This window comes from Lepidochelys kempii, chromosome 27, assembly GCF_965140285.1.
Source record: "Lepidochelys kempii isolate rLepKem1 chromosome 27, rLepKem1.hap1, whole genome shotgun sequence".
NCBI lineage: Eukaryota > Metazoa > Chordata > Testudines > Cheloniidae > Lepidochelys > Lepidochelys kempii.
This window is the reverse complement of record NC_136406.1, coordinates 4597041-4663964: the sequence shown is the minus strand read 5'-3', so window position 1 is coordinate 4663964 and position 66924 is coordinate 4597041. Positions and strand designations below refer to the sequence as shown.

Genomic DNA, 66924 nt, shown 5'->3' with positions numbered 1-66924 from the left:
AGACGTTGCTGAGAGCGAACAGGCTTTGCAACGTAGGCCAGGCCCAGCATCCTGGGGACTGAGCAGAGTGGGGGTGCAGGTCCCAGCAGGTAAGTGGTTTGGCTACAGCCAGCCCCAGCATTTCCTGCCACAGACGCCCACTGACGTCCAAGGGGCATTGCTGGGCTGACTCTGCAGAGGGACTCCAACCGAAACAAAAGAGCAAAGTCCTGCGTCTGGTAATCTTGTGGCCCTTGCCTTCCCACCAAAGACCTCAAAGCATCATACACACACCCCTGAATTAATAGCTTAGCTTTATTGTACAGAGGGGGAAACTGAGGCACGGGGGCAGTGACTAACTCGGGGTCAGACAGTGAGTCAGTGACAGGAATAGAACATGGGAGCCTGATGCCTCAGTGCCCTGGGCTGTGAGTGAGGAGTCTGTGAGGGGTCTGTGGTGCCAGGCAGAGACTCCAACTGGCAGCTAGATGGCAGCAAATGACTGTGAAAGTGGCACAGGAAACTTGCTGCCCTCTTCGCTGGGCCCAGCGCTGTGCCCTGAGGGTCAGAGGAGAGACATGCCAGCATCCCCCATATGGGGCAGAGTCCCCCCACTCTCAGGAAAGAGCTCCGCGAAAAGTGGCGAGGAAGCACTGGGCGGGGGATGGCACCGTGCTCCGGAGCAAGGGATGGGCAGCCCCGACGAGTGGGCACAGACGCCCCATCCCGGGGCACTGAGCCCCTGACAGATGTCTGTTGGCATCCTCTCCTTACACCTGGGCAGCACTTGTCTGGCGCACCCCGCCCATCACACCTCCATGAACCAGACTGAACTGACGTTGTGACTATGACTGTTGGGCCCCAGTGTGCTAGGCACTGCTAAGCAATCGGACCTCCCAGCTGACGCTGGACTCAGGCACTATTTGTCTGGATTTGCCAGTCAAGGCCAAGCCCTGTGGAGCAGGAGGCAGCCTGCCAGACCAGGATAGCAGCCAGGTGACTACAGACCAGGCTGGAGATGTGTCTGTGTGACGATGTGACGCAGCAGGGAGGGGGGAGTGTTGACCTGGGAATGTGCCCTGGGGGTGGGAGACCTGAGAGCCTGTCACCTGAGCCAGGAGGGGGAGGGGGATGTGACACCTCTGCCCAGGAATGTGAAGACAGGCTGCAGGAGAGACCCTGCGGGGGGGGGGGGGGGGGGGGGGGGGGGGGTGGTGGTGTTAGTTTTCAGTTTGGGGCTGGGTGGAGGAACGCAGGGAACCCCAGGGCTGGGGTCTAAGCTCCCTGCTCCCCCAGAAGGACTTGACTGAGGGGTCCTGGTTGTACCCACAAGCTCTGTTTTGGACTGTGTTCCTGTTGTCCAATAAACCTTCTGTTTTACTGGCTGGCTGAGAGTCTCAGTGAATCCCAGGAAGAGGGGTGCAGGGCCTGGACTCCCCCACACTCCGTGACAACTGGTGGCAGAGGTGGGATGTACTGCACCCCGTGGACGGTGCTTCCTGCAGTAAGTGACTGGGGAACAGTAAAACGAAGGGGGATTGACAGGGACCGGGCGTGCTGAAGAGTCAGAGAGAGACGGTTCCAGGGGGCGGTTAACCCCTGGGAGTGTGTGACCAGAGAGAAGGACTTTTGCAGTAACAGGGTCCCCCGGGGGATTGCAGCGAGCGATCCCAGGGGCAGAGGAGTCTGCAGCTCGACCCTGGCAAAGAGGTGGTGACCTCAAGAAGGACTGGCACACTAGGGGCTTTTCCTGGAAACCGTAGAAAGCTGCCCGGCCTGCGAGTGGCCAGCAGGGAGATGTACGCTAAACGCCTTAAGAGTGACCCGGTGGAGCTGTGCAGGCAGAGGGGGCTGTGCACTGGGAGGTCCACCAAGGAACAGCTGATTGCCCAGTTGGAGGAGCGGGATCGCTTGGATGACCCGATCTCTGTCCCTGAGGGAAGTCGCCCGGGCGGATGCAGCGTGGGCCCTGGGGCCTGACCGGGCTGGGAGGGGTCAGACTGCTGCTGAGGACATCCCGAGACCCTTCCTACCTAGGCCTGGGGGAGGGGTTGGGGGAAGCCCAGCGAATACCGAGGGCACCCTGACCCCGGCAGCCAGCAGGGGATCCTCCCGGCGGAGCTCCCCATCCCTGGAGCGGATGCAGCTGGGATGGGAGAGGGAGATGAAAATGAGGGAGCTGGAGGTTCATGAAAAACAGCGTCAACATGAGCAGGAGGAGAAGGAGCGGGAATGTCAGGAGAAGGAGAGGCAACGTAGGCATGAGCAGGAGGAGAAGGAGAAACAAAGACAGCATGAACTGGAGCTGGCCAGGCTGAGGAGCAGTGGGACCCCGGCTGCGGTGAGTGAGGGGGGACCCAAGACTGCAAGGAGCTTTGATAAGTGCTTCCTGGCCCAGCGGAAGGAGGGGGAGGACATAGATAGCTTCCTGACGGCCTTTGAGAATGCCTGCGAGATGCACAGGGTTGACCCTGCAGACAGACTCCAGTTCCTCACCCCCTTACTGGAGCCCAAAGCCGTGGAGGTGTACAGCCGAATGACAGGGGTGGAGGCAGGGGACTATGAACTGTTCAAACAGGCCCTGCTCCGTGAGTTTGGGCTGACCCCCGAGATGTACCGGAGAAGGTTCTGGAGTCAGCGTAAAACACCTGAGGTCACCTACCTACAACTGGTCAACCGGATGCAGGGGTATGCCCGCAAGTGGACAGCTGGGGCCCGAGCTAAAGAGGACCTGCTTGACCTAATCATACTGGAGCAACTGTATGAACAGTGCCCTTCCGACCTGAGGCTGTGGTTAGTGGACAAAAAGCTAGGGAACCCCCAGCACGCAGGGCAGCTGGCCGACGAGTTTGTGAACAGTCGGTCAGGGGGTAGCAGGGAGGAGCCCCAAAAGAACAGGCCCCCCCCGATGCAGAGAGAGAGTCACCAGGGGACCTCCCAGCGGGGAAATAGGGAGAACCCCCTCCCACGGGGAACGCCTGGCGTCGGGCCCCTCCGACCCGCTCGAGGGGACCAACGTGACCTGAGCTGCTATCACTGTGGCCAGAGAGGCCACGTACGGACCCAGTGCCCCAGGCTCAGGGACAGACTGAGCAGACCCAACCTACCCAGGGTTAACTGGGTAGGGACCCAGCTGGACAAGGGGCAGACGACCCAGGCAAGGGGGGCTGCCAGTTTACCACCTGCGCAGGAGGGAAGAGTACCCCAGGCCAGCTCCGCCAGAGGGCTGGAGGCTCTGGACTCAGGGTGCTCGGTTTACAGGGTGGGCGTGGGGTTGTCCCTCCGGAGAGAGTGCCTTGTTCCCCTGGAGGTGGATGGGAGGAAGGTCAATGGACACTGGGATACGGGCGCGGAGGTGACGCTGGCCTGGCCCGAGGTGGTGGCCCCAGATCGGGTGGTGCCCAACACCTACCTGACCCTGACGGGGGTGGGCGGGACCCCATTCAAGGTGCCTGTGGCAAGGGACACCTGAAATGGGGGGCCAAGGAGGGCCCCAAGGATGTGGGGGTGCACCACCATTTGCCCACTGAGGTTTTGATGGGGAGAGACCTAGAGGACTGGCCAAGCAAGGCCCAGACCGCCCTGATTGTGACGCGTAGCCAGAACCGGCGAGGGGCATTGCACCTTGACCTCGGGGAGGGTACCACACCAGAGGTGCAGGATGCTACCCTGGTGGGGAGGGAGCGCCGAGGGGCACAGCTCAGAGAGGCTGTGGCCTCAGACCCGGCCAATGAGAGGGAACTGGTCCCCATCCCTTCCCCAGGTGCTGAGTTCCAGGCCGAGTTGAGGAAAGATCCCTCCTTGTGGAAGCTCAGGGACCTGGCCGACCTCAGTGTGGTACGGACCATGAGGAGAGGTTGCCAGGAGAGGTTCCTGTGAGAGAAGGGGTTCCTGTACCGAGAATGGGCTCCCACAAGGGAAGTAGAGTCCTGTGGGATCAGGAGGCAGCTGGTGGTCCCCCAGAAGTATCGCCGCAAGCTACTGTACCTGGCCCATGACATCCCCCTCTCAGGGCACCAGGGAATCCGGCGCACCCGGCAGAGGTTGCTACAGAACTTTTACTGGCCCGGGGTCTTTACCACGGTCCGGCAGTATTGCCGATCCTGTGACCCCTGTCAGAGGGTGGGGAAGGCCCGGGATAAGGGGAAAGCGGCTTTGAGACCTTTGCCCATCATAGAGGAGCCTTTCCAGAAGGTGGCCATGGACATCATGGATGTATAAGTAGGGGCATAGTGAGCAGATCGAGGGACGTGATCGTCCCCCTCTATTCGACATTGGTGAGGCCTCATCTGGAGTACTGTGTCCAGTTTTGGGCCCCACACTACAAGAAGGATGTGGATAAATTGGAGAGAGTCCAGCGAAGGGCAACAAAAATGATTAGGGGTCTGGAACACATGAGTTATGAGGAAAGGCTGAGGGAACTGGGATTGTTTAGTCTGCGGAAGAGAAGAATGAGGGGGGATTTGATAGCTGCTTTCAACAACCTGAGAGGTAGTTCCAGAGAGGATGGTTCTAGACTATTCTCAGTGGTGGAAGAGGACAGGACAAGGAGTAATGGTCTCAAGTTGCAGTGGGGGAGGTTTAGACTGGATATTAGGAAAAACTTTTTCACTAGGAGGGTGGTGAAACACTGGAATGCGTTACCTAGGGAGGTGGTGGAATCTCCTTCCTTAGAAGTTTTTAAGGTCAGGCTTGACAAAGCCCTGGCTGGGATGATTTAATTGGGGATGGGTCCTGCTTTTGAGCAGGGGGTTGGACTAGATGACCTCCTGAGGTCCCTTCCAACCCTGATATTCTATGATTCTTTGATTCTATGATCATGGGGCCTCTCAGCAAGACGACCCGGTCGGGGAAGAAATACATTCTGGTGGTGGTAGATTTTGCCACCCGCTACCCCCAGGCAGTGCCCTTAGCTTCCATTGAAGCAGACACCGTGGCCGATGCGCTCCTGACCATTTTCAGCCGAGTGGGGTTCCCCAAGGAAGTCTTGACAGACCGAGGCTCCAACTTCATGTCGGCCCTGCTTCGGTGCTTGTGGGAGAAATGTGGGGTCCGGCACGACTGGGCCTCAGCTTATCACCCCCAGTCCAATGGGCTGGTGGAGATGTTTAACGGGACGCTAAAGATGATGCTGAAAACCTTTACGAACCAGCACCCACAGGATTGGGACAAGTACTTACCTCACCTGCTGTTCGCGTACAGGGAGGTGCCCCAGGAGTCTACCGGATTTTCGCCTTTCGAACTGTTATATGGCAGGAGGGTGAGGGGCCCCCTGGACCTGATGAGAGATGAGTGGGAGGGGAAGGCCACTCCCGATGGAGAGTCGGGGTGGAGTATGTCCTGATCTTCCGAGAGAGACTGGCTGAACTCATGGGCCTGGCCAGGGAGAATCTGGCCAGAGCCCAGAGGAAACAGAAGGTCTGGTATGACCGCACGGCGCGGGCCCGTGCCTACGCCACCGGGGATCAGGTGATGGTTCTCATCCCCGTGAGAAAGAACAAACTACAGGCCGCCTGGGAGGGCTCTTTCAAGGTTGTCAAGCAGCTCCATGAGGTAAACTATGTGGTGGAGCTGTCTAACCGGGCACACCACTGCCGGGTGTACCATGTGAATATGATGAAGCCATATTATGCCAGGGGGAATGTGGTGTTGGCCATGTGTGGACAGTGAGAGGAGCAGGGAGATGACCCTTTAGTAGATCTATTCCCTGGGACCAGAGCTGGTTCCCCCCTGGAAACAATTCCCCTCTCGGACCAGCTAACCCCTGCCCAGCAAGCTGAGGTCAGGGGGGTGCTGCATCCGTACCGACAGCTGTTTTCCAACCAGCCTGGACGCACTAATCTGACTGTCCACTGGGTGCAGACAGAGTCGCACCCGCCGATAAGATGCTCCCCCTTCCGAGTCACAGAGCAAACTGCTCAGGACCTGGAAAGAGAGGTCCGGGGCATGCTGGCTTTGGGGATGATCCAGCCATCTGCCAGCCCTTGGGCCTCACCGGTGGTGCTGGTCCCCAAAAAGGACGGGTCAGTCCAGTTCTGTGTGGACTATCGGAAGCTCAGTGCCATCACTGTATCTGATGCCTACCCCATGCCCAGGCCTGACGAGCTCCTAGACAAGCTGGAAGGAGGCTCTGGTCAGTGGCCCAGAGGTAAACCCAGACTTTGACAAGCCCTTTGTGGTGTTCACCGACGCCTCAGACACGGGACTGGGGGCAGTGTTAATGCAGGAGGATGAAAAGGGGGACAGACACCCCATCGTGTACCTGAGCAAGAAGTTGCTACCCCGGGAGCAACACTACGCAGCCATCGAGAAGGAGTGCCTGGCCATGGTGTGGGCCCTCAGGAAACTAGAGCCCTATCTCTTCGGGCGACACTTCACCGAGTACACCGACCACTCTCCCCTAAGCTGGCTGCACCAGATGAAAGGAGCCAACGCCAAACTCCTGAGATGGAGCCTGCTCCTGCAGGATTATGACATGGACGTGGTCCACGTGAAGGGAAGTGCCAACCTGATAGCGGATGTGCTGTCCCGGAGAGGGGGCCCCGAACTTCCCCAGGTCACTGGTCACAGTGACCCCGCTGAGTTCAGTCTCGAAGGGGGGAGAGATGTGACGATGTGATGCAGCAGGGATGGGGGAGTGTTGACCTGGTAATGTGCCCTGGGGGTGGGAGACCTGAGAGCCTGTAACCTGAGCCAGGAGCGGGAGGGGGAGATAACACCTCTGCCCAGGAATGTGAAGACAGGCTGCAGAAGAGAGCCTGCTGGGGGGGGTTAAGTTTTCAGTTTGGGGCTGGGTGGAGGAACGCAGGGAACCCCAGGGCTGGGGTCTAAGCTCCCTGCTCCCCCAGAAGGACTGGACTGAGGGGTCCTGGTTGTACACACAAGCTCTGTTTTGGACTGTGTTCCTGTTGTCCAATAAACCTTCTGTTTTACTGGCTGGCTGAGAGTCTCAGTGAATCCCAGGAAGAGGGGTGCAGGGCCTGAACTCCCCCACGCTCCGTGACAGTCTGTAACTAGATTAAATCTCCTGATGAGCCCGCGAATAGGTCACTTTTATCTGCATTCTATAGATAGAGAAACTGAGTCACAGAGTGGTAAAGGGACTTGCCCAGGGTCACACAATGAGTCACAGCTGGGCACAGAACCCAGGAGTTCTCACTCCAGATCTACAACCACCTCAGCCCCCTCCCACTAAGAGAAGTAAATGGAGCAGAAATTGGAAGTCTGTGCAGACCTGCTGGGAATGTGGCCATGGGGCTGGGCCATGCCAGAGTGGTGACGCCTGCCCCCGCTGTTACATTTGCAGGCGAGGTCGCGGAGAGAGGCACAGCGTGGAATAACTTACAGGGTAATTGCTGCCTTGAACAGGAGCCAGCATGGACTTCACCACTGACTCAGATTTCACCTGCTTCACTTGCTCACTAATTCCGGGTAAAAGAAAAGACTCCATTGATTTGTTCACCGAGCCTTGACATCGTTAGACCCCTTAATTGCCTCTATCACTGTGCTGTGCATTGCTTAGGAATTAATTCCACTCCAGTGAGGTGCCCGGTGGTCAGAAAACATTCCAGATGATTAACCCTGGAATGGTCTTCTTGGAATCCTTGCCTACACACTGGACTACAGGGGGACTGTGCCAGGATGCTGGTTATTTCAGGGGCTACTTGAAATGGACCCAACCCAAACCTGACTGTTTAGCTAGAGTCTACTTCTCACTAGACTCACAAGCCCACAGGTCCACGGGCAAGGCGGAAGGAGGTGCGGACTGATTCTTTCGATCTGGAGCAGGCAGCCAGGGACAGGCTGGTGAGAGTTGGAGGCAGAAGCTAAAGAGAGAACAGAGCAGCAAAGGTGTAATACTGCTTCCCTTATTCCCACGAAGTTCATAGAATCATAGAATATCAGGGTTGGAAGGGACCTCAGGAGGTCATCTAGTCCAACCCCCTGCTCAAAGCAGGACTAATCCCCAATTTTTGCCCCAGATCCGTCCGAAGTGCAGGACTCTGCACTTGTCCTTGTTGAACCTCATCAGATTTCTTGTTGAACCTCATCAGATTTCCTGCACTTCGGACGGAAGAATCCCATGCACCGCTACAGACTAGGGACCGAGTGGCTCGGCAGCAGTTCTGCAGAAAAGGACCTGGGCATTACAGTGGACAAGAAGCTGGATACGAGTCAACAGTGTGCCCTTGTTGCCAAGAAGGCTAACAGCATTTGGGGCTGTATAAGTAGGGGCATTGCCAGCAGATCGAGGGACGTGATCATTCCCCTCTATTTGACATTGGTGTGGCCTCATCTGGAGTACTGTGTCCAGTTTTGGGCCCCACACTACAAGAAGGATGTGGAAAAATTGGAAAACATCCAGCGGAGGGCAACAAAAATTATTAGGGAACTGGAGCACATGACTTATGAGGAGAGGCTGAGGGAACTGGGATTGTTTAGTCTGTGAAAGAGAAGAGTGAGGGGGGATTTGATAGCTGCTTTCAACTACCTGAAAGGGGGTTGCAAAGAGGATGGCTCTAGACTGTTCTCAGTGGTAGCAGATGACACAACAAGGAGTAATGGTCTCAAGTTGCAGTGGGGGAGGTTTAGGTTGGATATCAGGAAAAACTTTTTCACTAGGAGGGTGGTGAAACACTGGAATGGGTTACCTAGGGAGGTGATGGAATCTCCTTCCTTAGAGGTTTTTAAGGTCAGGTTTGACAAAGCCCTGTCTGGGATGATTTAGTTGGGGATCAGTCCTGCTTTGAGCAGGGGGTTGGACTAGATGACCTCCTGAGGTCCCTTCCAACCCTGATATTCTATGATTCTATGATTCCATTATTAGCTCTCCTGCCCTGCTAAGTAGAGGACCTTCACTTTCCTTCACCTTTCTCTTGCTCCTAATGTATTTACAGAACATCTTCGTATTGCCTTTTATGTCCCTTGCTAGGGTAACTCATTCTGTGCATAAGGACTGGGACGGGGAATAACACAGAGAATGCATCCGATGAAGTGAGCTGTAGCTCACGAAAGCTTATGCTCAAATAAATTGGTTAGTCTCTAATGTACAAGTCCTCCTTTTCTTTTTGCGAATACAGACTAACACGGCTGTTACTCTGAAACAGAGAATGCTGTAACTCCACTATATAAACCAAAAGGGTGGCCTCATTTGGATACGTGTGCGGCCTTGGGGGTTCAGAGAAGGGTGACGAGAATGGGTCAAAGGGCCTGGACTTCAGAAACGCTCACTGTAACAGACTCAGAGAGCTGATGGTATGGTCCCATTGGAGGAGACAAGTGGGAAAGGAGTTCAGGGGAGGTATCAGTTTCTCAAGGAGACAGGATTAAACACACCTCTGCAAACTATTCGGATGCGAAAGAAAGATGGGAAGAATAGTGAGAGGCCAACACAGCTCCGTCCGGAGCTCTTTAATGACCTGAAAATCAAAAAGGAATCCTACAAAAAGTGGACGCCAGGATGAATTACAAAGGGTGAACACAAAAGAATGGCACAAGCATGTAGGGGCAGAATATGTGTAGTGGTAGCACCCAGGAGCCCTTGTCACGGACCAGGACCCCATTGTGCTAGGTTCTGCACAAACATAGAACAGAGAACGAAAGAGAGTCTCTGCCCCAAAGAGATCACAGTCTAGGTGGGGGGAGGGATAGCTCAGTGGTTTGAGCATTGGCCTGCTAAACCCAGGGTTGTGAGTTCAATCCTTGAGGGGGCCATTTAGGGATCTGGGGCAAAAATTGGGAATTGGTGCTGCTTTGAGCAGGGGGTTGGACTAGATACCTCCTGAGGTCCCTTCCAACCCTGAGATTCTATCATTTTATGATAGGTGTCTGAAAAGAGACGACAGATGGATACAGACAGCACTAGTCAGAGTGATGGGCTGTGCTCTGAGCATGCCAGTGGCTTTGTGGGTGATTACAGGGAACTCCTCCAAGGCAGGAGGGCAGCAGGGAGAAAGCACAAAGGGGCTTGTTTGAAAATGTAAACGGTGGGCACCAGAGGCTGGGATCACGGGCTGAGCAGAGGTGAGAGGTGATCTTTGGATACTGAATGAGACCCACTTGCTGGGGGTGATGGGCCAGGAAGGGCCTTGAGAGCGAAGACAGCAGCTAATGTTTGGTGCACTCAAGAAGCGGGGAGCCACAGGCGGGGATGCAGACACGAGGAGACGTGGCCAAAGCAATGGGCTAGGGGAACGATTGTTACATTGCAGCAGCATTGGGAATGGATCTGAGTGAGGCTCGATGGCGTGTGCCAAGGCCAGAGAGAAGGACGGTGTGGTGATCAAGACGCAGGTTGCTAGGAGCTGGGCGAGAGCTCTCGCTCTGGGGGTGGATAGGAAAGGCCGGATCTCAGAGATGTTCTGCAGACAGAGCTGGCTGGGTTGAGACACATCCTTGGGGTGAGCACCTAGAGGGAGGGTTGAGTCAAAGCTGGAGCCCAGGTTATGGGCCCGAATGACAGGCAGGTGGGTGGTGAGAAAGGAGGTAGCAGGAAGGGTGCTGGGGGGAAGATTAAAGAGTTCTGCTTTAGCCATGTTGAGCTTGGTGGTGGTGTCTAGACATCCACAAGGAGATGTTAGAGAAACAGGGCAAGATTTGGGTTTGGACAGGAGCCAGGTCTGGAACAGAGAGGTAGATCTGTGCGTTGTCAGCACAGAGATGGTGGCTGGATTTCTGTTTGTGGATGGGATTACGTAGGGATAAGGTGCAGTGGGAGAAGAGAAGGACCAAGGACACAGCCTGTGGAACCCATGCGGAAAGCTGGAGGGGCATGAGGAGGATCCTGCGAAGGCCGCGCTGAAGGAGCGATTGGAGAGGCAGGAGGAGAACCAGGAGAGGACAGAGTTGTGGTAGCCAAGAGAGGATGCGATTTCGCGATGAGGAGCGTGGCTGATGGTGTCAAAGGCAGCTGACAGCTCAAGGAGGATGAGGCTGGAGCACGAGGCCTGAGCTTTGGCTCGGAAGAGGTCAGCAGGGGTTCAAGGGGGGAAGCTGGATTGGAGAGGGTCTAGGATGAGAGAGAGGAGAGGAATGTCAGGCAGCGACTGCAGACAGCTGGCTCAGCAGGCTTAGAGGTGGTAGGGACATGGGGCAGTGGTTTGAGAGCAAGTGGGGTCCTGAGTGTTTTTTTAAGATAAGAGAGACGAGTGCATGCTTGTGTGTGAGGAGAGTAAAGGAGCGGCCAGGACTGGATTCAGACTCAGACAGCAGAGCCTGAGGCTGAGCTGGAGTCAAGGAACAGCACCAGGGGCCGAGCCGGAGTCGGGACCCGGGGACCGGGGCTGGGGGCCAAGCCGGAGTCGGGACCCGGGGACTGGGGCTGGGGGCCGAGCTGGAGTCGGGACCCGGGGACTGGGGCTGGGGGCTCAGCTGGAGTCAGGACCTGGGGACCGGAGCTGGAGTCGGGACCCAGGGACCGGGGCTGGGGGCTGACTCATGACCACTCAGTCACAGATTATGGATATGTTACAGGAGTGGGTGGGTGAGGTTCTGTGGCCTGCGATGTGCACAAGGGCAGATCAGTGGTGCCCAATCTTATTACACAGGAGGGCCACATAAACATAAACTCAACCTAGTGTGGGTCAAACAGGTTCTAAAGATCTGAATCAGATTTAAAGCCACCTGCAGCATAGGGTTGCCAACTTTCTAATCACACGAAACCGAATACCCCTGCTCCAAGGCCCCACCCCCCGCTCGCTCCATCCCCCTCCCTCCGTCACTCGCCCTCACTCGCCCTCACTGGGTTGGGGAAGGGGTTTGGGGTGTGGGAGGGGGTACGGGCTCTGGGCTGGGGGTGTGGGCTCAGGGACGGGGCTGGGGTTGAGGGGGTTGGGGTGCAGGAGTGGGGGCAGGGTCCTGGTGGCGCTTACCGTGGCTCCGAGGAAGTGGCCGCCAGGTCCCTGCAGCCTCTGGGCGCATGCGTGGCCAGGCGGCTCTGCGCGGTGTGTGCTGCCTTTGTGCCACCCCCACAGCTCCCATTGGTCAAGGCTCCTGGCCAATGGCAGCTGCGGAAACGGCACTGCAGCCTCCCAGTCCCTGGCCAGCCCAGCACCTCGGGGCCTCAGGGACCCGGCGTCTGCTTCCAGGAGCCGCACGGAGCCACGGCAGGGACTGCCACAGCCCCCGCTGCACTGACGACCCGACTTGTGACGGCCTGGCAGTGCCGACCGGAGCAGCCAGGGTCCCTAGTGACCAGGCGTTCGGTCAAAAGCCAGACGCCTGGCAACCCTACTGCAGCGACTTGTAGTGGAAGGTCAGCTTGTCCCGGGTGTACTTAGACAGGGTGTTTCCATGTACCGTATGGCCTATTTACGCACTTGTGTAACCTAAAATGATGTAAACGCGGCGACCAAGCACTAACGAATCGGCCGTCGGTGTATGATGTGGAGGCAGGCCACAGGCCTGATGAAATGCTCTGGGGCTCAGCGCAGGGGGGGCACCCCGGGCTAGGTGATCATAATGGTCCCGTCTAGCCTCACAGGCCACGAGTCCTGCACAGCAGCAGCTCAGGGGTCCGCTCAGCTGCGTCCGTGCGCCTGGGCCAATCGGTAGGGCTGGACATCTGTCCCATTGGGCGCTTTGTGGGCGGAGCCTCCGGGGGCCCGAGTCCCGCTAGTCCCGCACTGCGGGGCCCACAGAGCTGCTGAGTGGCAGCTGTGGTCTGGGCGCCGCTGAGGGTCCCGCGGTCCCGGGTTCGAGAGCCACCATCCCGCACATCAGCCTGCTCCTGAGATTTCCAGCAGAGACGCTCCGCAGAGCCGTAGCACTGGGAGTGGTGGCCGGGCGTGAGCCCGGGCCAGGCGCGGGCAGGGCAGGGACCGTGTGGGGGGCAAATCTGTCAGGGTGGACGAGAGCGAAGCCTGGAGAGCCAACAGCTATCTCGCCGGAAGAAAGGGCAGGTAGGAGAGAGCGGAGGAGACGTCATCACGGCTGGAAGGGCCAGAAAGGCCGAGTGACGGGGCTGGTGGGTGATGCTGGAGGAGACCAGGTGATGGATGGAGGGGGAGACTTGGCAAGAGAGGCCGGGCGTGCAGCGGGGCGGAGGCTGGGGACACTGCCACACCCCCTGGTTGAAGCAGTAACAACAACGAAACACGTGGGTTCCACCCTCTGCACCCCCACTATAACAAGTATTTCAGCCCCACGGAGTGCGTGGTGAGACTGAGCTGAGTGACCAGCCCTGGCTGAGTCAAGCAAAGCAGGACCGATCCCCAATTAAATCATCCCAGCCAGGGCTTTGTCAAGCCTGACCTTAAAAACTTCTAAGGAAGGAGATTCCACCACCTCCCTAGGTAACCCATTCCAGTGCTTCACCACCCTCATAGTGAAAAAGTTTTTCCTAATATCCAACCTAAACCTCCCCCACTGCAACTTGAGACCATTACTCCTTGTTCTGTCCTCTTCTACCACTGAGAACAGTCTAGAACCATCCTCTCTGGAACCACCTCTCAGGTAGTTGAAAGCAGCTATCAAATCCCCCCTCATTCTTCTCTTCCGCAGACTAAACAATCCCAGTTCCCTCAGCCTCTCCTCATAACTCATGTGTTCCAGTCCCCTAATCATTTTTGTTGCCCTTCCCTGGACTCTCTCCAATTTATCCACATCCTTCTTGTAGTGTGGGGTCCCAAAACTGGACACAGTACTCCAGATGAGGCCTCACCAATGTCGAATAGAGGGGAACGATCACGTCCCTCGATCTGCTCGCTATGCCCCTGCTTATACATTCCAAAATGCCATTGGCCTTCTTGGCAACAAGGGCACACTGTTGACTCATATCCAGCTTCTCATCCACTGTCACCCCTAGGTCCTTTTCCGCAGAACTGCTGCCTAGCCATTCGGTCCCTAGTCTGTAGCTGTGCATTGGGTTCTTCCGTCCTAAGTGCAGGACCCTGCATTTATCCTTGTTGAACCTCATCAGATTTCTTTTGGCCCAATCCTCTAATTTGTCTAGGTCCCTCTGTATCCTATCCCTGCCCTCCAGCGTATCTACCACTCCTCCCAGTTTAGTATCATCCGCAAATTTGCTAAGAGTGCAATCCACACCATCCTCCAGATCATTTATGAAGATATTGAACAAAACTGGCCCCAGGACCGACCCCTGGGGCACTCCACTTGACACCAGCTGCCAACTAGACATGGAGCCATTGATCACTACCCGTTGAGCCCGACAATCTAGCCAACTTTCTACCCACCTTATAGTGCATTCATCCAGCCCATACTTCCTTAACTTGCTGACAAGAATACTGTGGGAGACCGTGTCAAAAGCTTTGCTAAAGTCAAGAAACAATACATCCACTGCTTTCCCTTCATCCACAGAACCAGTAATCTCATCATAGAAGGTGATTAGATTAGTCAGGCATGACCTTCCCTTGGTGAATCCATGCTGACTGTTCCTGATCACTTTCCTCTCATGTAAGTGCTTCAGGATTGATTGCTTGAGGACCTGCTCCATGATTTTTCCGGGGACTGAGGTGAGGCTGACTGGTCTGTAGTTCCCAGGATCATCCTCCTTCCCTTTTTTAAAGATTGGCACTACATTAGCCTTTTTCCAGTCATCCGGGACTTCCCCCGTTCGCCACGAGTTTTCAAAGATAATGGCCAATGGCTCTGCAATCACACCCGCCAACTCCTTTAGCACTCTCGGATGCAACTCGTCCGGCCCCATGGACTTGTGCACGTCCAGCTTTTCTAAATAGTCCCTAACCACCTCTTTCTCCACTGAGGGCTGGCCACTTACTCCTCATGCTGTGATGCCCAGCGCAGCAGTCTGGGAGCTGACCTTGTTTATGAAGACAGAGGCAAAAAAAGCATTGAGTAAATTAGCTTTTTCCACATCCTCTGTCACTAGGATGCCTCCCTCATTCAGTAAGGGGCCCACACTTTTCTTGACTTTCTTCTTGTTGCCAACATACCTGAAGAAACCCTTCTTGTTACTCTTAACATCTCTTGCTAGCTGCAACTCCAGGTGTGATTTGGCCGTCCTGATTTCATTCCTACATGCCCGAGCAATATTTTTATACTCTTCCCTGGTCATTTGTCCAATCTTCCACTTCTTGTAAGCTTCTTTTTTATGTTTAAGATCCGCTAGGATTTCACCGTTAAGCCAAGCTGGTCGCCTGCCATATTTACTATTCTTTCGACACATTGGGATGGTTTGTCCCTGTAACCTCAATAGGGATTCCTTGAAATACAGCCAGCTCTCCTGGACTCCTTTCCCCTTCATTTATTCCCCCAGGGGATCCTGCCCATCAGTTCCCTGAGGGAGTCGAAGTCTGATTTCCTGAAGTCCAGGGTCCGTATTCTGCTGCTTACCTTACTTCCCTGTGTCAGGATCCTGAACTAGACCAACTCATGGTCACTGCCTCCCAGATTCCCATCCTCTTTTGCTTCCCCTACTAATTCTTCCCGGTTTGTGAGCAGCAGGTCAAGAAAAGCTCCCCCCCAGATGGCTCCTCCAGCACTTGCACCAGGAAATTGCTGTGTTCTATGCTATGAATTGCTATGAAATGTTCTCCTGGGCTGCGCACAGCAGGGCCCAGGAAAGCTGCCTCCGCCCCTGCCCCACCCCTTCCCCTGAGCCCCTGCCCCCACTCCACCCCTTCCCCCCCAGACCCCGTCCCCTGAGCTATGTGTCCCGGGAGACTGCAGCAGGGGTCGGGGTCAGGCCTGCCCTGCACTCACCGGGCGGTGGGAAGTGGAGCGACCCGTCCCCAGCCCGCTCTGCTGCACCGCCGGTCACGGAGTGTGCGGGAGTCGGGGCCCTGCACCCCTCTTCCTGCGATTCCCCGTGACTCTCAGCCAGCCAGTAAAACAGAAGGTTTATTAGACGACAGGAACACAGTCCCAAACAGAGCTTGTAGGTACAATCAGGACCCCTCAGTCAGGTCCCCAGACCGCTCCAAACTGAAACCCCCTCCAGCCCTCTCGGCCAGCCTCCCCCCGGCTCCTCCTCTGGCCTTTGTCCAGCTTCCCGGGCCAAGGTGTCACCTGGCTCCAGCCCCGTCCTGGCTCAGGTATCGTCCTTCCAGTGAACCCCCCCCTGCCATCCCATCCCCAGTGCAGACAGTGCCAGTAAAACTCCCCTGACATCCCCAGGTCAATCCGACCCGTGCCCCCAAGCCCAGGAGCCAGGGGAGCAGAGCGGAGCAGGCTGGGGCCAGTCGCTCCATTTCCCACTGCCCCATGAGTGCGGGATCAGGCCCGACTCCCACTGCCTTGGCTGCTCCTGCCTCCCAAAGCCCTTGGTGGCAGCCCCCCCGCCCCGCTGCAGAGGCCCGGGCCAGCCCCCCGACAGGGCAGCTGTGTAGGGCTCCTTAGTCTCTGGGGATGACCCTGGGTGGACGGCCGGTAGCAGCCGCAGGGATTGGGAGAGGATAGAGGAGTGGGCTGCTGCACTGCTCCACAAGTGGGAAGGGGGCTGCTGGCAGCAGCAGGACGGAGAGAAGCCGGGGACCCCCACCCCAGTCTGAGCCAGGGCAGGGCAGGGCAGGGAGGGGACGCCTTGCTGAGGGGAGCAGCGGCAGAGGCCATGTCAGCTGCTGAGCCAGGAGCGGGAGGCAGCGAGCAGTGGAGGGGAGAATCCCTGGAGAGGGAGGAGGAGCAGGGGTGGGATGGAGGGAGGGCCAGGCCTGGGCGAGGAGGGAGTGGGTGTGGGGTCTGGCTCTGAGCCGGAGGGGGAGACTGAGACGGTGGGGCAGGGAGGAGCAGCTGGGGGAGCTGTCCCGGGTGAGGGGGAAGAGGGAGGGGGAAATGGAGCAATAGGAGCCGGTGGGGGGAAGGAGGAGGGATGCTGTGATTGTTGTGGGGCAGGTCTCTGGCCTGTGTTGTCCAGGAGTCAGACGAGAGGCTGGTCCCTGCTGGCCTTGGATTCGTCAGTCGCTGCAGAAGAGGGTGTGAGGAGAGCAAAGGGCGAGTGATGCGTAGACAAGGGTGCGCACACATGCGTGCATGCAGACACGCACACGTATGTGCTCTTGCACACAGACGCACACGCACACGCAGACACGCACCCGTATGTACTCTTGCACACAGACACACACGCACACACATACGCAGACACGCACACGTATGTACCCTTGCACACAGACACGCACATGTATGTACTCTTGCACGCAGACACGCACACGTATGTACCCTTGCACACAGACACACACGCAGACACGCACATGTATGTACTCTTGCACACAGACGCACACGCACACGCACACACACACACGTATGTACTCTTGCACACAGACGCACACGCACGCACTCGCACACATGTTTATTCACTTGGAGACACCTGTCACGGAGTGTGGGGGAGTCCGGGCCCTGCACCCCTCTTCCTGGGATTCACTGAGACTCTCAGCCAGCCAGTAAAACGGAAGGTTTATTGGACACCAGGAACACAGTCCAAAACAGAGCTTGTGGGTACAACCAGGACCCCTCAGTCAAGTCCTTCTGGGGGAGCAGGGAGCTTAGACCCCAGCCCTGGGGTTCCCTGCGTTCCTCCACCCAGCCCCAAACTGAAACTAAACCCCCCCAGCAGGCCCCCTCCTGCAGCCTGTCTTCACATTCCTGGGCAGAGGTGTCACCTCCCCCTCCCCCTCCTGGCTCAGGCGACAGGCTCTCAGGTCTCCCATCCCCAGGGCACATTCCCAGGTCAACACTCCCCCCTCCCTGCTGCGTCACATCCTCACAACACCCGATACACACAGGTGTGAGGAACGCTGGGAGGGGCGTGGTGTGGATGCTCTGCTCTCCCTGCGGTGGGTCGCTGGCCTGTGTGGCCCCACCCTGCCAGGGAGCGGTAGGCTGGGGGTGGGCTCGCCCACTGGCAGGATCTGGGTGGGGAGGGGCGACACCCTGGGACAGGAGATGTTCCCCCCTCCAGTCGCTGCCTGGCCCTGCATGTGGGGGGATGGCACTGCTCTCCGCCAGCTCCAAGCGACGGGTTCTCGACAGCCTGCTCTCACCCCCCCGCTTTATTGCCTGTATGGCACCAGCACCTGGTCCCATCGCTCTGGGCTGGTGCTGCAGCTTGGCGGTGCAGCTGGCTCCATAATGCAGCTGGACTCAAACCGCTGGGGGCAGCTCAGTGGCAGGTCTGGCCGGCAGCCCGGGTGACCGTGAGGCTTTGGAGCTGCTCGAGCCACACGGCGAACCCCTCCTCTTCGCTGGAAGTCCCGGCATCCCCAGTCGCTGTCCCTGCTGCTGCTTTCTTCTCCCTGGCCTTGGGGAGCGGCAGCCTTGGTGCCTTTCCCGCTCCCCAGGCACTGTGGCCCAGGGGCTTGGCATTTTCTTTCTGCCTTTCGCGCTGCTTTCCGTGGTGGGCACTGGACCATGGCGCCTGCCTTCTCTGGCCTGCCTCCTGGCTCCGTTCGCTGGAGCCGACGTACTCGCTCCGCACTAGAGACTGCTGTCATTGTGAACCTTCCCCGGGCAGTTCAGCTGCCGTTATTCGTAGAGACCTTTCTCGAGGGCAGGGGTCGGCAGCCTTTCAGAAGTGGGGTGCCGAGTCTTCATTTATTCCCTCTAATTTAAGGTTTCGCGTGCCAGTCATACATTTAAAGTTTTTTTGGAAGGTCTCTCGCTATAAGTCTCTATATTATAGAACTAAACTATTGTCGCATGTAAACAAGGTTTTCAAAATGTTTAAGAAACTTCATTTAAAATTAAATTAAAATGCAGATCTTACGCTGCTGACCTGCTCAGCCCGTTGCCGGCCTGGGGTTCCGTTCACCTAGGCCGGCAGCGGGCTGAGCGGGGCCTGCGGCCGGGACCCCAGCTGGCAAGGGGCCGGCGGCCAGGACCCCAGACCAGCAGTGCGCTGAGCGGGGCCTGCGGCCGCGACCCCAGCTGGCAAGGGGCCGGCGGCCAGGACCCCAGACCGGCAGCGGGATGAGTGGGGCCTGCGGCCATGACCCCGCCTGGCAAGAGTGTGGCAGCCAGAACCCCAGACCGGCAGCGGGCTGAGCGGGGCCAGCGGCCAGGACCGCAGACCAGCAGCGGGCTGAGCGGGGCCTGCGGCCAGGACCCCGGCTGGCAAGGGTCTGGCAGCCAGAACCCCAGACCGGCAGCGGGCTGAACGGGGCCAGCGGCCAGGACCCCAGACCAGCAGTGCGCTGAGCGGGGCCTGCAGCCGCGACCCCGGCTGGCAAGGGGCCGGCAGCCAGAACCCCAGACCGGCAGCGGGCTGAGCGGGGCCTGCGGCCAGGACCCCGGCTGGCAAGGGTCTGGCAGCCAGAACCCCAGACCAGCAGCGGGCTGAGCGGGGCCTGCGGCCAGGACCCCGGCTGGCAAGGGTCTGGCAGCCAGAACCCCAGACCAGCAGCGGGCTGAACGGGGCCTGCGGCCAGGACCCCGGCTGGCAAGGGTCTGGCAGCCAGAACCCCAGACCAGCAGTGCGCTGAGCGGGGCCTGCGGCCAGGACCCCGGCTGGCAAGGGGCCGGCAGCCAGAACCCCAGACCAGCAGTGCGCTGAGCGGGGCCTGCAGCCGCGACCCCGGCTGGCAAGGGGCCGGCAGCCAGAACCCCAGACCGGCAGTGGGCTGAGCGGGGCCAGCAGCCAGGACCCCAGACCAGCAGTGGGCTGAGCAGGTCAGCCCGCTGCCGCTCAGCCCGCTGCCAGTCTGGGGGTCCGTCCGCCGGCTCCTGCCAGCCAGGGTCCCGGCTGCCAGCCCCACTCAGCCCGCTGCCGGACTGGGGTCCCGGCCCTGCCCACATAGACTGGGTACCTACCTTCTCCCTGGTTCTAGCCATTCTCTTCCTCTCTCTGCACTGAGATGAGGGTGGGAGTGTGCTGAGAACAGGGCTGGGGGTGAAGGAGCAGGCTGGGGGTTGGGGTGTCAGGTCTGGCCAGAAGTTAGAACGAGGGAGGGGGCTCAGGGTTGGGGCAGGAGGTTTGGGTGTGGAGCGCTTACCTGGGCAGCTCCCATTTGGTGTGAGGGGTGTAGGTGGGGCTGTGGGGATGCATGTGTGCAGGAGCTCCCGTTTGGTGCTCAGGGTGTGGGTGGGGATGTCGGGGGTGCAAGAGTCAGGGTGTGGGGTGTGGGGGGGCTGGGTATGTGTGTGGGGTGCAGGAGTCAAGGCGGGGGGGCTGGGTATTTGTGGGGGGTGCTGGAGTAAGGGCTGAGGTTGTGGGGGGGTTCAGGGGTCAGGGCAGAGGGCTGGGGGTGTGGGCTGGGGTCGTGGGGATGCTCCCAGCCCCCTGCCCTGAGCGGCTCACGGCAGGGGGCTGGAGGGGCTATGCCCTGATTCCACCCCCTTCCCCAAGGTCCCCGGAGCAGAGAGCGCGCTGCGGCTCCGCTTTTCCCTCTCCCCCTCCGTAGCAAGGGCCGTCAGCTGATGGGCCGCAGGGAGGGAGAGGCAGAGGGGCAGGAACCCCGCACGCTGGGGGAAGAGGCGGGGGGAGGGGGAAGCTTGCCTGCCCTGCAAGGAGAGCGCGGTGGGCGCGGGCCGGGCAGGAATTTTAGTGGCACGCTGCTGTCTGCCCGGGGCCGGCAGGCAGCAGCGTGCCATTAAAAATTGGCTCGTGTGCTGTGTTTGGCACGCGTGCCGTAGGCTGCCGACCCCTGCTCTCGGGTTAGATTTGTTTCTCAACAATTCCAGAAGCTGGAATCACATGTCCTCCAAACAACCCTGTCTTGAATCAGAGAATTTTTACTGTCTCCCGAGACCTCCAGAGGTCTCAGCTCTGTAATGTATCTATTCCCTCTTCTGCTTCTTGGTCTGGGGGAAAAAATCCATGTCTCAAGGTGTCTGGAGTCACAGAACTCACCAAACCCTTAGGCCATGTGTACCCTACAATCGATGGTCGACGTGGGTTACATCCGCGCACAGCCGGCCAAGTTGGTGCATCGCTCGTGCACGAACATACTTGGCTGCTTGCGTCAGCTCTGCAGATATTCACCAGGCATGCTTGTGACCACGCAAACTGCGGGGCAACCCCGGACAGGATATGCTGCTGTCTGGTGCAAGGCCCTTTGGGAGATTTTTGCAATGCGTTGTGGGCCAGAAATGACTTGCCCAGAGATCTCTGGGAATTAAGGGTCAAGTTCACAGCATGCACCTTTCTCCCTCCTGTCATGCTATCCACATAGCCCATAATTTTTGTGCCTTTCTAAAAAAATTCCACAAACCCACATGGCTCTTTTTGGTCTCTGCCATCTCGGAGAGAAGCATGGAGCGCAGAGCTCTGCACTGTTCTCATGCATGTTGCAAATGCAGGAAGTCTGATTCTTCTGGGTTTTGCAGACCGGCAGAAAATACTGCAAGAGCAGGGGACAGGAGGATTTCATGAAGGACAGTTTGCTGAGAGACATAGCAGAAATTCAAGGTTGTCGGTGGCATTCATGGAGCAGCTGGAGACCGTGGAGCGCTGCTTCTGGGCCTGAGAAACAAGCACTGACTGGTGGGGTCACATCATAGCGCAGGTTTGGGAGGAGGAGCAGCGGCTGCAGAACTGTCAGGTGTGAAATGCCGCGTTCCTGGATCTGTGCTCTGAACTTGCCCCAGCTCTCCAACACAGGAACACCAAAATGAGAGCTGCCCTGGCAGTGGAGAGGCATGTGGTGATTGCACTGAGGAAACCTGCAATGCTAGATTGCACCCGGTGGGTGAGAAACCATTTTGGAGTTGGAAAATCCATCGTGGGGGGCCATTAACCGTTTCCTGCTATGCAGCACTGTGACTCTTGACCATGTGCAGGCCGTGGTCAGTGGATTTGCAGCAACGGGGTTCCCGAATTGTGATGGGGTGATAAATGGCACGCCCAGCCCTATTTTGTCACCAGCCCACCTTGCTAGGGAGTACATCAACGGGAAGGGCGACTTACGCATAGTTATGCCAGTGCTGGTTGCTCACCAGAGATGCTTCACTGACAGCAGCAGTGTGGGATCACCAGAGAAGGTCGCGTGACACTTGTGTCTGGCAGAACACAGGACTGTTCAGAGAGCTTGTTCCCATCCGGGTTATGTCTTATAGGTCTAAAAATCTCATGGTTTCAGGCAATCACTGGAAGGGACCCCCCCCTCTGCAATATAGTCTGTTTTATTATTTTATGTGTTTTATCTCCCTCCTCTGAAGCCTCAGGATGGCCGGGGCTGGGCTGGGCCACTGGGTGGGGAGTGCCAGGGCTCTGAGGTGGCCCTGGGCATTTTCTCTCTCAGGTGCTTGGCTGATGGGTCTAGCTCACAAGCTCAGGGTCTAACTGGTTGCTACATGTGGGCTGGGGCAGGAATATCCTCCCAGGTCAGATTAGCTGGGGCCTTGGGGGGGTTTCACGTTTGCCTCAGCCTGGGGCGGGGTGAGGGGGTTACTGGCCAGGATTATCCTGGTGTATCTCACATAATCTTTTCCCCACCCTTGCAGGGGCCTTGGGCCCTGGCCGCCCTTGGCCTGTGGCACGGCATCATCCAGTGTCCTGAGGGCTGTGACGCTTTGGGCTCATTTCGGTTGTTGGGGTCCATGTGCGGGTGCTGGCTGGGGCTGGTGGGGGCCCGTGCTGGACACAGGCTCGGCAGACTTTGCTTTTTATGTGTTTGTAATGTTGCTGGAGGACAGCACGGTTTACTTTTAAGCATTTCCCCCCAGTTTTATGGATTTAAGTTGAACAGAAGGACGGTGGGGTGACATCACACTTCACACCATTCGATCTCCCCAACGCTAGCGCTCGTCCATTCACAAGCAGCTTTCTTCATACTTTGCCGGCTTGTACATGGCAATTACTAGCCAGGGAAGTACTTTTGTGGGTCTGGTGAACTCCACGTTTCCAGACGGAAAATCCAGCCCTTCCCAGCGGAGCTGTACAGACAGTCAGCCCAGATGACCTGGGGTCCCTTCTGGCCTTAAATGTTAGGACTCGGTGACTAGGCCACACTGCTGTGAGGAGAAACCAGAGCTGGAGCAGATCAGCCCCCTGCAGCAGATGCAGACTGCTCACCAAGCCCCAAATCTACAAGTGTCTTCCCTTGAACCCTGGCCTCGAGCCCTGGCCTCTGGGTGGCGCTAGGGGTAACATGTTGCCACAGTGGTGGTGTAAATGCCTGATCATTTAAACAGGGGACCTCGCCGTGTCAGGCGGAGGGATAGCTCAGTGGTTTGAGCATTGGCTTGCTCACTCCAGGGTGGTAAGCTCAATCCTTGAGGGGGCCATTTAGGGATCTGGGCCAAAAATTGGGGCTTGGTCCCCCTTTAAGCAGGGGGTTGGACTAGATGATCTCCTGAGGTCCCTTCCAACCCTGAGATTCTCTGATTCCCCAAGTGCAAATCTCTCTGCTTTCATTTCAAAAATACCTAGAGTCTGTGCGTACAAGACCCTGCATGTGCAAGCTCTGCCCTCCACTGGGTGGAATCAGAGCTGCATCAGTCCCTCACGCGCTAACTCCCAGGAGTTTCTCCCTTGGCTCAGGGGTGGATTCCTGGAGCAGGAGGATTTCAGCTTTAGCCTTCCTGACCCCCGGGAGCTGCAGGTGCCCCTGCTGTGCAGCATGGGGATGTGATGCACTAGGTGGCTGCAGGCATGTTACTGTATCTCCTCAGCCCTTCCCATCCGAGCAGCCCCATTGGTATAATTCACAAAGACACGTAGGGGTCTAAGTCTTGCTTTATGCCCCACAAAACTCCAGCCCGACCCTGCAGGTATTGAAGCTCCCAGGGTAAAAGCTCACCCAGTGCCTCAGGGACACACGCACAGCTGCCTCCTCTCGCCATCTAGACACCATCTCCCACCCGTGCTCCAGCGGGAAGAGGCTAGGCACATGCAGGCCTGAGGCAGTAGGTGCTCAGAGGCTGCCTGCCAGTGGGGGTCCCAGTGAAGGCCTGGCCAGCAGAGAAGATGGTGGTGACTGTTACCCTGGAGCACTCCCCAGGGATGTAGGAGACCAGGGGTTTCCTCCTCTCAGGAGAGCATCCTAACCAGTGAGCTGTGGGGCTCCCTCAATCTCTCCTGCTGATGCTGTGGACTAAATAATCAGTGTTCTTTGGACCAGTGTGAGAATGTACCTGGAGCCCTAAGGTTAGGGCACTGAGAGGGGAGACCCCAATTCAAATCTGTCATGGCAGAAAGGGGGGAATTGAACCTGGGCTTTCCCCCATCCCGGCTGGGTGAGCACCAGCACCTCAGTCCCCCTGGTTCATTGGGCAGAGTGAGACACCTGCCTAGGGCCCTGCTTCGGCAGGAGGGGGGTCCTGTTCACAGCTCGTAGCCTGGATTTAGGGGCACCTCTCACCGAGAGAGGGGCAGGGCTTAGCACACACCCCTGTGGTCAGCATCACCCAGTGGCTGGCATAGGTGGCTTCCATTCCCAGGGGCCCAACTTTCCCCATTCATTGCAGCAGAAGCCTGGGCACCTGACTTGGCTTTGTGGCTCCCAGCATTCCTGGGCATCGCCACTCAGCGTCACAACTCCCCCCATCTTGGTGACACTAGCCCACCCACATGCAGTTAATTAACCCTCCCAGCGCCTCGGGAGATAGGCAGGCTCATTGATCCACATACGGACAAAGCCCTGAGACATTGCATGCTGGTTGCTACCCTTCACCCTGATCCCTCTGCTTGCATGTTTCATCCCCGTCTCGGCCACACAGACTGAGCTCTTCGGGGCAGGGTGACGTGTTTGCACCAGGGGACCCCAACCTCATTCGGGAACATCAAGCAAACCATAAATGAGCAGCAATAGTGTGACCTGGGCAGCAAGTCAAGAGCAGATCCCAGTTCCCTGCTCTGGCCGTTTGACCACGCTGCCTAGTTCTGAACAGCAGAGACACTGGCCTAGCTTTGCTCTGGCAGCAGCTGGTGTGCATACTCACCCCAGGCAGTGCAGATCTCACCTGCAGCGGGCCGCAGGTTGGAGGATTTGGCTGCAGCATCCAGCTCCACCTGCACCCCCATTTGATCTCACACCCAGGCCTTTTAAAACGACAGCAGGCTTTCGAATGGCTTGTCTGCCTCACCTTGCTGGGCGGTGCGTCTGTCGGCTTAGCTCTGCGAGCTTGTTAGCTGAGGCAATGGCTTTTCCTCTGCGCAGGAAGGAAGGATTGAGAGAGATGGTGCAGGGAGGGTGGGGGAAGGTCTTTGGGGTGAACAGAGTCTCAGCTAATCTCCCCAGATATTTATTTTTTCCCAGCTCCTACGCAGATGGGATCAAAGTGTTAACATCTCTTGTGAAAGACGTCAATCACTTCAGCTGCAGGGAGGCAAAGCTGGGTTCTCCCCCCAGCCCCCACTTAATGAGAGGACCAAACTTTAAGGAAGCTGAAAGTTTTAATTATAATCTTCCAGCCTCCAACAATGCAAAGCTGGGTGCACACAAGCATCTTCCTTTGCAAGCCAGCTCTCTCCAGCATTACACCAGAAAGGGACTGAAATAATTAGGGCAGTGGAAGTTTGTAACCCCCGCACTTCCCAGAGGGGAGTTAGAAAGCAGCAGATCGCTAAGCAAACCCGGGGCTGGCTGTCAGGAAGGGTTGCATCAGGAGCAAAGGGGACAGCTCTCTGGGAAATGAGCCTGGTGTTAGCATACTAAAGAGAATGGCATATTTAAAATTCTTGGGTTATTGCTACACCCCCTCATTGGATTGTAGCATTTTTGTGAATCTTCAGCTGGATTGTCTGGGCCCAAGGCTTTGTGCAAGAAAGTCCTCTCCCACAAACGGATGCAGGGTTATTGTAGGTGAGCTGATCCCAGGATACTAGAGAGACAAGGTGGGGGAGGGAATATTTTTTATTGGACCAACTTCTGTTAGCGAGAGAAACAAGCTTATGAGCTCCACAGAGCTCTTCTTCAGGTCGTTCCCTCTCCCGCTTTGTGGGGTACCGGAGTCCAGGCTCCAGCCTGAACCAGGTCTACACTGCAATTTTATAGTCCCACCACCTGAGACAGCTGACGCAGGCCTGCCCTAGGTGTTTTATTGCAATGCAGTCATAGCCTCAAAGCCCCTCTGCCAGCACGTAAGTATTGAAAGGAAAAGAAAATCGGGGCCTCATAAAGATCCATGCAGAGCTGTCTGGGAGGCACAGTTTGATTGTAAAGAGGAAGGTGATTTGAGCTGGGTTCGGGATGCAGAGAAGAGGCAACTTCAGGGGGTCGCTAGTGAGACTCTTTCCCCTCCCCTTGGCAGAGGCAGTGCCAAGCACTGGTGAGGGGATGATGTGAACCAATGGCTGGAACTGGCCTGAAACTAACGGTAGATTGAGAGGGCAGCAGAGGAGGCTCCAGCAGAACTGAGAGGTTGGGACAGTTCCCACTGAAGTGTCCTTGCTGAGCCAGCCCCCTGGTTAGTGGTAGCAGTAGGTGGGGCCGCTCACACACAGTATTTCTCTCTAGCTCACGCCCACTTACCTGAGGTTTCACCCCGTTTGCCCTCAGGCGCACTGGAAAAGTTCCAGCCGCAGCTGGTGCAGCACTGAACAGAACACCGGGGTGGCAGAGGCCTTGGCTGAGGGAGTCTGGGCCCTGAGCGAGAGGCTCGCTGGGCACCTAAGTCACTGGCCGTCTAGGGAGCCGCAGCAGGGCCATCCGAGAGCAGCTCCATGACAGGCTCTGGCTGGGAGGGAAGTGAGAAGTATCACACTTCAGAGCTTTATTAGAAGTGGAAGTACTGCAGCCATCTGTTAGCACTAGACACCGAAGAGGAGTTTACACAGGATCTAAAGACAGAACAGCGATAATCCATCTGGTATAAAATATAGGCCTATATCTGACTGGAGGAGAGTTGCACAGCCCATTTGCACTGCTCAGGAGACTCCCCACAGCCCAGCTAAGAACCCAGGCCGTTTCCATTAGTAAAACCAAGCCAGGCGCAATGTGAATGCCGAGCAACTCCAGTGAAGTCACTGGTGTAACTGAGATCAGACTCTGGCCCTCGAGGAGAGGACTTTCTGGCCAGGGCAGGCAAGAAGAGCAGCGGGGCCATGTGAGAGCACAGAGCAGGAGGGTTCAAGGAAGTTTTGCTTTGGGGTGTGTGGAGGTGCAGCAGTCTGCCCCCAGCCCTACAGTGCTCTGCCACAGCTGCTCAGCTCAGGAGCTGGGTATGCCGGGGTGCTGCAGGGCCCTAGGGCCAGACACCAACGAGGAGCTTTTGGACACTAGTAGGATCTGGACTAGGGAAGAGAACTGCCGGCAGAACGCCCCATTCCAGTCTTCTCTCCTTCTCAGAATGCGGAGATGAGGAGCAGGATGCTGCCACCCTGCAGAGGAGAAAGGGTGAGGAGACAGTAGGAGCAGCGCTGCCTTCTTCCTTTCATTGCTTCACTGCCAAGAGAGGCAGCAGGATCAGGAAAGCCCTGAGGAGACTGGCACTCATGGGAGTGCTGCCCAAACGCCAGGGAGTGGCAGCTCAGGACAAGGGGACAGCTCCCCCCTCAGGGAACCCTGCCACAGAAGGGAGGTTTGACCCCAGTCTGTACATGAGGAGAGGGGGAAGAGGTCCATGCTCCAGGGTTAGATCCACTAGATGCCGGCCTTGTCCCAGGCCTTGTCTGGCCGGCAGCGCTAAGCTAAAACGGCCCCTGCATTGATGTCCCTCCAAGGACACTTCAGCAGAAAAGCTTCATGGCCCGGGATCCGGGTGCAGCCAGCATTTTTCCACCAACGGCTTGGAGATCTTCTCTGCTGCTCTTGCCCAGAGGGCAGGAAGGAGGCTCTGGAGGTGAAAACACGGGAAATAAAAGCATAGGCCTGAGCACCACTGGGCAGGATCGCTGGCACCTGTAGCCCTTGGAGTGTCCCAGGCTGGCAGCGAGCCCACACTTCTACAATGGAGCCCACTTCCCACCCCCTTCTCCCACTAGGAGGCCCCACACCCTTCCTTTGTAGACTCGCTGCCCTCCTCCCCTTGTGCTACACAGGCACGAAAGCTCAAGGGGTAGTACCAGACCCACCGCTCGGCACAGGAGGAGGAAAGGATCTTCTGAGCCAGGTTTCCACCCGCCTCCCGGCCAGTCCAGCCCCCAAGGGCGCATGTGTGCTGGTCTTTGACCGATGGGGGCAGGGTGGGGATTCAGTGAGGCTGGGCACTCTTTGCACCCTGGGCTGAGCATACTCTTGGGAGCAGATGGCAGTGGGGGATGAGTACAGGCACCCCAGGGTGGGCTGCCGGGACACAATGGGGAAACACAAGGATTTGCATAAGTTGTCATAGTCACCGCAACACTGGCATCTCAGGCAGCTGTTCCCTGTACCCCACCCTTGAGTAGAAGGGCCACTGCTCAGATGTAGCAGGGGAGGTTCATCTGGCACCTGTACTAGCCAAGGCCAGGCCTAGCACCTGCCTGAGCCCAGGGGTTGCTCCCACAGTATATTCCCAAGCAGGAAGGCCCAGACTGGGGGCCCTCCTTCCTCAGTCTGTCTAGCCAAGCACTAAGAAGAGAAAGGGTTACCTGGGATACTTGGGGTCTGCAGGGACTTCACAGTGCTGCTCTGGAGCCTGGCAATTCGGCTCTGGCTCCGCAGCCCACCCAGCGAGCGGGAGGCAGTGCTGAAATGGAAGGCAAGGGCAATTAGCGACATTTCAATCCCAGCTCCCACAGGCAGGGCTCCTGAACAGCGTCAGTCACACCTAGGCTCTGGGGCAACATTTACCTTCATCCCCCTCAGCCCCTCAAGATCAATCCTGCAGCCATTTCACCTGCCTCAGCACTGGGGAGAGAAGGCCTGTTACAGGAGAGGGAGAGCACTCAGGCTCAGAAGGGAAGCACAAGAACTGCATGCTCCAGTGGTCCCTCAGACAGTTGCTTCTCCATGGGCTTCCCTGGACAGCTGCTGGGGAACCAGAGAGGGAGGATATGGACCTCACGCAATCCACTAGCTGGTGATCTGGTCTTGGGCTGGCTGCCTCCAGCGAGCTCTTACCTCATAGAACGCTTTCTCTTCTGTCCCATTGCTTTAGAGACCGAGGATAGCTTCGGGATGCTGCCAGGCGGGACGGAGGGGCCCTTCATGGTGAACACGGGCACGGCGGCTCTGAATCCAATCAGATAACAAGTTATCACGTGTGCACTGAAACACTCTCTCCTAGGCAGAATCTCAGGCCCATCTCCTCTGGACTTTCACTGCCATTGTAAATATAGAAGAGTTCCTACAATGAAGGCAAAGCAGTGAACATAATAAAGGCAAGCTAGCCCTATGGGCTACACCAGGGAGAAATGGGACATTAACTGAGACTACCGAGGGGTTAACTCCATAAACAGTCAGGGAATTGGGGTCTCACTCACCAGCTAGATGGATGAAATGCAAACCTTTATAACTAAAGTTACAAGCAAGGCCGCAGCGTCTATAGATTTGAGTAGGAGACTGAAGTCAGGCCTCCTGGGCGCTATTCCTGGCTCTGCTACTGGCTTGCAAGGTGACCTTGGGCAAGTCACTACCCCACTGTGCCGCAGTTTCCCCACCAATTCTTATATAAAGGGTATTCTGGAGTATCTACTTTGTCACCAAGCACATTCCCAGCCAGCATTTACAGACTAATACACATTCGGTTTATATAACTCAGCTCAAACCAGTCATTTTTGAAATGCAGCAGCAGGCAGGAGTCAAAATAAAGGTGGTACAATGGAACAGTCTCATCATTCATTTATCAGCATTTGCTAAGTGCTTTACGACAGCATTCAGAGGAGAAGTGAGGTACTGCTGGATTCTAACAAGTCTTTAGAGCTGGACACGCTATCTGAAGAAGCGATTCCTCTTGAATATTGACAAGAAAAGACAAGGAAGAATGGATTTTTCAAACACTTTCCAATTCTACATAAACAATGCATGTGCAAGGTTAGACTGGTGTTTGTTCATATATCTGACTGCTAGTTTTGGGGCTTATGAGTCTCAGAGAAAGAATTCCCTTGTAGCATTTTGACTCAAAGCCACAAGAACATCCTACTAGTACAGATGAACCAGAAAATGAAACTGACTAGAAGGCAGAATGAAATTCACCAGCCCAATTCCCTATCCAAAGCCAGTGCTGCACAGTGAGCAGGTTACAGTGGAACTGGTAGATAGGAGTCCCAGCAGTACTAACCTGGGCATGAAGGAAACTTCAGACTTTTTTAAGATGCACTGGACGTTCTCCCAGCCAGGGAATTCCGGGGCACTGAATTTCACAGGATCGTCCACACCAGATGAACAGCTGTCCTCAGCAAGGTCAAAAGTTATATTCAGGTCTCGGAAGGTCAGCGTAGCTGGAGTGCAGCAGTTTTGGGCAGCAGATGTTGTCAGGGGGACCCGGCTTTTGGTGACTGTTGATGGGCAGGGTTTTGGGATGCAATAAGGCACTAGTTGAGAAGGTTTAGCTCCCTTAACAATGGGGGTGCTGTGACTGATTGTCACTGGAGGAGCAGTTGATTCATTTGCGGAGCCCCTTCGCCGGCTAGGAAGGGAGGATTTCCGCTGGCGCTTTGCCTGCCGTTTTGGCGTGGCAGAAGTTCCTGTTTTGGATGGGCTGCTCATTTCCGATCTCCTCCTCTTCTTCGCTGGCAGGCTGGGAGTCTTGGATGAGGGACTAGGGACCAACGCAAGCTCCTGCAAGGACCGTGTCACAGACCTTGTCATTGGGGCAGCACATTCTGTGGCAGGTGCACCCTGCAGCCCGGCAGTGAATGGCACCACTAGGAGAGTAGGTAAGTAGAGTGTTAAGAGATATAGCCACATCTCCCCTTATCCTCTTAAGTGCCAGCCCGTCCAGACCAGACACCTGGGGCAGTCACCAAGCAGTGCATGCCCCAACCCGAAGCAGGTAAGAAAGGCCATGCTGGCATAGTCATAGATGTTAGGAGTTAGGTCTTCTGGGTTCTCTTTCTGGCTCACAGAGAGATGATGCCCAACTCCTCAGTGATTCTAAGGCATCTGTCACTGCCTGGTGGGCTTGAGCTTGATGTGTAAAACCAGCCCTCTGATTTACACGGAAGGGGGCTGCTAGCAGGCTGTTCTCAGGGAGGGGAACTAGAGGTTCACATTTGCTGTCTCCCCTCCCCACAATCCAGAGGCCAGGCATGGCACCCCTTTTACCCAAGCCAACCAAAACAATAAAGTAGTAAACATTATCCTGGAACAAGTCAACCTCAAGAGAACAAGTCTAAAAGAACAAACAAAAAGCCTTATCTGCCCAGAGCAGAGTTTTTCCCTTGAAAAGGGAGAAGTCCCTGAGACTCTGAAGTCCATTAGGCACTTTGACATTGCTACTGATTTTACATGGCAGGTGCCTCTGGAGAAGGGCAGCAGTATCTACGAGAGACAGATACCTAGGCCCTTCTATGTATGCTGCTTCCCCAGGTTTTGGGGCGAGGGGTAGCCAGCAGCTCCGGTGTCAATGGGTTGAGTTTTGTGCACGCACCAAGAGCACTGAAGTCTAAACATATAATTAAAAATAAACCCTGTAAAGTCTCTAAGCCTCACTTCCCTGATCTGTAAACCCAGGAAATACTGACCTATTGTATACAGAGAGGAGCCTTGTAGAGCCTCAGCTATACAGTGCTGGGAGATGGCTTACTGCGGCTATGCCCAGGCTTCTGTGAATGTGATTAAACTGCCATATAAATGGCCACATCCAAATTTTTAAAACTTGTGTATAATTGCACTGCAGGATCTACAGGTTGGTTTGTTTGAAACAAATAATGCCCCTGGGCCTTATTAGTTATAGAGAAAGCCTTCAAACATGAACCAAGTGTGACCAATGCCATGACCTGCACTCCGAGCTCATCTGCTCAGAGCTGAAATGATTTAACTGAGGTTTCAGAGTAGCAGCTGTGTAGTCTGTATCCACAAAAAGAAAAGGAGGACTTGTGGCACCTTAGAGACTAACAAATTTATTTGGGCATAAGCTTTTGTGAGCTCACTTCATTGGGCGCATGCAGTGGAAAATAAGTGGGGAGATTTATATATACAGAGAACATGAAACAGTGGGTGTTACCATACATACTGTAAGGAGAGTGATCACTTAAGGTGAGCTATTACCAGGAGGAGAGCTGGGGGAGGGGAAACCTTTTGTAGTGATAATCAAGGTGGGCCATTTCCAGCAGTTGACAAGAACGTGTGTGTGGTGGGGTAATAAACATGGGGAAATAGTTTTACTTTGTGTAGTGACACATCCACTCCCAGTCTCTATTCAAGCCTAAGTTAATTGTATCCAGTTTGCAAACTAATTCCAATTCAGCAGTCTCTCGTTGGAGTCTGTTTCTGAAGTTTTTTTGTTGAAGAATTGCCACTTTTAGGTCTGTAATGGAGTGACCAGAGAGATTGAAGTGTTCTCCAACTGGTTTATGAATGTTATAATTCTTGACGTCTAATTTGTGTCCATTTATTCTTTTACGTAGAGACTGTCCAGTTTGCCCAATGTACATGGCAGAGGGGCATTGCTGGCACATGATGGCATATATCACACTGGTGGATGTGCAGGTGAACGAGCCTCTGATAGTGTGGCTGATGTTATTAGGCCCTGTGATGGTGTCCCCTGAATAGATATGTGGACACCGTTGGCAACGGGCTTTGTTGCAAGGATAGGTTGCTGGGTTAGTGGTTTTGTTGTGTGGTTGCTGGTGAGTATTTCCTTCAGGCTGGGGGGCATTGTTTCATGTTCTCTGTGTATATAAATCTCCCCACTGTATTTTCCACTGCATGCAGCCGATGAAGTGAGCTGTAGCTCACGAAAGCTTACGCTCACGTAAATGGGTTAGTCTCTAAGGTGCCACGAGTCCTCCTGTTCTTTTAACTGAGGTTGATTTTAAACAGAGGCACTTAGCGGGGGGCAGAGGCTCTGCCACCGCACCTAGTCCTAGGGTCCCCAGTGCTGTATCCACTCAGTTGCCCACCCACCCTCAAGTTGCCTTTGTCCTCAAAGTGCGTTTAAGTTGGATCCCAGATGCCAAGTTAATGCTCCATGTAGCCAGGGGCTACATATGCGGCACCCAGCTTTGCTCTAGCCTGCTAGGGAGTTTGGGCTGCAGGGAAGGCTCCAAGGCAGGCAGCCACTCCCATTGGGAGGGAGGACAGTAGTGACAACCCCAAAGTGTGAGCCACTGAACAGAGCCTTCCAGGCTCCTCTGCCCTGTCACTCATGCATATACTTCAAATCCTGGGGGGACAGCAGAAAGTAGGGGTTGAGGCCCAGCTGTTCTGGAGACCACACCCACACAAGCTCACCATTATCCGAGTGCTGCTGCTCCTCTTGGGCTGGGGTCACCTCGGATCCGCCCAGAGTCCCAGCTGGCTCTCGACTCCTACCGGTTTCTCTTTGCACCAGGTATTCCAGTTCCTCAAACTCTGAGACCATGTCAGGGGTTAGGAGGTTGGCAGCCTTCAACAGAGAGTACTGCCTTTGTGCAACACGCAGGACAGCAAGTACCAGCCTGGGATAGAAAGGGCCGTAATGTGCGTTTCGCTGGAGCAGGTGAACACTGTCTCCAATAGTCTAGCACAGTGTAGCATGCCTCCCATGCCAGGTGAGAACCTGGTCCCAAGAACCAGTTAGCTGAAAATCGTGACTTCAGCCTAGGTCTTCTGGGCACCTAGGTTACATCACCAGCACCTCACTCCCACATACCACCTACCTGCATTGGTTCCAGGAAGCACCCAGACAAGCCTGTTCAATTCCAGGTGTCCTCTTAGGGTCGCACAAGAGCACAGACTGTTAGTGCAAGGGATGGCCAAACTTTACAATACAGCGGTGTTGCAGCTTGCTGCCAGTCCGAAGTCTGCACCTCAGCTGTAAATGGATCGGGCAGTGGAGCCCAATCCAAGGTGGTAAGATCTGGTCAGACTATTTTAAGACTGCAATAGCAGAGAAGGAATTGCTGCTTGATGGGTTCACCAGCAACAGAAACTGCAGGTTGTCAACTCTGTAGTCATCCTTTGATTCCAGAGCTGGTATCGCAGGCATTGGGACGCTGGGCTGGGCTTTTGGCACCTCTGGTTCTTGGCCAGGCTGGCAGTGAGACTTTGCCAGGTTTTAAAGTTAAACACCCCCCTTCCCCAGGGCTCCTCCTGAAGAGTAACTTTCCCAAGGGATCCATTCTGGCAAGAGACTTGGGGCAGAGATCCCAGCAGACTGGGTCATGGACCCACCCCAGGCCACAACCTGTAGAAGCCCAGGACATAAGGAGAGCTTCTGGAGGTGAATTCTACCAGTCTGAAGTTCAGGTTCACATACCATTTGCCACACTGGGAATTCTGACTCTGCTTTGTTGGCAGACTCCATATTATTGGGATTCATGGAGAAAGGGCAGTTACTTTGCTACCACTAGTACCTTAGTACATAAATTACTTGGGCTGGACCATTGTTGTTCCTAGACACCATGACCTCCTATGGCAGCTTTGGCACAGGAAAAAAAGAAATCTCCCCAGCAGATGGCTCATTGGCCAGGCCTTGGTTTTGTCTCCCCCTGGAGCATTTTACAGAGATCACCCATTAGGATCAGGGAGGGGTATCCCATATGATCAGTTTCCAGTGGGCTATGGTAGGTGCTGCCTTTATAGGACAGGTAACTACAGAGGCCCTATATCCCTATTAACTGCTCCTGCCCCTTCACAATCACCATGAGGAGCACAAGCACCCTGCAGACTGCACTGGTTCTTTCAGCCTGGGCACAGTACTGCCGCACAGTTCATCTTGCCACAGGAAGGAGCACGTCCCTTTTTCCTATGTGCACGTATGTGGGGGCAGCAGTGGGGGAGGTGGTGAGGGAACACTCACCTCTGGGTCTGATCCCGGGGCAGTCCCTGGAGCAGAGAGCTTGGTTTATTGGTTGTCTGCTGAAGATCTGTGGCATAGTCATGAAGTTCCTTCTCTGGCGTCTGAATTGATCACAAGGACGGAACGTACGTTAGTTAGTTGGGGATTGGTCCTGCTTTGAGCAGGGGGTTGGACTAGATGACCTCCTGAGGTCCCTTCCAACCCTGAGATTCTATGATTCTGTGAATGCTTTTGCTCAGTTTTGCCAGCTCCTGCCACTCTCACCTGGCACAGGTTTAATGGAGGAGAGAGAGAGTTTACTGTAGAGCAGAGGACACAGCTTCAGCACAAGCTGTAACTGGCCCCCCAGACAGTAACATGTGTCACGTAGATGGGGCTGTCCTTGTACTTTACAACAGAACCAAGCAGCATGAGAGACTAGTGGACTGCACTGCACATCACATGTTCACTGCTCACTGAGCCATGAGACCTTGTACTGCATTATGCAGTGGAGAGCTCCTCAGCTGGACCCTTGTCTTAAGGCACAGAACAAGGTGCCGTGGGGACGGCCATCAGCGAGGTGTTCTGCAGAGCCGTGATCCTGTGGGGCTGAGTGCAGCTTTGGAGCAGCCTCTTATCCTTTCCCCAGGATAATGCTCATCTTCCAAGGCTCACCTTCCCAGCTTCTCTACTCCCCCCCTCCGCTGCTCACCCTCCAAACTCTCTCTCTCCTCCACAGATATTGCCATAACCCTGCTATTCCTCATCAGTGTCTCAACACCTCAGGGTCACCCTCACCTATCCTACTCTTCCCCTCACCCTGCTGCTGTCTCATTCTCTCCAAGTCTCCAAACCTGCCCAAGCGCTCCTCTGCCAACCAGCCCCTTCTCTCACCTGTTCCACTGCTCCCAGGTCCTGTTGCTGAAAGGATGGTCTCCCTTTCAGCTCCTGCTGCTGTATCACCATTTCCTGGTTACCCTTCTCAGGGACTTCATGATCTGGAGACCCCTCCTGTGCAGCCTGTGCTGACCTGTAGCAATAGAGGAAGAAGCAGCAATAACAACACGGAGACAAGTTCTTTAGGAGCAGTTGCCAGAGCAGATTTGGGTGGAAAGCTACAGTGTTTGCTGCCACCACTTACAGGCTTCTCTGGGGTGGTCAGAGATGGAGACCCTCATGGAGAACTTTCTTTTACAGTCAGATTTTGCAAGTCTTGTTCTGTGCTTAGTCTGGCAAAAGGCCTTCGTGGACCACCTTCCCTCTCACTCGTCAGTGAGTCACTCTGCCCATCCGGGCTCTGGGAAGCACCGGTGGACAGACTATGGCTTCATCATAGGCAGGAGTGTACGACTGACATGACCATGTGCTTAGCGAGTCAACAGGTGTGGCTGCATTCCAATCAGCTCTGCTTTCAGACACAATCAAGAGTAAAATGAACCCTAAAAATCCTTGATGGGGGAAGCCTGGGAGATAGGATATAGCATTCAGCACTGGTCAGGCTCTTGGAAGGACAAGATTTGATGGTCAACAAAATGTACCTGAGCAGCTCCACCTGCCAAGGGCTAGACTGTGTCTGAGGAGCTGGAACCTGGTGGTCTGGATCCTGGGTGTTTCTCTCATAAGTTTGGAGCTTCTCTCGCAGATTTGCCACCTGCAAGGGAAATTCAACCCATGTAGATCCGATTTCCCCATCCTTTCATGGCATTCGCTGGCAATTCCACAAAGCTACACCTCCCTTCTGAGAGCAGCAGCCTATGCATTGCGGGAGAGATCTTGACACTTAGGACTTGTGGTGTTCCTCCTGCACTTGAACCCCTAAGCAGCAAGGGACACCACATAACAGTCCCCAAGCATGTCCGCCACTTGCTCATGAGCCTGTAGTCATACTCCACTCCAGAAACGGCAGTCAGGAGAAGTTTGTGCATTTCCAGGAGACCCCTCCCCAGCCCCCACCCATGACACTTGGAGTCCTTGGAGAGCGGCCAGGCACCTGCCCTTTATTCCCCCAAGCAGTCTGCCAACCTCCCTGGATTCTGTATCAGATTGCAGACTGTGCAGCACCTTCAGGTCCAAGTGTTCCAAGGAGGTAGTTACCAGAATCCAGCCTCTGCACTAGCCCCTGTGTTGGTTCGACATTCAGTTCAGTCTTATTCTGCCCTGACATCTGTCAGTGTTGTTATCTGTCTAGCAGATTGCCAGCTCAGGCTGGAGCAATAGGACAATTCACTGGTGTGTGGATAGCAAAGAAATGCTAAAAGGTCATTGTGTGTTCAAGCCAATTCACAAAGGGGGAAGTTATCACATTGCATTTACATGGCATATGCCCCCTAATTACATTTGCTCTAAATTCATGAAAAGTAGCAAAATGCTGATGTTTATAGATTCATAGATACTAAGGTCAGAAGGGACCATTATGATCATCTAGTCTGACCTCCTGCACAACGCAGGCCACAGAATTTCACCCACCACTCCTGCAAAAAACCTCTCACCTGTGTCTGAGCTATTGAAGTCCTCAAATCATGGTTTAAAGACTTCAAGGAGCAGAGAATCCTCCAGCAAGTGACCCGTGCCCCATGCTACAGAGGAAGGCGAAAAACCTCCAGGGCCTCTTCCAATCTGCCCTGGAGGAAAATTCCTTCCCAACCCCAAATATGGCGATCAGCTAACCCCTGAGCATATGAGCAAGATTCACCAGCCAGATACTACAGAAAATTCTTTCCTGGGTAACTCAGATCCCACCCCATCTAACATCCCATCACAGGTCATTAGGCCTATTTACCATGAATATTTAATTACCAAAATCGTGTTATCCCACCTTACCATCTCCTCCATAAACTTATTGAGTTTAATCTTAAAGCCAGATAGATCTTTTGCCCCACTGCTTCCCTTGGAAGGCTATTCCAAAACTTCACTCCTCTGATGGTTAGAAACCTTCGTCTAATTTCAAGTCTAAACTTCCCAGTGACCAGTTTGTATCCATTTGTTCTTGTGTCCACATTGGTACTGAGCTTAAATAATTCCTGACCCTCTCCGGTATTTATCCCTCTGATATATTTATAGAGAGCAATCATATCTCCCCTCAACCTTCTTTTAGTTAGGCTAAACAAGCCAAGCTCCTTGAGTCTCCTTTCATAAGACAAGTTTTCCATTCCTCGGATCATCCTAGTAGCCCTTCTCTGTACCTGTTCCAGTTTGAATTCATCCTTCTTAAACATGGGAGACCAGAACTGCACACAGTATTCCAGGTGAGGTCTCACCAGTGCCTTGTATAACGGTACTAAAACCTCCTTATCCCTACTGGAAATACCTCTCCTGATGCATCCCAAGACCGCATTAGCTTTTTTCACAGCAATATCACATTGGCGGCTCATAGTCATCCTATGATCAACCAATACTCCAAGGTCCTTCTCCGTTACTTCTAATTGATGCATCCCCAGCTTATAACTAAAATTCTTGTTATTAATCCCTAAATGCATGACCTTACACTTCTCACTATTAAATTTCATCCTATTACTATTACTCCAGTTTACAAGGTCACCCAGATCCTCCTGTATGATATCCCTGTCCTTCTCTGAATTGGCAATACCTCCCAGCTTTGTATCATCCGCAAACTTTATTAGCACACACCCACTGTTTGTGCCAAGGTCAATAATAAAAAGATTAAATAAGATTGGTCCCAAAACCGATCCTTGAGGAACTCCACTGGTAACCTTCCTCCAGCCTGACAGTTCACCTTTCAGTAGGACCCACTGTAGTTTCCCTGTTAACCAATTCCTTATCCACCTTTCAATTTTCATATTGATCCCCATCTTTTCCACTTTAACTAATAATTCCCCATGTGGCACAGTATCAAACGCCTTACTGAAATCTAGGTAAATTAGATCCACTGCGTTTCCTTTGTCTAAAAAATCTGTTACTTTCTCAAAGGAGGAGATCAGGTTGGTTTGGCACGATCTACCTTTTGTAAAACCTTGTTGTATTTTGTCCCATTTACCATTGACTTCAATGTCCTTAACTACTTTCTCCTTCAAAATTTTTTCCAAGACCTTGCATACTGCAGATGTCAAACTAACAGGCCTATAGTTACCCGGATCACCTTATTTTCCCTTTCTTAAAAATAGGAACTATGTTAGCAATTCTCCAATCATACGGTACAACCCCTGAGTTTACAGATTCATTAAAAATTCTTGCTAATGGGCTTGCAATTTCAGGTGCCAATTCCTTTAATATTCTTGGATGAAGATTATCTGGGCCCCCCGATTTAGTCCCATTAAGCTGTTTGAGTTTCGCTTCTACCTCAGATATGGTAATATCTACCTCCATATCCTCATTCCCATTTGTCATGCTACCATTATCCCTAAGATCCTCTTTAGTCTTATTAAAGACTGAGGCAAAGTATTTGTTTAGATGTTGGGCCATGCCTAGATTATCCTTGACCTCCACTCCATCCTCAGTGTTTAGCGGTCCCACTTCTTCTTTCTTTGTTTTCTTCTTATTTATATGGTATAGAATCTTTGACTATTGGTTTTAATTCCCTTTGCAAGGTCCAACTCTACGTGACTTTTAGCCTCTCTCACTTTATACCTACATGTTCTGACCTCAATAAGGTAACTTTCCTTGCTGATCCCTCCCATCTTCCACTCCCTGTAGGCTTTCTGCTTTTTCTTAATCACCTCTCTGAGATGCTTGCTCATCCAGCTTGGTCTACAACTCCTGCCTATGAATTTTTTCCCCTTTCTTGGGATGCAGGCTTCCAATAGCTTCTGCAGCTTTGATTTAAAATAATCCCAGGCCTCCTCTACCTTTAGATCCATAAATTCTTCAGTCCAATCCACTTCCCTAACTAATTTCCTTAATTTTTGAAAGTCAGCCCTTTTGAAATCAAAAACCCTAGTTGCAGATTTATTTTTGTTTATCCTTCTGTTCAGTTTGAACTGAATTAGCTCATGATCACTTGAACCAAGATTATCCCCTACAACCATTTCTTCTATGAGGTCCTCACTACTCACCAAAACCAAATCTAAAATGGCATCCCCTCTAGTCGGTTCAGCAACTACTTGATGAAGGAATCCATCAGCTATCGCATCTAGGAAAATCTGAGCCCTATTATTATTACTAGCACTCGTCCTCCAGTCTGTATCTGGGAAGTTAAAGTCTCCCATGATCACACAGTTTCCATTACTATTTACTTTATTAAAAACTTTAAAAAGGGCTCTATCCATATCCAGATTAGATCCCGGCGGTCTAGAGCACACCCCAAGCACTATTATTGTCTTCACTTACCTATAACCTGTTGTTTACTATTGCATTACATTAGGTATACCCCTTACTTAATTAACCCTAGATCAAAAGTGTATGTTAGTGAGAATTTACGTGGTGTGTAAACTGCATGAAAACTAATGAGTGATACTTGTATTGTTTTCACTTCTCTATCCCTATTAGACTGTAGTGGCAGGCAATTGCATGATGTATGTCACTGCAACTACATTACTTGTGAATGCAAAAAGTAGAAGGCTAACTTCAAAGCAAGAGTCGTTGTGTTCAACAATGGATACAGAAGCAGTCAGCTAATTTTCTGTGAGCAAGAATCTATAAATACTGGTTCAAGGAAATGATCTTCCTCCTTAGGGGGGAGGGATAGCTCAGTGGTTTGAGCATTGGCCTGCTAAACCTAGGGTTATGAGTTCAATCCCTGAGTGGGCCATTTAGGGATCTGGGGCAAAAATTGGGGATTGGTCCTGCTTTGAGCAGGGGGTTGGACTAGATGACCTCCTGAGGTCCCTTTCAACATTGATATTCTATGATCCTGCATCTTTGAACTGTTTTGGATTCTAATAGAGTGGAATATTGAACAAGTGGACAAAGATTCCCCACAGTTATTCTGTGTAACGCTGAGAGACTTATTGAAATCTAGCAGCTCACTTCATCTCTGCTATCATATTGGACTTACAAACCGACTCCCTGTGAATGCATTTTACCTGCTTTAACCTCTCAATAACTCTAATTTTTTTTCTTAGCTAATAAAGCTTTAGAGAGTTTACTAGAGAAACGGGCTGTCAGCGTTGTCTTTGGTGTGAGATCGGGTATCCATTGACCCAGGGTAAGTAACTGACCCCTTGGGGTTGGCAGTAACCTAATATGAGGTGATTTGTGGTGTTAATAGCCTTTCGTCACAAAGTTCAATTTGTCTGGATAGTAAAGAGGGGCTGGAGAGCCTAAGGGGGCTGTCTGTGGCTCCATGGTCAGACTGGTATGGTGATCTAGGAGCACACATTTGTTACTGGCTTGGTGAAATCTAATTACAGAACACGCCACGAGTTTTCTGACAGTCTGACCCGAGATTGGCACACTCAGTTGTAAGCCTTACAGTCTTACTTTGCCTCCAAGTTTTTCAGGGTGTTGCAGGTTTATTGACCATTTGCCTTGTAGAAGAGGTAAGGGGGAATGTGGAGATTCTGGCAGCTGGCTGGGGACACTAGGAGCTTTGGGGATCAATTGGGCAGTTCACACTTCAGTGCCATTGTTTCTGGCTGTCCTGCTGCAGATTAGGGGAGGCAGGGCTACAGCAGTTATATGCCATTCACCTTTGGGATGCTCTCTTCACAAACAAGGCAGAGAGGAATTCATTACCGGGTTCTTGAGCAACGGCTGCAGGATCCCAGAATACCTGGGCCCCTGGATATGTCCAGCAGCAGAGCTCTCATTGCAGCCCTAGAAGAGTCCATTCCAGTCCTCTGCTCTTCCTTAACGTAAGACACTGCCCACTAACTGGGCTAAGCAGTTCTCCGGCAGCATAGCCAATGCTCTGAGCCTATCACAGAACTCATGGTACTTACAATCCCAGAGCAGTGCTGGTCTCTGGCAAGGGCTACAGACAGAACCATTCACCAGCCCCCTGTCAGGCATCTCACCTCTGCTTTCAGCTGCTCACAGATAGCTGCGTATTTAGTGATGTGGCAGTCCAGGCTGAGCATGTTACTCTTCAGCTGCAGGGTGGAAAGGGGGTGGGGAAGGAGGAGAGAGAGGGTTAAAGGAACAGAGGTGGAATAGCCCTGGCTCTGTGCAAGAGAACTGAGAGGCCAGTGAGTCCTGTTGCTGGGTCCCAGTTACTCTATGGGTTAGGTTAAGCAGCGCTGCTGGGATACCCCTGTGATGTAGGAAACACCTCGAAGGGACAATTCTGAAGGGAGAAGCTCCCTTTCATAGTCACTAATGCCGGCCCATGAAGTGACGCTTGGCTTTAGCCAATGCTCACATCTCCTCCAGACTGAGCTGCATCACCATCAGCAACTCTAGCTGGGCTTGTCCCCAGATCAGGCATAGATACGTGGACTAGATAGTTCAGAGATCTAAATGAATGTCTACCAGTGGGTTAACTGAACTAAGACCCCTTTAATTATCCAGAGGCACTATGGTAGGTGATGAACCTCACGGAGCCAGCTTTTGCCCCAGCCCACTTGCCAACAGCCTCTCAACACAGCAGCACCATAGAGATAGAGGTCTGTACACAGATGTGTGGGACCCACCGACAGTTTGATCTCCTTGGCCCGATTGGCATACTTGAGCGTGTTGTAGGTGTCCTCATAGGCGAGTGCAGATGGGCTGATGGCAGCAATCATGATGGTCCGGCAGTTGCCCCCAAGAGAGTCCTTCAGCAGGCGTGTGAGCTTACTGTCCCTGTATGGGATGTGGGACTTCCTGCTCTGTTTGGAGAGATCAGGGGACCCACCTCAGTTGTCAGGTATCTCTAAGAATCCTAGCATGCGGATATCCTAATGCTCAGACTCATTCCCATAAACCTAGGCTAGGAAGCAAGAGCATGAAGAGGCAGTTGGTCCAGCTGTGTTTTACCACAGTTAATGTCAGATGCTATTCCTAATCCTATGAAGTCTTCCTGAGCTAGATGTGTCAATATCCTGCAGCAGAGAGTTCCTTAGGTTTCTCAGACAAGGAAATACCTTATGTCAAGTGTCCTTTTAACCCCCCTGCCCTTTGTACTGCAGGAATGCAAGGTGGTTTTCCGAGGAGGGTGTATTGTGGAAGGGTGGAGCAGGGGCATTACCTTTGCATCAGCCAGGGCGTTGATGACATTAATCAGGGCCAGCAGTGAACGGTTGATGTTGGCACCCTCTCGGAGCCGCTCTCCCTTTGTGTTGGTGGTTGATGCTCGCTCCGAGCCTGCCAGGTCAATCAGGCTCATCTTGGCCACCTGCAGGTCCTGAGTGATGCCAACGACACGGTCCTGCTGCTTCACAAAGATCTGCAAGGACAGGAAGAAAAGATAAGGCTCGTGAGGAAAGATAAGGCGAGGCCTCATGACCTGCTCAGCCCAGTCAGCAGGCAACGTCTTATCGTAGGGGACAGCAGAGAACTGAACATGACCTCTCTTGGGGTCTGATAAGGCCACTAGGCAAGAGATTCACTGCAGGACTAGCCATCACCACAAGCAATGACAGCAAGAGCCTGTGTTTCCTCTCCACTCACTGATCTACTGTGCCATGTTGCCAAGCTACAGGTCAACTATCTTCCCCCGGCTGAGGGGCTAGCGGAGAGAAAACACTGCCCAGTCTTCCCCACACTCAGTTCTAGGATCTCGCAGGCCATAAGGCCAACTCTGATTGGTCTCAGGTCGTGGGAGGAGAACTTGTAATGGATACAGGATATGACAGGTTGGCATGGGTATGTCTGTATCAGTCTGCAAACTCCATTTTGATTGTAACTTGTACTGCACCTTCGCTTTTGCCTTTTACCCTTTTATTGGACTGGGATATCTAGAAGGTATTAGCAGAGACTGCGACCACTAGCAGTGGGTTAACAAGAGAGCAATCAAGAGTCACTAACCTGGAAAGTCTTCCATTCAAATGGAAGTGTCCCAGAACAATAAACTGTCCCTTGGGTGGTGGGCTTATCAAGGGGACCAGTGTCCCCAGTCTGAACTGTAGATGGGCTGTAAACAAGCAATGACACACCGGACAAGGGACTTGAAGTTGATTGGGGGGCAGTGGCACCTGACAGAGGGGACTGGAGCTGTATAAAAGGACAAGTTCTGCTCTTACCAAGGGCTCTCTGACTGACCAGAACAAGATAACAAGGCTGTGCAGGAGGGGAGGGTCCTGGGACTTTGGAAGGACTGACCAAACCCCAAAGGGCTCTCAGAGTGGTGAGGATGCTGGAAGGAGGGTTTGATGTGCAGATGTTTATTATATTCTGTAGATTTGTATCTCTCTTGTGCTTTGTCTATCAGTGAAGAATGACTGGTTGAGAAATTCCTTTGCTGAGTCTGTGCGTCCCTTGTTTTAACTGTCATGTAGTCTCCGAAGGGTGAAATAGCAATCCAGAGGGTCCATAGCTTTGGAGGAACTTTGGGGAAGCATGCATTTGCTACTGGGCAGGCCAGCAGTAGTTCGATTGCAGAATCGTATATCTCAGGAAGGGGTGCTAGACAGAGGATCTGCATCCTGAAAGTGCCTGGAAGCCCAGACCTTGAGACAGTGACTAGACTCTGTCCAGACCCAAACACTCTATGTAGGATCTAGTAGTTGCATCCCAAAAGCAACCTGGTAAGCATCCACAAGGGGGAGCTCAGCCAGGGTTGCAAACACATGGCTTCTCATTTCTCGGACAGCTTCACCCTCTGGCTCTGTCACTGAAAGTCATTGCCATTTGTTGGCCCATAAGTAATGAGATTTGTGGGGCTCTGACCCATTAAGGGAGTTTATAGATACTTGATATACTATAGCTGGATTAAAAAAAACTAGATAAGGTCATGGAAGACAGGTCCATCAATGCTTGTTAGCCAAGGTGGTCAGGGACAGAACTCCATGCTCTGGGTGTCCTTAAACCTCTGCCTGCTAGGAGTTGGGACTGGACAACAGGGGATGGATCACTTGATAAACTGCCCTGTTCTGATTGTTCCCTCTGAAGCATCCGGCACCAGCTGAAAGACAGGATACTGGGCTAGGTGGATCACTGGTCTGACCCAGTCTGGCTGTTCTCATGATCTGAAGCAAACCCTGCTCTCAACTACTCTCTCCCTTTCATTCCCACACAAAGCCTCAACTACTCCCCTTCCTCACCTCCCTAGCTCTCTCTGAGCAATGGCTGTCCCAGTGAGCCGGCAGCCTTACATGGGTTAAAGGAGAGCATAGAGGCAGGAATATCCGACCTGCTACCTGACAAGGATGGTGACCATGATTGTGAAATGCTGAGGGAGACTAGAGAGGCTACAAAGGCAGAAAATGCAATAACTGGGGATTTCAACTATCTTGATATTAACTGGGTATGTCACTTCAGGAAGGGATGCAGGGATAAAACTTCTCGACACATAAAACGACTGCTTCTTGGAGCAATTTGTCCTGGAACCCACAATGGGAGAGACAGTTATTGATTTAGTCCTAAGTGGAGCACAGGATCTGGTCAAAGAGGTGGATATAGCTGAACTGCTCAATAATAGTGGTTTAATTTAATGTAATTAAATGTAACATCCTTGTGGGATGAAAATGCCAAAGAAACCCACCACAGGAACGGCACAAAAATAAGGTAGCTAGTTAAATAGAAATTAAAAGAAACAGTCACAACTCACATGCCTGCAAACAGCGTGGAGATTATTAAAAAGCACAATAATAGAGGGTCATATTAAATGTACATCCCAAATTAAAAACAAAAACAAAAAAATAAACCAAAAAAACAGTAAGAGACCAAAAATATGCCTCCATGGCTTAAGAGCAGAGTAGAAGAGGGGGTGAGAGGCAAAAAGGCATCCTTTAAAAATTAGAAGTCAAATCCTAGTGTGGAAAAGAGAAAGGAGCATAAACTGTGTCAGGTCAAGTATAATAGGGCAGGTCAAGACAGAATTTGAAGAGCAACCAGCAAATGACACAGAAAAAAATCGCTAAAAGAAAAGGAGGACTTGTGGCACCTTAGAGACTAACCAATTTATTTGAGCATGAGCTTTCGTGAGCTACAGCTCACTTCATCGGATGCATACCGTGCATTCCACGGTATGCATCCGATGAAGTGAGCTGTAGCTCACGAAAGCTCATGCTCAAATAAATTGGTTAGTCTCTAAGGTGCCACAAGTCCTCCTTTTCTTTTTGCGAATACAGACTAACACGGCTGTTACTCTGAAACCTCTCAAAAAAATCGCTGTTACTTTTTAAATATATCAGAAGCCGGAAGCCTGCTGAACGGTCAGCAAAGCCACGGAATGACTGAGGGGCTAAGGAAGACCAGGCTGTTGTGGAGAAGCTAAAGCAATTCTTTGCATTGGTCTTCACTGCACAGGATGTGTGGGAGATTCCCTACACCCGATCCATTCTTTTTAGGTGACAAATCTGAGGAATTGTCCCAGATTGAAGTGTCAGTAGAGGTGGTTTTGGAACAAATTGAGAAATTAAAGAGTAGTAAGTCACCAGGACCAGATGGGATTCCCCCAGGAGTTCTGAAGGAACTCAAATATGAAATTGCAAAACTACTACCTGTGGTATGTAACCTATCACTTAAATCATCCTCTGTACCAGATGACTGGAGAGTAGCTAATGTGATGCCAATTTCATAGAATCATAGAATATCAGGGTTGGAAGGGACCTCAGGAGGTCATCTAGTCCAACCCCCTGCTCAAAGCAGGACCAATCCCCAATTAAATCATCCCAGCCAGGGCTTTGTCAAGCCTGACCTTAAAAACTTCTAAGGAAGGAGATTTTTAAAAGAGGCTCCAGCAGCAATCTTGACAATTACAGGCCACTAAACCTAACTTCAGGACGAGGCAAACTGGTTGAAACTATAGTAAAGAATGGAATTATCAGACATGTAGATTAACATGATATGTTGGAGAAGAGTCAACATGGCTTTTATAAAGGGAAATCATGCCTCACCAATTTTTAGAATTCCTTGAGGGTGTCAATAAGCACGTGGACAAGAGTGACCAGTAGATATAGCGCACTTGAACTTTTAGAAAGCCTTTGACAACATCCCGCACCAAAGGCTCTTAAGCAAACTAAGCAGTCCTGAGATAAGAGGGAAGGTCCTCTCATGAGTCAATAATTGGTTAAAAGATAGGAAACAAAGGGTAGGACTAAATGTCCAGTTTTCACAACAGAGAGCAGTAAATAGTGGCCCCCCCCCCAAGGATCTGTGCTGGGAACTGTGCTGTTCAACATATTCATAAATGATCTAGAAAAAGGGGAGGAACAGTGACATGGCAAAATCTGAAGATGATGCAAAATTACTCAAGCTAAATCCAAAGATGACTGTGAAGAGTTACAAAGAGATTTCACTAAACTGTGTGACGGGGTGACAAAATGGCAAATGAAAATTCAGTGTTGATAAAAACCAAGTAATGTACATTGAAGAAAATAATCCCAACGCTAGATACAAAATGATGGGTTCTAAATTAACTGTTACTACTCAAGCAACAGATCTTGGAGTCATCGTGGATAGTTCTCTGAAAATATCTGCCCAGTGTGCAGTGGCAGTCAAAAAAAACGAACAGAATGCTAGGAACCTTAGGAAAGGGATAGATCATACGACAGACAATCTCTTAGTGCTGCTATATAAACCCATGGTACGCCCACACCTTGAATACCGTGGGCAGTTCTGATTGCCTCATCTCTAAAAAGATACTAGAATTGGAAAAGGTGCAGAGAAGAGCAACAAAAATAGTTAGGGGGATGGAACAGCTCCCATATTAGGAGAGATTAAAAGACTGGGACTGTTCAATTTAGAAGATAGATTACTAAAGGTGGCATTATAGAGGTCTATATCATCATAAATGGTGTGGAGAAAGTGAATAGGAAAGTGTTATTTACCCCCTTCACATAATACAAGCGGGGGGGGGGGGGGGAGGGAGAGAGGTTGTCACCTGATAAAATTAACAGGCAATGGGTTTAAAACAAACAAAAGGAAGTACTTCTTCACACAATGCTAGATGGACAGCCCTTCTTATGTTCTTAAAGAGCAGGACTAACAATCAGCCCCGCCTCCCTGCACAGAGCTACTCTGAGCCAGTTCCTCTCCCTGCACATTATAGTTGCCAGCCTAAGTGAAAGGCAGAAGCAACCAGTAGGAGAGGAGGTGTGATGGGGTGGACTAGGCCCAGAGGCCCCCTCATGGAGGACTCGGGGTCCTGCCACACTCATCCCAGGTAAGGAGCAGTGGAGAGGTCCTCCAAGCAGGCTAGAGTGAACCCTATAAAAAGGAGCTACAGAGCCAGAGACAGGGCAGTTGCTGCTTGGAGCTGGAGAAGACAGGACTGCAGGCCTGGCTGCCTGGAAGAGCAGCAGGGCCACAGACGGCTCAGTGTGGACAGGGACTGAGGGAGCGAGAGGCTCTTGACTGGCTGCTAGGACTGACCCAAAGCTAGTTTGCTAGCAGGGACTGAGGGAGCAATGAAGGAGTTCCTGGCTGGCTGTGGGCACTGAGTAGGGACTGAGCCTGGGGAGGGCCGCAGGAAGATAGCGTCTCCAGGGAGGAAGCCCTGGGGATACAGCCCCATACCAGGGCTAGTCTGCTATAGTTGCAAGAACAAACCAGTGGTCCAACCCAGTATTCTGTCTGACAGTAGCTATTGCCAGATTCTTCAGAGGAAGACATAATCCTCCTGCTTAACATACTGAACAGAAGTAATAACTGGAGACCCTGCACTCCAAGCCAGCAGGAGATTTCTTCCTGTTTCTTCATTTGGCTCAATTTAGGCACAGAAGCCTGAAGATGAGAGTCCTGAGAACATCCTCGCAGATGTTGCTGCTGCTACTTGCCTGGAAGACGGCGTGGGAGCGTGAGGAAGTAGCATTGGCATCTGTGGGGTGCTGTGTGCGGTTTCTGTTCCCACTTGCCAGCATCTCCAGGAGCTGCTCTGCTGATTTTGGCTGGAAAGGAACACAGAGAGAAAGATTAGTATCATACAGTGCTTCAAATGGGAGGTCTTTGCAGCTCTCACCCATATGGGGAAGCTATGCCTCCCCCCTCCCAAGGAACTTGTAAGCACATCAACCAATGCACTAGTAGGTGCATACAAACCTTTGTGGGGAAGGTGAGCATAGGGCTGGGAAAAGATGCCACATTAATCTCCCTTGAGACTGAAGCCCTGTTTATCCAAAGAATGGGTACAGCATAGGCAAATGCAGGGCCAATGGGAGCTGTGGGAAGCAGCGCGGGCCGGGCCACCGCTTCCCTCAGCTCCCATTGGCCGGGAACGGAAAACTGCAGCCACTGGGAGCTGCAAGCGGCCGTACCTGTGGATGCTCAGGTAAACAAAATGTCTCGCAGCCCACCAGGGGCTTACCCTGAACAAGTCGCGAACCAAGTTTGGGAATCCCTGAGTTACCGGGAATGCCTAGGTGTGGTATCTATATATTAGTTTGCCAAAGGGTGTCATGTAAGGTCTCTGCTGAAAGCCTGTATCCTGCCAGTTCTCACAACCATTGTGAAGTAAATGTATGGCTGATCAATATAGAGTTATGTAAATACATTGAACATAATGTTCTTATTGTCTTTGACGTGGGGCTGGTCACCAGATGAGAAACAAGTTTCTTTCAGGCCAGAGATATTTATCTTTCAGTTTATGTGCAAATTGAGTATTGGGTACTTCACAGTGAAAGCCTACTTTCAATCTGAGCAAAACGCTAATCAAGGGATTGCAAAGGCTCTAGGGGAGATTATAGACAGGAAAACACAAGCATCATGGGTTATCCTATTTCCAAGTACAGACAATGGATTTCTGGGTCTATAACTGTAGGTATAGAGACCCAATGGGCATCTTTCACCTAGGAAGTAAGCTGACAGTGTGCTTGTTTCGCGAATAGAAGACAACTGCCAAACCTGGCTGAAGTACTCTGGAAGGGTTTCGGGGGAGCTTTTGCTCTGTATAACATAACAATGTCTTATTTGTTAAGCTTAGACTTTAGTACATGTGCTATGATTTTATTTTGTATGTATACCTTTGTTTCCAATATTTGTGCTTGCTATCATTTGAATTTCTGTTCTTTATTATTAAGTAAACTTAACATAAGAACTGCTATGCTGCGTTAGACCAATGATCCATCAAGCCCAGTATCCTGCCTTTTGACGGTGTCCAATGCCAAATGCTTCAGAAGGAATAAACAGATCAGGGTAATTTCAAGTGATCCATTCCCTGTCCAGTCCCAGCTTCTGGCATTTGGAGGTTTAGGAACATCCGGAGCATGGGGTTGCACCCCTGACCATATTGGCTAACAGCCAACCTATTTCTCATGAACCTAATTCTTTTTTGAACTGTTCTTATATTTTTGGCCTTAACATCCACAGCGACTAGTTCTACAGATTGACTGTGGGTTGTGTGAAGTATTTCCTTATGTTTGTTTTAAACCTGCTGCCTTAATTTCATTGGATGACACCTACTTGTTGTGTTATGTAAAGGTGTAAAGAACACTTCCCTATTCACTTTCTTCATACCATTCATGATTTTATTGACCTCTGTTATACTTCCCCTCCTCTTAGTCATCTACCGTCTAAAATGAATGGTCCCACCCTTTTTAACCTCTCCTCCTAGGGAGGTTGTTTCCTAACCTTAAACATTTTTTGTTGCTCTTCTCTGTACCTTTTCCAATTCTAATATATTTTTGAGGTGGGGGCAACCAGACCTGCACTCAGTATTTAAGGTATGGGTGTACCATGGATTTATAGGGTGGCATATTTTCTGCTTTATCATCTATCCCTTTCCTCAGGGTTCCTAACATTGTTTTAGCTTTTTTGACAGCCAATCAACATTTAGCAAGGAATTATCCACAATGATTCCAAGATCTCTTTCTTGAGTGGTAACAGCTAATTTAAACCCCATCGTTTTGAATGTATAGTTGGGATTATTTTTTTCCAGTGTGCATTACTTTGCAGTTAAACATTGAATTTAATCTGCCCTTTTGTTACCCAGTCATCCAGTTTTGTAAGATCCCTTTGTAACTCCTCACAGTCTGCTTTGGACTTCACTATTGAATACTTTTGTTTTGTCTGTGTATTTTGCCATATCATGGTTCACTTCGTTTCCCAATCATTTCTGAATATGTTGAACAGCACTTGTCCCAGTACAGACCCCATTGTTCCCCTCTCTCCATTGTGAAAACTGACCTACTCCTATTCTTACCCTGTGTCTCCTATCTTTTAAGCAATTATTGATCCATGAGAGGACAATCCCTCTTATCTCAGCACTGCTTAGTTTAAGAGCATTTGGTGCGGGACCTTGTCAAAGGCTTTCTAAAAGTCCACATACACTATGTCCACTCGATCACCCTGATCCACATGCTTGACGACACACTCAAACAATTCTAGTAGATTGGTGAGGTATTGTTTCCCTTTACACAAGCCGCGTTGACTCTTCCCCAAGTGTTCATCTATGTATCATCATTTTGTTCTTTGCTATAGTTTCAACTAATTTTCCTGGTACTGAAGTTAGGCTTACTAGCCTGTAGTTACCAGGATCGCTACTGGAGATATTTTTAAAAATCAGCCTTACATTAGCTACCCTCCAGTCATCTGCTACAGAGGCAGATTTAACTGATAGGTAACATACCACTTAGTTGTTCTGCCATTTCATATTTAAGTTCCTTCAGAACTCTTGGATGAATATTTGCTGCTCTCTAAGTCCTGGTCACTTATCAATTCAATTTGTTCCAAAACCTCCTTCTATTGACACCTCAATTTGGGACAGTTCTTCAGATTAGTCACCTAAAATGAATGGCTTGGATGTAGGGGAGGCCCCCACATCCTCTAGAGTGGAAACCAATACAGAGAATTCATTTATCTTCTCCACAATGGCTTTGTCTTCCTTGAGTGCTTTCTGTAGCAGCTAGATCGTACGGTGGTAGGCTTCCCGTGTACTTAATTTTGTTTTAATTTTACTTTAATTTTGTTTTGTGGCTTTAGCTCTTCACATTTTTTCTTTGCCTGCCTAATTATACCTTTACACTTGACTTGCCAGATGTTATGCTCCTATTTTCCTCACTAAGATTCAATTTCCAATTTTTAAAGGATGCCTTTTTTGCTTGTAACACCTCCTTTACCTTGATTAGCCATGGGGATTTTTTTTTGGTTCTCTTACTGGTTTTTGTTGTTATATTATTATTTAAGGGTATACATTTAGTTTGAGCCTCTGTGTTTTTAAACAGTCTCCATGCAGTTTGCAGGCACTTCACCCTTGTGACTATTCCTTCTAATTTCCATTTAACTAGCCTCTTCATTTTTGTATAGTTTCCCTTTTTGAAGTTAAATGTTACTGTGGTGCATTTCTTTGGCATTCTCCTGCCCCCGATGTTAAATTTAATTACATTATGGTCACTGTTACTGAGCAGTTCAGCTATATTCACCTTTGGGACCAAATCCTGTGATCCACTTAGGACTAAATTAAGAATTGCCTCTCCCCTTGTGGGTTCCAGAACTAGCTGCTCCAAGAAGAAGTCATTTATGGAGTCTTGAAATTTTCTCTCTGGATCCTGTCCTGAGGTGATATACCCAGTCAATCTGAGGATAGTTGAAATCCCCCCATTATTAGTAGCAGTATTGTGCTTTCTGCTTTTGTAGCCTCTAATCTACCTGAGCATTTCACAATCACGATCACTAGGTGGCTGGTAGGATATTCCTACTGCTATACTTTTATTGTTCAAGCATGGAATTTCTATCTGTAAGCAGAGTCAGGATGAGCTCTGCCCTGACATCTGGTGGCGAGTCATGGTGGGTTGTGGAAAAGAACTTCAGGGGCTGATCTCATTTGCATAGGCACCCCCCCTGCCTAGATGGTCACTTTGGCTGCTGTAGGAGCCCCAGTTTCTCTGTTATTGGGGCAGGAATAAACTATTATCCTGATTATATGAATCAAGGACAGTGGAACTGTACTTGGCCTTTTCTTAGGATGGAGGGACTCACCATCAACTAAGCAGCACTCGCTAGGCAAGGGTCATGGGTTCCAAAACCCAGTGAATAGAGAGAGGCTGGGGATAGATATTAATACCTGGTAGTATGGGCCTTCAGGTAAGGGCCTTACATGCTAATTGCACTTTCTCCTCTCTCCACTGTGGAATATCGGAGCTAATTTTGATTCCATGAGGAATCTAGTTACAGGTTACTGAGCTGAATTCACTTTGGGCCGATGGTGCACCCTACTACAAGCTGAAATCACAAAAGAGCGAAACTTACTAAGAGCTGAAATCACTGAGTGTTGTGTTAAGTAGTGGGAGAGCCTGAAGATATATTGCAGAGCAGTTTGCGGGACAGCTGGCAGAGCAGAGCGGCTCGTGGGACGGCTGGAATGGTTCGTGGGACGGCTGGCAGAGCAGAGTGGCTGGTGGAGCGGCGCAGTTTGTGGGATGCCTGGAGCAGCTCATGGGGGTGGCTGGCAGAGCGATTCGTGGGACAGCTGGTGGAGCAGAGCGGAGCCCCATGAAGAGGTGGGGCAATCGGCTTTGGACCACATAAGGTGCCCCTTAACCTGCCCCCATCTCCACCCAGGTTGGGAGGTAAAACTCTGCAGATAAACTTTCAAACTCTGGGGCTGCACTGACCAGGGACAGAGACTTTTGGGGTGTTGGACTTTTGGACTTTGGCGGACTTTTGGGTTGCTGGACTCAAGAACCAAAGGGAAAGGACAAGGCCCAATTTGCTTGGGGTGGGTTTTTTTGCTCATGGATTGCGTTAGGAATCCTCTTGGTGGTGTTTCCCCAACATAATGCCACATTGTTTCTCTCTGTTATTAAAAGGCTTTGCTACACTCAGACTCTGTGCTTGCGAGAGGGGAAGTATTGCCTCTTGGAGGTGCCCAGCAGGGGTGGTATAGATTTGTCCCAGGTCACTGGGTGGGGGCTCAAGCCGGTTTTGCATTGTATTATTGGAATGGAACCCCTAAATACTGAACCTGGCCCTTGTTGCTGCCAACTCTGACGGGCAGAAGGGTTACATATCCATAGAGATTCTATGGTACAGGTTGATTTAAGATTTTTACTTCGACTATGCCTTCTGTCAGATATAGCACCACTCCCTCACCAGTTTGACCTACTCTTCCGTTCCTGTATATTTTGTACCTGGGTATTATCCTGGGCCATTGATCATTCTCATTCCACCAAGTTTCCACATTGCCTATTACATTAATATCCTCATTAACGTCAGGCACTCTAATTCCCACAGCCGAGTGCTGTGCGTAAAGCAGAGCTGTGTCACTAGTAAGCTGTGGTATGCAGTTCTTTTGGGAACAGGGATTTGGAAATTCTGTGAGTGCCCAGGGGATCCAGGACTTCTCCAAGGACATATTCTGTGGACTTGGGGGCTGAGGTGTGCCTATCGCTAACATCTAAAGAGCAAGTGGGGTCAATGTAGGCCTGGAAGGCCGAGCTTGCGTTGCCAGGGGCTGGTGGTGTTGACTAACTGACCCATGCCAGGAACAAACAAGACTTCCTCACACTATGGGTGGGTGGTAGCGAGGTGCCTCACAATCCTGGCTATCCCCAAGAAGCACTGTAGACCCCCAGTCACCCAGCTCTTCAGGAACAGTGGGAAGGGCTCAAGCAATGTAACTTCTCCTCTGCTATTTTCCCTTTACTGAAAATAAAGTAATTATTTACAGTTAGACCTGTAGCTGTGCCTAGTCCATGCACTCTTTTGTTGTGGGGAGTCCTTATACATACCTGATGGAAGGAGAGACCCTGTACCACTACCCCTTTCTCTGGGTCCTCCCTGATTGCTAGAGGGCCCTTCGGCTCCAGGAGGTCATGAATCTGCTCATTGTACACCTAGAACAAGGAATCAAGAGTAAACATCCTAAACAGTGACCCTAGGAAGCTAGGTGCAGGAGGCCAGAGGAAGGTCTTTGCGTGGAGGGAGCTAGACCGTATAATAGATTACAACAGGAGCAAAGAGAGTGGAGTTCAAACAGGTCAGACTAGTTCTTCCTAGGGAGGAAGGGCTGATTCTCTGGAAAGGCTTTACACAAGTTCCATCAAGGAAGAGTGCTGCAACACCATATATGCAAGCACCTAGTCCCAAGGACAGCGTTAAGACCGTTACAAGGACTTTATCCCATGTCACTGCCACTGCCCTTTTAAGAGCATAGTGCTTCACAAACACTAATCTCATAGTTTTCACAAACATAGAATCTCATAGTGCTTCACAAACACTAAGCCTCACAAACCGCACGCCCCTTAATCATCCTTGCGAGGCAGAGAAGTGTTGCCATATTACAGAGGCACAGAGAAGTGAATCAGCATATTCAAGTTCACATAAGCAGTTGTAGAGCTAGAGGGACAAAACCCTGTTTACAGGTCACCTGAGAGTTCAAACTGGGGATTTTAGATAGATTCTGCTCCAACAAAGAAGCTGGGTGTAGACACAATACACTGTGTTGGACTCAGTAACAGCCTAGGGAGAAGGGAATACACAAGTGAAAATTTCCCTCCCTAATGGGTAAAGGCAAGCACAGGAGGGTCATTGTAGAGTGTCTGTGGTGCAGTGAGAGGATGCCAAAAAGCAAGTGGGAAAAATGGAGACAGAACTTCTTTCCCACCCCAGGACCAGCTGGACTAGTCAGTGGCATAGTGCTATGGAATCTTAGCAGCTTGCTGGCACCATACTGAACCTGAGGGGATGGAGCCATGTAATCCTAACTACCGCCCCCTGACACCTCTTCTTCAAGGTGGTAGCAGATGGAAGGGGGTAGCGTCAGACACCCGGGTACCTCCTGGTAGGAGATGAGCACCTCGCAGCTTTTCTCCTCCTTCCTTGCCTCAATCCTTTTATAAAGCTCCACCATGGTGAGGTACATGATGCCTGGACTCTTCTCAGAGCCCAGCATGGTGTAGGTTTTTCCTGCACCTGTTGCACCATAGGCAAACACTGGAAATAGAAAGACAAGACACTAGAAATTCAAAGGCCAGAAAAGACCACTATAATCTAATCTGTCCTCCTATATATAGGCCAAAGAATTTCACCCAATAATTCCTACAACCCCCTCTGGGGTTGAGCCAGGGTCTATTTTTTTTTAAAATAAGGATGCTCTATCTTGATTTAGATTTCAAGTTACAGAGAATCAGCCCCATCCCTAGATAAATTGTTCCAATGGTTAATTACCCTCATTGTTGGAAATTTGCACCTATTGTCTACTCTGTTTTTATGTAGCTTCAGCTTCCAGCCACTGGATTTCATTATGGTTTTTGTCTGCTAGATGAAAGAGCCATCTAATATCAGAAATCTGCTCCCCATTTAGATACTTATAGACATGATCAAGTCATCTCTAACCTTTTCTTTAATAAACTCATAAGATTGAGCTTCCTAAATCTTTCACTATAAAGCAGATTTTCCAGACCTTGACTCAGTCTTGTAGCTCATCTCTGAGCCCTTTGCAATTTTTCAACATCCTTTTAAAAGTGTTGACCTCCGAATAGGACATGGTATTCTAGTGATTTCAGTCTTTCCCCCATTAATAAGATGCTGTAGAAGTACGAAGTATTGTTAAAGGATCTCAAAAATATTTAGCATAAGAAGGGCATGTAAAGAGAGCCCGTCACAGATCTGTGCTCACAACACACCCCAAATAGAGCCAGGAATAGAACCTAGGAGTTCTGATGCCCAGTCCCAGGCTCTAACCACGAGACAACTCCCTTCTGTTTTTAGTTCGTTATTACTGCACCAGCATGGCTGACTTGCAGAACTGCACTAATGTCTTCATATCAAAGGGGAGCTCCATGTTTGGTGGGGCCAACAGAAGATGGTAGCAAACCAGACAGTTGCCTGGGGCTCCACACCACAGGGGCCTCTGTGAAGTTAAGGTGTTCAGCTTCTGCTTCCGCCTCTGGGTGGTGGGGCTCAGGGCCTCAGGCTTCAGCCCTGCATGGCAGGACTTAGGTTTTCTGCCCCGAGCCCCAGCGAGTCTAACACTGTCCCTGCTTGGCAGACCCCCGAAACCTGCTCACGGCCCCCCAGAGGGCCATGGACCCCTGGTTGAGAACCACTGGTCTACAGGAATACAGGACTGACCAGGCCTGATCCTCTATTGAGCCAGTCTGGCCTCGGATCCCAACTCAGGCATCAGCTAAGTTATTAAAGTTTAATTGTGTGGACCAAACAGTGGGAAGGTGGCTCTGTTAGGGGAAATCAAATGAATGAAAAAAAAAAGAGTGGAAGAGCCTCTTCTACGTGCAGCAGCTTCTTGCAAATTACAGTGCTGGATGTGATAAAAATCCCCCCCACACACACACTGCAAGGAGTCGGCTCAGGTCCTGAGCAATGGCATTTGACTATGTTCACTGTATACTTAACCCTGTAATGTGTTCAGTTAACTCTGTATAATGAAGCCAAATAAAATGCCGCACCAGGGCTCCTTACCAGAGCAGTTGTACCCATTCAGCACCCCATCCAGGATCTCCTTAGTTGTGTGCTGGAATACTTCCTCCTGTGTAGCACTCTCACCAAACACTTGGTCAAACACAAACTTCAGGTCCTTGCCCTTTCGCTTGGGGGCATCATGCCCCCGGAAGCCTGTAAAAACTCCCGATAGACGGGGTTCCTCGGGGTCAAACACCAACATGCTGTCACCGATCACCTGCACCACAGCGTGACGACTCCCTTCCCGCTCCTGTTGATTCTGGGGCCGTACCCGCACCACCACTGCCACATTGCCCTCTTCTGTGGGCAGAACGGACACCATGATTGTAGAGCAGCTTCAGTCAGTACTGCATCCAAAGAGGGAATAACAGCCACAGTCAGAAGCAGGACACTGAACACCCATCACTGATCGTTGGATCACACCTTTTCAATGATCCAAAAATCCAGAGGGGCTGGCAAGATGAATGGATCTGAATTAGCAACCACTTAGGGAACAAACTCTCTTCTCAGGGCAATAGACCCCTTTATTTAAAAATAGGGGACTGCTGTTTGCCGTATGTTCTTGGCTATCAACCTATTTGCCTCTCACACGCTGTGTAATGCTCTAAATGCCAGATTTACAATCCAGAGACTAAAGCCTATCTATTTGCAGAAGTACAATGTAGGAACCTTGCCTACCTTTACCCCCTCATGCCTCCCATCACCACCACCAGTGCTCAACCTCCTCCGGGGTGGGGGGCAAGGATAGGGGGAGAGTTCAGTCCTTGGTCTTTCTGCTGTGACTATTGATAAAAAGCCAGTTAGTGCTGCCAACTGCAATGACATTTTGTTTATATGGTCACCTGTCCAAACACTGGACTTCCCTCTGCCCAGTTCATTTCATATAAGAGCAGCCATAGTGGGTCAGATCAATGGTCCATCTAGCCTAGTATGCGGTCTTCCAACAGTGGCTGGTGCCAGATGCTTCAGAGGAAATGAACAGTGATCCATCCTGTTGTCCAGTCCCAGCTTCTGGCAGTCAATAGCCATCGATGGACCTATCCTCCATGAACTTATCTACATCTTTTTTGAACCCAGTTATACTTTTGGCCTTCACAACATCTACAGCAATGAGTTCCATAGGTTAACTGCACACTGTGTTGAAAAAGTGCTTCCTTTGGTTTGTTTTAAACCTGCTGCTTATTAATTTTATCAAGAAACCTCTGTTGGGTTATGTGAAAGGGTAAATATTAGTGTTGTTAAGCAACTAAGAAAGTTAATTGCGATTAAGTGTGCTGTTAAACAATACCACCATTTATTAAAATATTTTTGGATGCTTTCTTCATTTTCAAATATATTGATTTCAATTACAACACAAAATACAAAGTGTACAGTGCTCACTTTATATTACTACAAATATTTGCACTGTAAAAAAAAAGAAACAGTATTTTTCAATTCACCTAATACAAGTAATGTAGTGCAATCTTTTTATCATGAGAGTTCAACTTACAACTTTAGAATTATGTACAAAAAATAACTGCATTCAAAAACAAAACAGCATAAAGCTTTAGCACCTACAAGTCCAATCAGTCCCACTTCTTGTTTCAAGCCAGTCGCTCAAACAAACAAGTTTGTTTACATTTGCAGAAGATAATGCTGCCTGCTTCTTGCTTACAATGTCACCTGAAAGTGAGAACAGGCGTTCACATGGCACTGTTGTAGCTGGTGTTGCAAGATATTTACATGCCAGATGCACTGAAGATTCATATATCCCTTGATGCTTCAACCGCCATTCCAGAGGACATGCGTCCATGCTGATGACAGGTTCTGCTCAATAACGAACTAAAGCAGTGTGGACGACGCATGTTCATTTTCATCATCGTGAGTCAGATGCCACCAGGGGAAGGTTGATATTCTTTTTTGGTGGTTTGGGTTCTGTAGATTCGGCATCAGAGTGTTGCTCTTTTAAGACTTCTGAAAGCATGCTCCACATCTCATCCCTCTCAGATTTTGGAAGGCACTTCAGATTCTTAAATCCTGGGTTGAGTGCTGTGGCTATCTTTAGAAATCTCACATTGGTATCTTCTTTGCATTTTGTCAAATCTGCAGTGAAAGTGTTCTTAAAATGAACATGTGCTGGGTCAGCATCCGAAACTGCTCTAACATGAAATATGTGGCAGAATGTGGGTAAAACAGAGCAGGCGATATACAATTCTCCTCCAAGTAGTTCAGTCACAAATTTAATTAACACTTTTTTTTTTTTTAAACTAGCATCATCAGCATGGAAACATGTCCTCTGGAACCATGGCCAAAGAATGAAGAGACACATGAATCTTTAGTGCATCTGACATGTAAATATCTTGCAATGCCGGCTACAACTGTGCCATATGAATGCCTGTTCTCACTTTCAGGTGACATTGTAATTAAGAAGTGGGCAGCATTATCTCCCGTAAATGTAAACAAACTTGTTTGTCTTAGCGACTGGCTGAACAAGAAGTAGGACTGAGTGGACTAGTAGGCTCTAAAGTTTTACATTGTTTTGTTTTTGAGTGCAGTTACCTAACAAAAAAAACACAACCCAAAAAAACTACATTTATAAGTTGCACTTTCATGATAAAGAGATTGCACTCCAGTACATGTATGAGGTGAACTCAAAAATACTATCTTTTGTTTATCATTTTTACAGAGCAAATATTTGTAATAAAAAATAAAGTGAACACTGTACACTTTGTATTCTGTGTTGTAATTGAAATAGATACATTCAAAAATGTAGAAAAACATCCAAAAATATTTAAATTTCTATTGTTTAACAGTGCGATTAATTTTTGTAATCATGATTAATTTTTTTGAGTTAATCGTTAGTTAACTGTGATTAATCGACAGCCCTAGTAAATATTCTCCACACCATTCATGATTTTATAGACCTTCATCTTAGAAAAGACACTAAGGATATGATAAACAGTCCCAGTCTTTTTAACCTCTCATCCTATGGAAGACTTTCCGTACCCCTAGATCATTTTTGTTGCCCTTCTCTGAACTTTTGCAATTCTAATATCTCTCTTTTAAGATGGAGTGACCAGAACTGTACGCAATATTCCATGTGTGGGCATACCGTGGATTTATACAGTGGTACTATGATATCTTCTGTCTTAGTATATCTCTTTCCAAAGGTTAGATAGCCACCAGATGATAGCTATGTGCTGGTCTCTGCCAACGTGAGATAGATTCAAACTAAACCTAGACCAGGGGTGGGCAAACTATGGCCCGCGGGCCACATCCAGTCCGCCAGCTGTTTTAATCTGGCCCTCGAGCTCCCGTTGGGGAGTGGGGTCCGGGGCTTGCCCCGCTCTGGTGCTCCAGCCGTGAAGCAGGGTTGGGGGCCGCTCCGTGCAGCTCCCGGAAGTAGCATCATGTCCCCACCCCGGCTCCGATGCGTAAGAACAGCCAGGGGGCTCTGCTCCGCACGCTGCCTTCACCCCAAGTGCCTCACCCACAGCTCCAACTGGCCAGGAGCCACAGCCAATGGGAGTTGCAGGGGCAGCGCCTGCAGACAGGGCAGCAAGCAGCAGAGCTGATTAGCTACACTAGAACCAGGACATGCCACTGCTTCTGGGAGCTGCTTGAGGTAAGCGCCGCCTGGAGCCTCCCCCCACAGCCCAACCCGCTGCCCCAGCCCTGATCCCCTGCCCACCCTCCAAACCCCTCAGTCCCAGCCCAGAGCACCCTCCTACACCCCAAACCCCTCATCCCCAGCCCCATCTCAGAGCCCTTGCCCCACCCCACCCTCCCTGCCCCAATCCAGAGCCCCCTCCCACATCCTGAACTCCTCATTTCTGGTCCCACCCCAGAGACCGCACCCCCAGCCAGGGCCCTCACTCCCCCCAACCTCAAATTCGTGAGCCTGCCATACAATTTCCATACCCAGAGGTGGCCCTCAGGCCAAAAAGTTTGCCCACCCCGATCTAGAGGTTAAAGGTCATATATCCTCCTCCTATATTTATTAGTGCAAGGACACCAGAAAAGGGGGTCATGAAAGATCCCTTCTGATCCCTATTAGCTTCTCCACAGACACCTTGCAGATCAGCAAAGCCCTTTATTTTGGGCAGGAACGATTGTCAGAGTTGTCCCACCCCCACAGATCCTACTAATTTCTGTGGGAGCCCTGGCTATGCGGGGCAGGGAGAATCAGACACAAGGGCTCGTTTACCCTGAACGTAGCCACTCCAGCAGCCACCAGGTGGCATGTCCTCACCTTCTCAAGGAGAAATTGCAAAGGCAACGGGGATGAACGTGTAACGACCTTTCAAATAATCAGCCCTCCCCCTTCTGTTTGGCAGCCTTCTAAAAGCGTGAAAATGAAGTTTAGTTGCTTAGCGGTCGCACCCATGTGGCGTGCGCGAACAGGGTAGTTATTTTAAACCTGCTCCCCCCGCCGAGGCGCCCCGTGTTCACACTGACTCATTTAGGAGACGAAGCGGGTACGGGAGAAAGGAGGGCAGCGCCCTGCGCCCGGGAGCGAGGGAGGAACCGCGCAGGGCGGCTCCCGGGAAAGGGCGGGAAGTGGGGGACCCCCCGGCCCGGCCCGGCTCGGCCCGGCTTCCAGCCCACGCAGGGTTTGCAGCGCGGTGCAGGCCCCCCCCGCTGCACACAGTGTCCCTGGGCCGGTCCGCGGCCCGGGCTCCGGGGGCGCTGGGCAAAGCGGACCCCCAGCGGACCCCGCCCCGCAGCGACCCCCAGGCCCAGCCGCGGCCCGGCTGCGCCCCTGCGCCCCTGCGGCCTGAGGCCCCGGGGCTGCCTGAGGCCCCGGGCGGCTCGGCCCGGGCAGGGCCCAGGGCTCCCCCTGGCGCTCGGGGGCGGCCGTCGAGGGGCCGCGGCTCTTACCGTGGAACGGGGCCCGCGCGACCAGCCGCTTCCGCCTGCCGCCTTTCAAATCACGCGGCAACGCCCGGCCGCTCTCCCCATTGGCCGCCCGCCTCCTTCTGATTGGCTCTGCGCCGCCAGGGGGCGGAGCCCGCTCCCTTCACAAGGCCACTAGGCGTGTCCTTAGACGGGGGGGTCGCAGGGCTCGCCGGGAGTTGTAGTTCTTTGAGGAAGGGTGCCGCGGGCGTATGGGGGTCCCTTGGGGGTCCCGCTCCAGGGGTGCGCCGCGCGTGCGCTGGCTGGGCTGCAGGGCACTGGTCAGGCCCCCTCCGCCGGGCGGATGGGTCCCGTGGCCAGCTCAGCCGCCGCCGCTGCGCAGAGATGGTGGGCACGGCCCTTGCCCTCTGGGGGCCTCAGTTTCCCCACCCGCCGCATGGTAGCGCTGAGCCCAGACGCCCAGGCGCGCAGCGGGGATTGGGGCTAGTAAAGCAGTTGCGCTCCCCCGGCAAGGGGCTACCCAGGCAAAGGGAGGGTGCTATGGAGCGGGGTGCGGTCAGCATGGGGGATCTGCAGGGCTGGACACGCAGGGCTGCCCCTAAGCACCAGCAAGGCCAATAACTGCTTGGGCGCCTGTGATTCACTATATATTACTGGGGTTTATTTTCTTCTGTGCCCGCTGTCAAAACGGCTAATATACACCCAGGCTGGGACTGTCAAACCCTCCTATTTGGATACCTGCTTCTGATTAAAAATCAATGGAAATTTCCCTTCGGAGGCTTTGAAAATCCCAGCTCCACGATATACAACTCTAGGTCATGTGAAAGGGCCAAGGATTTGACATCCCTTAAGAAAGCTGTGGAAATATCCTTTGGGGTTGTCACTTTTATTTTGATAGTTCAGGGGTTGGACGGGACTACCAGCCCTTCCGTGGAGGGAGGGCCAGGCAGTTTGTGGGGAGCTGGTGAGGACTTGTGGGAAGCTGAAACAGAAACGAAGTGGGGGTGAACCCACATGCAGCACAATAGAGAAAACACGGTACATTGCGGTCATAAGGTGGTTCTGCTGTGAAGGTTCACCAGGCCCACCAAAACCAAACAACCAGATTAATCCCTGGAGCAAGCAAATGCAACCACAGTGAAGTCAATGGTTCTGCTTCAGAGCCAGAGGGATTAGAAATACATGATATGTTTGACAGGAGCCCTATCTGCTCTGTATAATCCTTCAACTGGGGTGGTATTATTTGCAGTAATAATGGCCTGGTTCTAACAATATTTTAAGATTCCACTTAACATAGTGAAAGTAAATGGCTCAAATCCCAGCCCCTGCTAAAACGTTGTCCCCTTTCATGCTTTACAAATTAAAAATGTAAACCCCCCTACTACCTTTCTCCACATCCAGAACCTGAAATACCCCGGCACATAACCCCTTGTCATTTGGAACAGCTTTAATACACCCAAGGCAATCAGAGCAACACATTCTAAGAGAAGACTCACCAAAAAGATCCTACTTAAAAGTTCAAAAAGACCCCCAAATTCCTTACGGAGCTTGACCTTCCAATCTGGGCCCACAGCTGTCTAGATTAGGGTGCTCTACTTTCCCCATTGGACAACTCACAGATGTTTTCCCATTCCCTTCCTCTGCCAGGTATCTGCCATAAGTATATCAGAGTTTGGGAGTGTGGAATTCCAGATTGTTCACATTTGGTACATTATACAGCTCCTGAGGTATATGGAAATTATACCTGCCAGCAAGTACAATGGGCTTCAGTCTTCCCCATTTACCCAGAGAGCAGAACATGCAAATTAGCCCATGACAAAGACTAGAATCATAGAATATGAGGGTTGGAATGGACCTCAGGAAGTCATCTAGTCCAACTCCTTGCTCAAAGCAGGACCAATCCCCAATTTTTGCCCCAGATCCCTAAATGGCCCCCTCAAGGATTGAACTCACAAGCCTGGGTTGAGCAGGCCAATGCTCAAACCACTGAGCTATCCCTCCCCCCATTGTGGCCCACTTCCTCCATTCTCCCACTTCACCGGTAGAGGGCACCAAATAACCTGTCAGGCCTTGAGCTCACGTCGCCTGCCCCGCCATGCACAAGAAAGAAGCATTTCTTAGGGTTCCATGCTGCTCCCTGGGGGGCAATGAGTAGTACAACTGCAAAATGTTTCCCCCTCAGGATACCTCAGCTCCTGCTCTGGTGGACTCATGACTGGAGCTGGTGAATAACCGATGCGGCAGTTTGGCCACCACATGGAAACACCCAGGAAAATACTTGGTTCAGTTCTGAAAATGTTTGAAAAGCAACAAAATTCTGTTCCAGGCCAGCAACCATGCATTCCTTTGTGATCTTTAGCCAGGGACTAGCACACTCATGTGGGAGGTGGGAGATCCAGGTTTGAGTCCCTGCTCCAGAGCAGGGATCTGAACTCAGATAATCCCTCTGCCAACCCACCAGGGCACAGGCTAGGCTGGAGCAAGGAGCTCTCAAGCTCCCCTGTTGAACTGGGTCCACTTTAAATAACCACATACAAATTCACTGGGCCAAAAAGAGAGAAGCAGCATTTCTATAGCCTGATGATGAAGACACTCACCTGCCAAGTAGGAGACAGGATTCAAATCTTTCTTCTGAAACAGGCGGAGAGAAAATGTGAATTCATATCTCCTACCACCCATCTGTCTGTCTGAAGCACCAGGCTCCAGTGTTGTTCTCATTCACACACTGACCCAAGGACTATTTAGTATTTATACAAAGTAGAACAGCTTCAACAGGAGGGATTGAGAGTCCTTTCCCCTAACATAGCCTATAGCCATTGGTCCGGCTGCTCACCTGGGGGTGGGGGGTAGCCTCTGATGTCAAGTCCCTGCTCCAGTGTGGATTGAAATCGGGGACTTTTATGTTCTGGGCAAGCAGTTTAGCCACTGGTCTGAGGCTATAAAAGGGGTAGGGACACTCTTACTTTTCTCAAACTGGCCTTGACAAATATTTTCCCAGCCAAACCCAAGCTGGTCACATTTGCAAATTGTTTCAGGTTGACCAAAGCTGCATTTTTCAGTGAATAAATTATTTGTCTGAAAAATTTTGCCCAGCTCTACTCATGATCATGGTCCCCATGTTCTAGGTGGTGGAGACCATCAAGCGCAATGGGAATACTGGCTCTCTACCAGAGACTTTAGCCCCCTCCAGCCAGTACTATCACAGCGGGAGACTCCTCTGCGGAGGGGCAGGGGATACAGATGGAGAAGTTTCAGAGTAGCAGCCGTGTTAGTCTGTATTCGCAAAAAGAAAAGGAGTACTTGTGGCACCTTAGAGACTAACATATTTATTTGAGCATAAACTTTCGTGAGCCACAGCTCACTTCATCGGATGCATGCAGTGGAAAATACAGTGAGGAGATTTATATACACAGAACATGAAACAATGGGTGTTACCATACACACGGTAAAGAGAGTGATCACTTAAGGTGAGCTATTACCAGCAGGAGAGTGGGGAGGGGGGGACGGGAGGGACCTTTTGTAGTGATAATCAAGGTGGGCCATTTCCAGCAGTTGACAAGAACGTCTGAGGAACAGTGGCTGGAGGGGGGGAATAAACAAGGGGAAATAGAAGTGTCTTTTTGGCAACATCTGTAGCCTAGCACTGCTTTTAACATGCTCCCGCTGTGTGTGCCTCTCTCATTATCACCTCCCGGGGAGAGTTAAAGGTTTGATACCTGCCAGTGAGATTAGAGCAGCTCACACCTCAGATTCCAGAGCTTCAAAATATTCCTTCTCATTGCCGGGGGAAAGAGCCCTGCAAAGGTAGCTGTGGCTGCACAGCCAGAAGAGCGAAGGATAAATTCAGAGTGGAAGGAAGGGGAGGTACAAAGTTCTGAGAGATCTGTTTGTGCAATGGCTTATGCCGTAGCAGAGCTGTGTGTGAATCAGGCTTTGTAGTTTGAAAATGGCCTCTGATTTTGGGTCTCTTAATTTTTGAGTGCCCAGCTTGAGACTTCGTACTTGGCACAGGAATGGACAGGGCAAGGGCCAACTCCGGACCGCCCCTATTCTGGAGCCAGCTGTCAGGATGAGTGAGAGCAGCCTCAGAGGTGCTTGACCTACTCTCAGAGGCCTGTGGCTTTAAGGTTCCATTTCAGCAGCTGAGAGTAGCTGGAGTGCAGCTCCGGGGCCATGGCCCTGTGCCAGGGACCATGGTGGGAAGTGGCATAGAGCCACTGTGTCGGCTTAAGTCATGTGGGGAGCCAGATCCACTGGCTTTGTGGCCAGGCTGTAACATAGGGTATGTCTACCCTGACACCCTCCACTGGCCCAGGCCACCTGACTTGGGGTTGTGGGGCTTGGGCTAAGAGGCTGTTTCATTGTGTGTAGACGGTTGGACCTGGGCTGGAGCCTGGACTGGACCCTGCAAGGGAGAAGACTAGTGTCTGGACCCTGCAAGGGAGAAGACTAGGCATGCCAGTGCCTGTGTGAGTCCAGCTCCAGGTAATGATCTGATCCTTTGCATTCCCCTAGTGCTTTTATTCTGAAGAGGTGACATTGCTGCAAAGCCTTGGACTAAGAACTCCTCTCATCTTCCTTGTGAACTAGGGCTGTATGATCACCTTTGGTTTACAAATGGGGCACAGAGAGGGGTTATGACTTGGCCACAATGTCAGACCCAGGAATAGAACCCAGGAGTCCTGACCTCTAGGCTGCTGCTCGGTCACATGCAGCGAGCTAAACTGGGGTTAGTTTGGCTGTCACCTGAAGTTCAGAGTGCATAGCATTGTCTTCTCTGAGCAACTTGTTTGGTGAGGAGGCTGGTCGCCTGGCACTTGGAGGCGTGTTTGCGTGGCAGTGTCTGGGACCAGGGGTCACAGAACAGAACACAAGGGAAGCGAATGATCGAATGAAGCAGAAAACAGATTTGCAAGCACTGCTTGCTCCAGGCAGCAGCGTCTCACTGGGGCTGTATCCCTCTGAGCTAGTCACCAGCCCTCCATGCGACAAGCAGCACTGTGCGTGCTGGCTTCCCCGCCTCCATGGCTGATTCTGTGCTCGGGGGGTCAGGAACTCAACTCCCAAGCTCAGGGGGGAAATGAACCCACACCCCCTCGTACTGCCACACGCACCCATTTCTAAGGGTGTCTGGGGCCCATT

The 66924-nt window shown here is 51.7% G+C and overlaps 1 protein-coding gene across 1 annotated transcript; it reads right to left on the bottom strand.

Annotated features, from left to right (window-relative positions):
• Positions 1 to 27496: 27496 nt before the first annotated feature.
• KIF18B (kinesin family member 18B) lies at positions 27497 to 61861 on the bottom strand. The gene is made up of 16 exons (XM_073325697.1): positions 61807 to 61861; positions 56947 to 57293; positions 55301 to 55458; positions 54255 to 54359; positions 48369 to 48479; positions 42677 to 42874; positions 42141 to 42317; positions 41526 to 41600; positions 36153 to 36265; positions 35509 to 35644; positions 34636 to 34736; positions 33087 to 33292; positions 29971 to 30556; positions 28812 to 28922; positions 28340 to 28437; positions 27497 to 27603 (listed from the first exon to the last, which is right to left on the bottom strand). Exons 2-16 carry the CDS (start codon positions 57266 to 57268, stop codon positions 27497 to 27499), a joined length of 2604 nt encoding a protein of 867 aa, XP_073181798.1. The 5' UTR covers positions 57269 to 57293; positions 61807 to 61861.
• Between the last annotated feature and the right edge of the window lie 5063 nt (positions 61862 to 66924).

Bases quoted from the DNA above. Each gene is read 5' to 3' on its own strand.
- KIF18B (XM_073325697.1), bottom strand. From the start codon at position 57,268: ATGGTGTCCGTTCTGCCCACAGAAGAGGGCAATGTGGCAGTGGTGGTG. The intron at 28,923-29,970 runs GTTAGTACTGCT...GATTGGATTCAG, and splicing joins GAAGTTTCCTTCATGCCCAG to AGCCGCCGTGCCCGTGTTCA. The intron at 27,604-28,339 runs GTAACCCTTTCT...TTTCACCTCCAG, and splicing joins GCAGACCCCAAGTATCCCAG to AGCCTCCTTCCTGCCCTCTG.